At 37.8% G+C, this 70,573-nt stretch overlaps 2 protein-coding genes across 2 annotated transcripts; both read left to right on the top strand.

Moving 5' to 3' along the window:
- Nucleotides 1-21,105: 21,105 nt before the first annotated feature.
- On the top strand, nucleotides 21,106-22,498 carry G0S2 (G0/G1 switch 2). The gene is made up of 2 exons (XM_087959591.1): nucleotides 21,106-21,217; nucleotides 21,797-22,498. The coding sequence occupies exon 2, from the start codon at nucleotides 21,818-21,820 to the stop codon at nucleotides 22,157-22,159; it is 342 nt and encodes a 113-aa protein (XP_087815717.1). The 5' UTR covers nucleotides 21,106-21,217; nucleotides 21,797-21,817; the 3' UTR covers nucleotides 22,160-22,498.
- Nucleotides 22,499-50,477: 27,979 nt separating this feature from the next.
- On the top strand, nucleotides 50,478-63,418 carry HSD11B1 (hydroxysteroid 11-beta dehydrogenase 1). Its single transcript, XM_026675197.2, has 6 exons — nucleotides 50,478-50,830; nucleotides 51,444-51,574; nucleotides 54,027-54,138; nucleotides 57,064-57,249; nucleotides 58,219-58,362; nucleotides 62,045-63,418. Exons 1-6 carry the CDS (start codon nucleotides 50,743-50,745, stop codon nucleotides 62,263-62,265), a joined length of 882 nt encoding a protein of 293 aa, XP_026530982.1. The 5' UTR covers nucleotides 50,478-50,742; the 3' UTR covers nucleotides 62,266-63,418.
- Nucleotides 63,419-70,573: the final 7,155 nt, after the last annotated feature.

Here is a 70,573-nt window from a genome sequence, read left to right as displayed (position 1 = left end):
ACCAAATTCAGATAAATCCAGCACCTGCTATTTAAACTAATTTAAAAAATAAGGAAAGAATAAATAAATCTCCATCACCCAAATGGCAACAAAATAATATGTTGTTGTTGCCGTTGTTTCCCCCTCCAAATTGCACTAACAACTAGCATTTCCTGGATCAAGATTCTGCCGCCTTTATTATGTAATCCCAAATCCATGCCAACAATAATCAGACCACTTACCTCTAAAAACCAAAGTCCGCATGCTGATGGCCTTTGCCCGTACTGAAACCATGTGGAACCAGGCGATGTGGCAATGGTCTCTTCTTTCTTGTCAGTACAAGGGTAAAAATAACACTGTGCAATATTTGGGAAGCATTGCTGTCTGTCTGCATAGCTAATGCAACTTCTTGTAACATTGGGAAGAATAGCATTAATTATTTTTGAAACTCCATTATAGAAGTATTTTGAAATCTAACAGCAGAAAATGTTGCAATTGGGGTTTTTCTAAAATCTTAAATACATGCCAACTTCCATTTAAATTAAATTAAATTAAAAGCAATTTTATTCATTTGGTTTCAGAGAAATAGCTGCATATATGGATCAGACATGTAGATGATACTGTTCTTCACTTGAACCTATACATAAATTCAGATTTGCAAGGGAGTCCAATTTCTGCAAGGGAGAGTTTATACTAAGGACTTGTTTAAGGACTCTAATTAACATGCATTTCATGAGATGAACAATGAAAAAATAGGAAGCAGCAAGGCCAACATGGTAATGATAATGATGATGAATTAGGAGAACAGTTTTTAGGATGATCCATACCTGAGATTTTCTTTAATTGATTTTCTGTTCATTTACATTGCTTGAACTGTACTTGGCCAGAACTTTGAACTGCAAAACTGCCAGTATGTAGTACTACAGTATACCTTGATATTAGTGGCATTTTACATCTATCAAGTAAGTAAATAAATATGCTTTGTTAGGAAAACTGCAAATTTTGAGCTATTAACCGTTGTCCTTAAGTATGGCCAAAGAAATCTGAAATAAAAGATTCTTTTCACTCACCTCTCATATTTTCTGGAATGATTTAACAGAGGAGAAGCTCTAAGATAACAGATTGACAGACTGAGGAGGAAAGAACTATACTTTCACCATATAGAATTATTTTAACTGAAACATTATTCTCTTAGAAATCTTAGAAATCATATTGGGATCAGTCAAGATGTTGACATTGCATCTTTCCATGTATAGCATTTGTGTAAACTATTAATCTTCTGGACAGAAAGAAAGTCCAACCCAGATAAAGGCTGCAGCATTCCATTTTTTTCCTTGCTCAGATAATTGTTAAATCAACTGACTCCTAGTGGCATTGGTATAGCCATGTAGGTTTTTTTTTTTTTTTTTTAATAATGTGCAACTGGATTGCCACTACTTTCTCTCAGGATGTTCTTGAATTCACAGTCTAACCTTCCGGCCTGGACCTCTTCATATGGTCTCCAACTAAGCAGGCCAACCCAGTTTAGCGTTCCAGGTCAGACAAGGTTTGCTAGCCATATTACCAAATGTTTTCACACAGACACACCTTTCACTTTGTTCCCCCACCCTCTACACACACTAAATCTTAGCAATCATGAAAATATAAGATAGAGCTATGAAAGTACTTAAAAAGAGTTGCTGTGCAATGTGCTGGCGGCTATGCAAAACTTATCTTTTAAAATCAATAAATGAGTGACCACTTTTTCCCAGGTTCTTGTATTGCTTCAGAAATTGGTTCTAGGTAATTGCACATGCACTGCCACCCCAGAGATCCCATTTGATAAATAGCCATTCAAAGCTTGAAAATATTGCTGTTTCAATCACTTGAAAACACGTGCTTTCTGTGAGCTGCTGTGCAATGTGAAGCACCTCTGTCAAAAGCTTTGCACAGTGCTGACATGAGATGGAGTAGCAGCTTATCCACCCAAATCCTTAAGTAAAGTCCAACATTATACTTTATGCAGGTTTTCATTAGCCCATATATTTATTGCTATCCTTCCCCACTCCAATCCCTGATGTCTACTTTTAATTGCTTGCAGATATATTTCTCATTTTCATTGAAAGGAAAACCATTCCAATATATTTTGCAATGCAAAATTTTGTGCAATATTCAAAAGTATATTTCCTACAGCTAAAAAACAATGGTCATGCTAAGGACTGGTATGTAAGCCCTGGTATTTCCAGTGTAAGTATAGGCCATCAACTGTTTCTTGAAGGCAAAAAAAATATATATGATATCATCCTTCCTTGCCAGCTGGAAAGGTATGGTACTTTCTACATGTCTTTTCCTGCTATAGTGTTTTCAACCTTGTATTGACCTGTTTGGGGTGACTATTTTACTTTAACTTCTGTGCTGCCTATCTACTCTGAACTTCTTTTTAAAAAAAAATGTCATTTACAACAGGGGTCTCCAACCTTGGCAACTTTAAGCCTGGCGGACTTCAACTCCCAGAATTCCCCAGCCAGCTTTGCTGGCTGGGGAATTCTGGGAGTTGAAGTCCGCCAGGCTTAAAGTTGCCAAGGTTAAAGACCCCTGATTTACAACAAAGGTTCCCTTTTTTAACCAGGTAGCATTGCCAAAGTTCTGTGAGTTTTCCTATCTAGCCCAAGGGGCTAGAAAAATGATAAGATTCTTTTTATCATTAAATATACCAGATGGAAAAGAATCATGTACAAGGGTGAGCCAAAGTAAAAAAAAGGTTTTATGCACAAAAACCATGTTATCTTCAAAGAGCTGCCCATGGAAAGAAAAGTGATCGGTGCTTGCTTTCCTGATAGAGATGGTAGGAAGCAGATGGATTGACTAATCAAAGGCTACTATAAGCATGTCACAAAAGTGGGGGAAAGGGTTGAAGTCTGAAAAGGAATTTCTTAAGCCAGCCTCATTTCCAGCCAATTTATGAATATAACTCAAACAAACCGCTGGACATCCAATGCACCAGATTTAAGACTGGAAAAACTGAGAACCCAAAACATTGATTCCTCCACCTATATACCTATGGAGATCCTCAGTCATCCAGGTCATGGTTGTCCCAAAGGTGCTTTTTTTCAAGAGGCAACTGGATTTTCTGTTTTTTCTTTGAAGACGTTTTGGTTTTCATCCAAGAACCACCATTGAGTCAGAGTTGAAGAAGCTTCTTGGATGAGAAGTGAAACATCTTCAAAGAAAAACCAGAAAGTCCAGTTGCCTCTTGAAAAAAGCACCTTTGGAAATCCATCTGTTTAGTTTGCTTGTATCTTCCCTGCAGCTCTGCCTAACTTAGATTTCCCCAAGATGGATTCCCTTCAAACGTGTGGATTTCAACTGGTACAATTCTCAATTGTGCAAAGAAGATAATTTGAAGGAGCCCATCTGGTGGAGGTTGGCTTAGGCATTAGCTACTCCCTAAATACTTCACTGTAAGATTCTATGTTGTTGGTGACAGCTGAGTAGCATGTTACAATGACAGGTGCAGATACAAAAATTATATGCCTTGTTCTCTTGCTGATATCCCTTTATGATTGCTGACAACTTAATCAGGATTAGTCATCAGTACTATACTTCAGTTCACATAATATTTACAAACAGTAAAGATCAATAAGAAACTCAGCTGGGTCATAAAACTTTATAGCATGAAATCCTTAATGAAACATCAAACCTGCAATCACCTATTGTAGTTGCTCTCTGCTGATGTGCCTGAAGTCATGAGCTGCTGCAGGTCCTGTTGCAGTTATAAACATTAAGTAGGGGACACTTTCTTCACCACAATCTGTCTTTCTTTACAAAGGTAGTTAATAAAAATATGTGTGATTTATCTGCATCCATGAGTAGGGAAAAGGTAAATGCACTTTGGAAATTTGCTTTTAGCAATGGGTGACAGAGATTTCAGACAGTCATAATAACCAGGCAGGACCTTCTGCTGAATAGAAGCTTGTAGGATATATGAATTAATTCTGTATATTACATTATACATGAGTACCCCAAACTATTTTAAAAAATTGGCTTTGCTTGATATGTCATGGCTCACAGGGACATGTAAATTAACTGGAAATATGAAGAAGCATTATTATTTTCCAAACAATATATTTGCAGTGGTAAATACAAATATACTCCATGAAATGTTTTGAAAGTGGGTCATCATTGCTGTCTTTTTTTCTACAGACTGAGGTCCGACATGTCTGAAAGGCATAATGTTCTTACTTCATACAATGTAATGTGAATACAGAATTGTAATGTTAAAACCTTAAAGAACCAGTTATCTAAGCTTATAGTCCTATGCTCAAGCCTCAGTAACAGCATGATCCTATGATGCTTACTTACACAAAAGTTCTGAGGTCAGTGGAACTTACCTTCAAGTCAATGTACATAGAATTAGAATTTTAGTCTTATGGATTACCAGTGCAACTGACTTTAAAATGAAGAAATGTAGAATTGCAACAACTCAGTGATGCAGCACTGAAAAACACTGTATTTCTAGTGAACTTCATCCTGAGATATCACACATCTTTGGTGGGGTTTTTTTCTTTCTGCATTAAAGTAAATCCACAGCTTTCTAAGAGTTAACGGGAAAAATATGTACAACCATATATCATCTCTCAGTTTAAAGCCAATAGCATTATTATTTTTGACTCAATTTGCAAATTACTAATAAAATACACCTCAGATAGCTTGGTTTCTACAAAATCCAATAAAATGTTATTTATAACCACAATAACCGAGTTAATGTAATATACTATAGCAAAACTAGGAATGGAAGCAGGAAGCCTTCTTTGTGAGTCTTCAACCATCCAAACCACTTTGGTATTGAAAAGTACCTGCAGTACACACCTGTAAAACACACAGTAAATGAGTTGCATGTGACCAACCAAGCCATCTCCTGAAGCCTTCTGGTAGCTCCTAGTGAAGCTTGTGGGACCTGAAGGGACTTGGCAGACACTGTATGAGTAGAGCACTAGCAATCAAGGAAGGAAGATGAGGTTTGCAGCATCAGCACAGCCATTAATGGGTACCAGGTCCAACCAAATTTTCTAAATCACTTTATATTATAATTATTTAACAGCTAAAATAGATATTCAGACCAGCATTTAATCTGGAACTCCAAAAGAATGTTCCCATGGCCTGTGGCATGATTAACAGATAAGGAAAAGAAATAAATATAGGATTTTAAAATGTATAATTTTTAAAGCATATTAAGTGATTAAGTATAAACAGATAAGTGAAGCCATGGGGTTTTTTTTGAACTTTGTTCTGAGTTCCTTTGAATTAATTAAACAGCATCTACCTCCTTAGAGAAGGAAAATAATTAGTTTTATAAGACAGAAAACATTTTGTGGAGTTTTTCTGAAACTGGACAAGAATGAATAGATTCTTTTGGGATTTACTGATTATGGGAAGAAAGGAATCATAATATACAATTTGGGATGGTGGAAACAGTAAATGATCATGCTTGTAACTAATGCAACAGACATCAAAAGTCATTTTTTTAGATTTTTAAATTCTTTTTTCCTTGACCTTGAAACTTTTTTGTTTATCTTTTCAATAATTTTTTTTCTTCAACTCTTTCTGTGGTTTTTCATTCTTCACATATAATGCTTTCTCAATAAAAGTATATTTAAAAAAATAAGCGGGGAAGGATAACTAACTAAATTTGCTGTGAAGATCTGATACTGAATTCTAAATTAAAACATGGAATGTCCTTTGTCAGAAGATATATGGCAAGCAGTTATAGATTATTGGCCCTTACATGCAGGTGTACATCTGCTTCTCTCTATGAATCACACATACATTTCTTTGAATAGGGAACAAAGAACACTGTTTCTCTGCACAAATTAGTCTTATGGTTTACACACTGGGAATTTGATAAGACCAGTCTTCCACTGAAAACCATTTCAAGCAATTGTTGCCATTCTTGCTAAATTCTAAATGAGTCACCCAAACCCTATGTAACAAAAAGAACACATAGCAAAAGTGTTCACTTCCTCAGAAACATGTGCTTTCTCTGTAGTGAACAAATTCCAGAACCGAGCATTACTCACCAGGCGAATAATCTACTTTACAAATGGTATGAACTCTTGCTAAAGTTTCATTTCCATGGCTGTCAAACCATGGGCCGAGTTCCCCAGTGAGTTTTAGTAAGGACAGAAGAACTTTCTTAAAGAGAGTGTGCCTACCATTTCTCTGAAAAAAAAAATTATATAGATTTCGCACATCTGTATATAAGGGCAGCCAGTATCTTCCCTTTTTCTCCCCAGGTGCCCAGTAACCTTTCAAAATAAAGATGGCCAGATATAAAGAATGCATCTGAGGGTCTAACAGATGCTTTTAAGAAGAATGAGTGAGCATTCCATTTCCAACTATTCCTCCTGATACTTGACAGAAAAAAAGAGGATACAAATTGCCTGCTTTGAAGGAGGGATAACTGGTGTGGAAAGGGAACTTCATGAGGACAGTGGTGACACCCAAGCAGGAAAAGCCCAAAGGGAACATCAGGCCAGCCATAAAACAAACTTGCATAGGAAAAGAGATTTAATAAAAGGTATTAAAGAAGCCCCTTAGACAAAAGCCCAAATAATTAAGAAAACTAAGGAAACAAGAAAAGAAAACCCTTACAAACACAAGACATGCCAAATCAGCTAAACAGACAAAAGACACAAAATATATTGCAAAGGAGACAGACAGGAGATTGCCACAAGAAAACATTAGGAAACTGATAATCCAATCAAACCACCCTGCAAAGTTTGCCTTCTTTTCAACACTGGGATGCGGGGGCAGGGGTGATCTTGAAAATAATTACTGGTACAGAGATGGATAAGTTAACCTTAGCACTTAAGGAAAAAGAAACATCAGAATATTATAGAAGCTGGGAATGCTGGTATGACTGGATAGAACAAAAATAGAAAATATATTAGTAAATAACATAGAATGTAAAAGAGGTAGTAATTATATATTCCCAATAAGATGTATTTGTAAATATATCACCAATATTGATAACAAACAAGGAACCATAGACTGTCGATAGTAGAATTGTTAGTTTTTAATCTTTTTCTTTTTTTCCTTTTTCTTTTTTTTCTGTGTGCTGTGTATGTGTTTGATATTTTAGTTCTATAATCAATAAAGTGTTTTTTTTTAAAGAAAATAATTACTGGTAACAGACTTGATACAGTGGAATGAGGTAACAATGCAATATAATGAAATGCAGGAAGGGGCAGAGATAAGAATGGAAACGTCTGTAGAAGCAAGAAGGTAATACAGTAAAATGGCTTAAGAAAGCCTGTAGGAAAAGCCTGATAGCAGAAAGAGGAACAGGGAAGTTTGTGTAGATGTAAGAGGTAAATTGGGGAAATGATTGCATGTCAATGTCAAAAAGAAATGATTAACAGTAGGTTTTGCTGGAGATGTGAAATGAGGTTGAGTTTGTTTAGGATTGGTATTAATAAGAGAGAAATGAAAGTACAGAACTAGAGGTTTGCTTTTTAATATTCTTAAAAACATTATATGTATGCCCGAGATTCTAATTTTAGAGTTGTTTTCACCTCTCCAGCCAAATATTATGCTTGTTTTTAATTTTTAGAACTGGCCAAAATAATGCATATGGAAGAATGATGTAAAATATATTGCAGCAATCCTTGGAAAAAACATGTAGAAAGTGGCATACAAATTTTAAAAACAGAAATAACTGTTCTGTTTTATTATTATTATACAATGACAATAAAGAACATTTCCTGAAATATTTAAATCAGAGAGAATCCTTGATTTCTAGAACACAATTATTTAAAAATAATTGAATTGAATAATATGAATCTTTGACATTTCTATTGCCATTTAACAGATAATCAGAGTTGGAAGGGACCTCATAGGTCATCTAGTCCAACCCCCCGCCCAAGCGGGAGACCCTACACCATTTCTGACAAATGGCAGTCCAATCTCTTCTTGAAAGTCTCAAGTGATGATGCTCCCACAACTTCCGAGGGCAAGCTGTTCCATTGGTTGATTGTTCTCATTGTCAGAAAGTTTCTCCTTATTTCCAGGTTAAATCTCTCCTTGTTCAGTTTCCATCCATCATTCCTTGTCTGGCCTAATAACATCCATACCTCATAATATTTAATAACATTTAATAACTTACTTAATATTTAATAACATCCATACTTATGTTGGGTCATAGAAGGAAAAAAATCCAAATTACATGGTTGTATTATAATATAGTAATATGAGGCTGACTATTAATTACTATTCATATCTGATTAATACTTTAATAGATTATGGTTTCAAATACCTTAGGACATACCTGATATTGAAATGGATCAGCCAATTGCTATCTTCTATATGCTACTAAAACTCTAGTTGTCATGACCTTTATCTGGGCATACAGATGCATCATATGACAACAATTTTTGAACCAAAGTAACTCAGATTCCAGGATCTATGATTCCCAAGGAAATGAAATTTGGATAAATTCTGGTTGCTTTAATGCTACTGATTACTGACTACTGCTGCTGCTGCTGCTGCTACTACTTTCATGTGATTTTCAATTTCATTTTCAATGTTCCATGACAGAATAACAGAGTTGGAAAGAACCTTGGAGGTCTGGCCATGCCCACACCTGGTTTAGCAAAGGGGGGGAAAGTCCCAATATGTCACATGACACCGCCATGATGACATGAGGTTTTTTTTCACCCCTGCCCTATAACATTTCAAACAAATGGTTTGTCTTCTTAAAAACCTCCAGGGTTGGAGCACCCACAACTTCTGGAGGCAAGTTATTACTTTGTTTAATTATTCTAACTATCTGGAAATTTCTCTGACAGTTGGTTCTCTCCTTGATTAGCTTCCATCCATGGCTTCTTGTCCTGCCTTCTGGTGAATAGGTCGACCCCCTCTTCTTTGTGGCAGCTGCTTAGCTATTTTAACACTGCTATTATGTCTTTAATGAAATTTAAACTAGACTCATCCAATTCCTGCAACTGTTCTTCACATGTTTTAGCCTCCAGTCCCCTAATCATCTTTGTTGTTCTTCTCTGCAGTCTTTCTAGAGTCTCAATGTCTTTTTAATGTACAGTTTCTCACCCAGTTTTGCAATCCCTTGCCCCCTCTGCCACCCATCAGCAGTCACTTACCTGCATGCTGGGAAAGGAAGGGAAATATACAATGCTCAAGGAAACTCAATGGGGAAGCTGGCAAGAAATTGAAAGTCGCTCCTGCTCCCAATGCTTTCTTACCTGTCTTTGCTCATTCTGTTTCTGTTTAGGTAAGGAAATATTTATGAAATGATTCAAAAGGGCACAGATTTTCCAGTGAATTTTTAATACTGTTGTGGAAAGGGAACTTCATGAGGACAGTGGTGACACCCAAGCAGGAAAAGCCCAAAGGGAACATCAGGCCAGCCATAAAACAAACTTGCATAGGAAAAGAGATTTAATAAAAGGTATTGAAAAAAGCCCCCTAGACAAAAGCCAAGTAATTAAGAAAACTAAGGAAACAAGAAAAGAAAATCCTTACAAACACAAGACATGCCAAATCAGCTAAACAAACAGACAAAAGACACAAAATATATTGCAAAGGAGACAGACAGGAGATTGCCACAAAACAAATATAAGAAAACATTAGGACGAAACTGATAATCCAATCAAACCACCCTGCAAAGTTTGCCTTCTGCACCCCACGGAGTTTACCCTCCGGTGGAAATGAAGACAACCCCTGACAGGATTTAAAACATTAAGAAATACAAACACAAGCACACACACACACAAAATGCGAAAAAGGTATATAAATCAGGGGCTTATCATACAAAGCGAGCTAGCCCCAGGAACGCAGACTTCTTGCTATCTCTCGCCTTCCTGAAAAATAAAAAGAACCAGCTTCCAAGCAGTTGCCTGTATCCTTGCACTGGAGTTTTCCCAGCAGGAAAATCGAACCCTCAGAAGAAAGGCATTTTCTAGCCTTTCAACAGTGTACACATAAATTGTTGCGATGTATACAGTGTTCAACTGATACATTATCACACATATAAACAGATAGAATGGCTTATGGTTTGTTGCCCTGATTATGTTTCACAAAACCCAAATTGGTGAAAATAATTGATCAAACCATAAAGACTAGAATCTTTTAAAGTCTGTGTGTCTTGTCCTTCTTCTCGGATAGCACCACAGGGAATATTTTATTTTATAAATAAAAAGAGCTATCCAATCTTATCACTTCACAGATGTTTTTCAATGCCTCTTATCTTGGCCTCCAACTTGGCAACAAAGGTTAGTCAGTGTGTATGTTTAAAACGTATTTCCTTTTCTCTGTCTTGAAAAGTGAACATTAACATTAAAGGTAACTTCCACAGCATTGGAAATAAGACAGGGAAAGTTCAAGGACAGAGTAATTTGTATCAGACAGGTGGTTAGACATATCACCTGTATCTCGTGAGTAAAGCCACTGCTAATTCTAGAATATCTACATAAGGAGAAAGATCAACTCTCAGCTGAGAAAAGCATTATCCAATCAGCTGAAAAAGTTCTCAATAGCTCTAGAATGGGGAGTGGGAGGAGTGAGGGGCAGCTGGAGATTGTAGGGGAAGGAATATTAAAGTCCATTGGGATTTTTAAAAGTAAGTCTGGGGGGGGAAAGGAAGGAAAGGAAGGAAGGAAGGAAGGAAGGAAGGAAGGAAGGAAGGAAGGAAGGAAGGAAGGAAGGAAGGAAGGAAGGAAGGAAGGAAGGAAGGAAGGAAGGAAGGAAGGAAACCTCCAATGCTCCCTACAAGCTTCCCACAAGGAAATTTGATGACAAACTCAGATGGATACTTGCCCTGTTAAAGCCTGGAATGCCTGGAAAGGCCTCTCTCTCCCCATGTCACAAATGACATCAGTTGCAATAGATACTTGTGAATTGGGCTCGTGTCAAATCTGGAGTTTGCTAATGCAGACATTAGAACTCAAACAACCGATGTTCACCTGCATTAAATCAGGGATTATGGCAGGGATTATTCTGAGTTAAGCAATGAAGGCAAAATACTCTTAATGAAATTGTTTTGATTTTTGCACCTAGTAAAGGGTATGTGCATCTTTATGGTACTATCTTGGTGAGTATTTCCAGAACATGCTGTAGCAATACATTGTTCTTCTCCCACAGCAATAACAATATTCTGTATTGTTTAATGCCTATGTGAACGTGCTAATGATTCAGAGCAATGTGTTCTTCGATGCTCTATTATCTGCCTCCAACCTTTTCTGTTTTATTTGCTGCAACTCACGAAGTTCTTAAAATAAGGAACAGGTTTTGTAATGAATAACATATACACTAATGTTGTAGGAGAAATGAACCACAGACCTTGTGCTCATTTTCAACGGATGGGAATGAAATTAAATTTAGTGGTGTTTCTATACTCTATTGTGTCTGTGTGACAAAATCCTCTTTTCCTCAACATTCTCTGGCAATGCTCTTTCCATTGTACCTTGTGAAACAATAGACTAACAACCTCAATACAGTCCAAAAGAAATTGAACGGAAAAGCAGGAGGTTGTAAAAAGCATTTTCATATATATACTTCATCTATCTAGGGGGCACTCAGACAATGGGGGGGGGTGAAGCTATAAACAGATACAAAGATACAATGTCAATTGATTTAAATAGAAAAGGCATGCTTAAGGAGAAGCATTTTAACAGAAGAAAGGGTTACATAAATAATCTCATTGAAATAGAGAAGGAAAAAAAAAATACAGTAAGAATCCTGGTTCTCATTGACCCAATAAACAGCTTCTGAAAGAAGGGCCTTTAAGAGGGCCTCTTCTAATTTTTATTTCTTGATTTTCATGTCTTGACCTGAGGAGGTTGAAGCTTAAGTGACCTGATAATCAGATAAAGGCACTTTTATAGCTATCTAAATTCTGTAAAACCTACATAGCAATGGATTCCATAATCTAGCTTTGCAATGCCTAAAGAAGGGTTTCATTTTGTAATTCCCCTGTCCAGTCATTTTCAACTCTAGTGAGGCAGTGCTCATCTCCATTTCTTTGCTGAGGGAGCCACCATTGTCTGAAGACATTTCCTTGGTTATGTGGCCAGCATGACTATATATTGAGGCTCACGGAACACTGTTACCTTCCAACTGAAGTGGTACCTATTTATCTACTTGCATTTGCATGCTTTCAAGGTATTAGGTGGGCAGGAGCTGGGGCGTGTAACAAGAGCTCACCCCATCCCATGGCTCTTAGGTCTTGAATCCAGTCTGTCAGTTTTCCAGCTGACAAGCTTAGCATCTTTAATCCCTGAATCATCAAGTCAGTTTCATTTTGTGTATCTCAACAAAGAGCAACAGCACACTGTCAAATGTGTGCTTCTTGATCAGCCTTGAATGATGTCAGATGACCATATTTATCCAAAAGTCCAGCCAGTCAGTAGACATGTTCTTATTTGCACAATGATGAATGATCCCTGCCTCCTGTCAGCTATTTATGAGGGCATGCTTTTCTCATCTACCAACAAGCAATATGGGCAACAGAAAATGAGCAATAAATTAGATGAGTGAAACATTTATTCACCTGAAGAGCTAATATTTTATTGCTCTTAGTCTTGAAAAATGCTGCTGCTCTCTTTTGCATTTCCCAAATTAGGTTTCTTATTTCATAATAGTTTCTTAATTCTTTGGCCAGTGATGTATGCTCAAATAAATCTGCCAAACAGAGGCAGCAGTACCATTAGACAAATGGCTCAAGTGGCAAATTTGGCTGACAATACAAGATAAGTAAATGGAGAGCCACTTAATTTCTCATATGTACTATGAGGGAAGACGAAAAATAAGTTGTGAAATTGTTTGCCTCTAGTATCAAATAATTTTGATGTTGCTAGATGGATCGTTTATTTCTCAGCTATAGGAAGAAAAATATGGTAAGCTGGTCCTATAATCAACCTTGGATAACGGTTTATGTTCATGACAGACGATGAAAAGTTTATGTCATCATTACATCTGTTACTCTTTAAAGTCCCACCTCCCTATGTTTTCACTGTACATACTTATTAAAGCTATGCAAAGTGGCTTGAGAGTCAGTTTAGTGTAATGGTTAAGCCATCTGGGTAAACTTGGGCCGGTCACTTGCTCTCAGCCCTAGCAAGGAGGCAATGGCAAACCACTTCCAAAAAACCTTGCCAAGAAAACTGCAGGGACTTGTCCAGGCAATCTCTGAGAACTCAACACAACTGAACAGAAGAAAAGATGCATCTCAAAAAAGAATTTTTAGCTGCCAGAGCAATGTGATTTTTTTATTAATGCAAATAGCCAGTGCAATATGGGTCAACAAGATGTTTCTTGCAACCTAGATCTGGTACTTAAAATAAACAGAAGAGATGGTAAGCATAGAAATTGGCTGATTGGTTATTCAAAAACTGTCCAGGGAAAAGAAAGAAATATGGTTTCTGAAGTGCAGGAGTTCCTCTTAGCAATAATATGAGCAACTCTATTGAAGAAATCTAGTTGTGGGATTTAAAAGAAGTATGGAAATGCACAAAGACTGTAGATCCCTGAGGACTGCAGTGAATAGATATTCACATGTAATTCTTGGCCATCTTGTAACCAAATCAGTGCAAGAATGTCACATTCTATCCATTACAATATTGAGATTCTCTTATCCCTCAAAATCATTTTTTATAACGCTCTTTTTATCAAATTGAATGAGAGTTTATTTTAAAAAGGAAAAGTTACTGTCTAGCACTGCTCCTGAATCTGCTTTTTTATTTGGTGGACATCATCTGTGCTGATCAGTGCTTGTCTTTTAGGGCAAAAAATAAAAATAAACACTTTGATTTTGAAAATAAAATCTTCTAGCATTAGAAAATACAGTATTGTGTATTGCTCCTATCCATCTTCCAGAACTATGACCTTTCAAAGAACACAACCAACCTATTGTTTGTATGAAGTAAGATAACGGCAATCCGAGGTCATATGGTGTTACCGAAGCTGATATAATCTGCTTTGTACTGCTGATGTAATAAGTAATATCACAGAGAGACAAAAGCAAAGAAGTGTAAAAGGAGCAGGGAAAAAGCCACAATCTCTCACACAGAATGTGCTGTACCTTCTTGTTGTGACTCATTGACTGAAAGGCAATAAACAGGCTGTTGGGTTCTCCAAGATTTCATGAGAAGGAAACTCTTATTGTGTAAGGAAGGGCTTCAGGAGAAAGGAAATAGTAGAATGCAGAAGCATTCATTTATGAAACTGCTAAAAAAATTATTCTTGTTGCTGTCATTATAAATTATTTTATCCTGTGTTTTTTATATATAACTCAAGATGGCAAACATACCTAACAACCCTGCCTTCTCTCTTCCAAATAACAATAACCCTGTCTGGTGTTTGGCCTGAGAGAAGATGACAGGCCCAAAGTCACCCAGCCGGCTTTCATGCCCAAGGAAGAGTTTCCTGCTTTCTAGATCAGCACCTTAATCACCATACAACAATTTGCCATTTATTAGGTTGGAGGCAAATCAGTTTTAAAAATAACAGTACAAAACAATGAAAAACAGCAGAACAACTAAAATACATTCAATAGTGTATGGAAACACTTGTTTTTCTCCCTGCACAGTTTCAGCAAACACATACATAGTTTTGTGACCATGTTGCACAGCAAGGGAAAGTCTATAACCTGTTAAAAAAACTTTTATTAAAATGTTTATTACATTATTTTCCAGATGCAATATCTGTGCTGGGAGAAGGTAAATTTCAATTATACATGTTACTTGACAGATATACATTTCAATTTCACAATGGTTTCTTCCCCATAAAGTACTTCTCCCTCATCCTTATACTTGGAATCCAGTATTCAAAAAACTTAAAAGAACAAAAATATTGGAGGAAAGGGATAACTAATATCTATTTATGTTCAGACTATCTAGTTAAAAGAAAGACAACCAGGAAAGAATACTACAATACTATAGTCCCAATTCAGAAATATTATGACCTGCGTTCACCACAATGCAAAAATCAGTAGGAAAGAAAAACTTTTGTGCATCAACTTATTTCATTATCCATCATTGTTACATAGAACCCCAGTATCTAGGGAGTTTGCAACCTCTGGGTCTTGACCCTAAAACAGTGTTTCACCAACCTTAGCAAGGATGCCAAGGTTACCAAGATATGTGGACTTCAACTCCCAGCCAGAAAAGGAAATTTCCCAGTGACATAAATATATTTCCTTTCTGGAGTCAACCTGTAATTATAGTTGAATGACCTGTTAAATAATTGTAGCTGTGTGCATGTGCTTTCAAACCAGTTTTGACTCCTGGTGACTGCCTGGACACTTTTCTTGGCAAGATTTTTGAGCCACTGTGGCACAGTGGTTAGAGTGCAGTACTTCAGGCTACTTCTGCTGCCTGCCAGCTGCCTGCAATTTGGTAGTTCAAATCCCACCGGGCTCAAGGTTGACTCATCCATCCATCCTTCTGAGGTGGGTAAAATGAGGACCCAGATTGTTGGGGGCAATATGCTGACTCTGTAAACCACTTAAAGAGGGCTGTAAAGCACTGTATATAAGTCTAAGTGGTATTCCTATTGCTATTTTTCACTTTGATAATGCATGCTTTCTAGCACTGAAAAAAGTGACTGGCCCAAGGTCATCAGCTAACTTCATGCCTAAAGCCGGACTAGAACTCACAATCTCCTGATTGCTAGACTGGTGTTTTAAACAATGCACCAAACTAACTGTCTATAATCTTAACTGCAGCTGTGCAAATAAGGCAATAATTGAGCAGAAGCAACATGGAAAGACTCACAAACATGGACTGGAGAGATTTGACTAGACCAGTGTTGGCAAACCTTTTCAGCACCAAGTGTGCCAGAAGAGCAGCTCCCTGGCACAAGTAGGGAAGTGCTGGAAACTGGAAGAGCAGTGCCGGAAGAGCAGCGCCGGAAGAACAGCGCCGGAAAAGCAGCGCCAGAAACTGAAAGAGCATGCACACCAGGAAGCTGAGCTTCCAGTTGCTGATGCACGCATGCACCCCAGCACCTGGTCCTCCACTTTCTGGGGCACATTCACATGCAAAGACCAGCTAAACCCGGAAGAGCAACGAGCGACAACTAGCATGCCTGGAGAGGTGGCTCTGCATGCCACTTCCAGCACATGTGTCATAGGTTCGCCATCACGGGCCTAGACAGTACCTATAAGATGTCTATCAGAAACAGAGCAATTATCTTCCCCAAAACTGGAAACAGCACCTGCAGGCTTATTAATCATCACTTGATCTTTGAGATTTGAAGCTCAGATCCAAAAGCTACTAATTAATCTTTACACTTCATCCAATATCAGTGATCACATCTTTATTAATGCAGCAAAACTCCGTTATTCTGTTAGAAAATTCTAGATTTAATTTCATTCCAATGTAAATTTGCACCTGTGTGTACATGTCAGTATATTATATGGCTTATGGGATGCCAAATATTTAGTGCTACTCAGTCCAAATTCTATGTAGTATCTGAATTCAATGGAGGATCCCAGAGTACTAAAATGAACTAAGGACATGGCAGCTATCTTTTCTATAAGTATCTTGCCATCGACTCCCCCTCATATTTAACACCTTTCCATTGATAGAAAAGAAGAAAACACAACAAAATACAGGTAGTCCTCAACTTACAACAGTTCATTTAGTGACCAATGTTACAACAGCACTGAAAAAGTGATATGATCGTTTTTAACACTTATGACCTGTAGCAAGAAAGACCATAAAATGGAGCAAAACTCACTTAAATGTCGCACTTAGCAACATAAATTTTGGCTTCAGTTGTGGTTCTAAGTCGAGGACTATCTGTATTGACATTATTACTTGGGGTTGAAGAAGTAAGTGACAGAACATTTGTCAATTTCACAAGATTAAAAGGTGAGAAAGGAAGTCCGGGTTTTCACATTCCATCAATGATTCCACTGGTGAGTTTGTAAAAATGAAAAATCATGAAGGACTATTCTGAGGGGCGAAGTCCAAACATCTTAAAGTTGCCAAGCTTGACAAACACTGATGAGAGGTAGTGATCAATGTCCAGAGGGGAGCAGGAATTCCACTGCCAAAAGCCAACTGCTATGTAAGTGTTCATCTACAATGAAAAAAAAAAAACAAATCTGAAATGAAGCAAAGGCTCCCCACATGAACACAGATAGAAGTAGGAAAACAGCACTTTGAATCTATGCCAGGGTGGCATCATGAATTCCTGCTGGGAAACAGTCAGTGGCCTGTACTCACACTGGAGCAAGGTGATTGTACAGATTAGTCCTAATAAATCAATATAACATCTTTGTACTTTTTAAGATCTCTTTCCCTTCACCAACTCCCTTCAGTCATTTAAAATCAAGACTTAATAGGAAAAGATCATTAAAGACCCACCTCTACTCACTCACTCTGCTACCTTCACTAGAATCTGAACTTGGAAACTTCTACACCTTATTTCACCTTCTCAGATTTGGGCAGTTGTTATGTCAAGGACTGGATATCTAAATAAGGACTCTGAGGATAGGGCCACGTGCCTAGCTCCAGCTGCCCTCCCTCTCTTCCACCCATTCTAAAAACCTGAGCCAACTTCTATTGGTTGTTGTTCTCGCTTCTCAGACCCTTGTTTATATGAATCAGCTCTTAAAATCTTTTTGTAGCTACAAGGGCCATTTTTGTAACAGGCTGCAGAGTCACAATTCCTGATTGTCCAAAGAGACTGCCCAGACACTGGGTGAGAGGTGAGAAGGCTTACACAAGGTTGCATGGTAGCTCAGTGGACAGAAATAGAATGCAGATCCCTGGAGTAAAGTCCCAGACTCATGCCCTGTGTACAAAAAGGGAACTGACTCCTAAACACGCTGAAAGCACATGCATTTAAAAAAGGGGGAAAAGAGGGGGGGATACTTACCTTTCACCTGGATGAATCAAATTGCACGCTAGAAGAAAGGACTGAAAAGGTCTCTGGAGGAATGGCTGACTTTCACCAGCTTTGGATTCTAAACGTACTCCTTTAATCAAAATAACTGGCTCCTAACACTGAGAATTCCAGCAGTCAGTGCAGAAGAGTAGCTATTGAGGCTTACATTCAAATTCCCCTGAGCCACATAGCTCAGTGATTTGGGCTAACATTGCCCTCAGAAATGGAGTAGAGGAGCCTTGAAAAGAAAGGACAAAACTAAAATGTGTGTGTGTACAAGTAGAGGCTGTATAATCAAGAAGCAAATGTGGCAAACCCCACATTTGTGCTGATTCAGTTAGGGAAAACAGATTCAGTATTGTTGGCTACCATGGAAATTCTGCCAAAGTCACAGTACTTATACTTCACCCAGCTGCTCTAAAGTGTAAAACCAAAATGGATCTTGTATGTACATTTCCCTTTTCTCCATGGTGATGTAATATAATTGGACAAAATGCTATCTTCTCTAGACAAAAGGCTGTAAGGGGGGAAAAAAGGTAGGCCAGAACTTTATGAAAAAGTTATCCCCTCTGGCTGCAAAACTCCATTCAGCTGTAAAATGGAAGCAAAATTGTGACAGCCAAGGAAAATCTGTATCCCTCTGGTAGTCATAATGGTGTTTTAAGTGTCTATATATGGGCATATCTTGCCATTATGCGAGTAAGGCCAATATCTAAATCAGGCTTTTACAAACTTGCCATTTTTAAGATGTGTAGACTTCCAGAATTCCCTGACACGAATGCAGATAAAGGAATTCTGGGAGTTAGAAGTTGCTAGGTTTGAAAAATAACTACCTAAATAGTCTTACCACAGCAGCTAACCTGAATCCTTCAAATGGAACTTAAGAACAATTAACCAGTGGACCTGCTTGCCTTCAGAAGTTGTAAATGCTCACATCACTGGAGGTTTGTAAGAGATTGGACCAAAGGTGGTATTCAGCAGGTTCTGACCAGTTCTGGAGAACCGCTAGTGGAAATTTTGAGAAGTTCGGAGAACCGGCAAATGCTACCTCTGACTAGAGATTTTACAGTATCCTTCCACTGCCACGCCCATCAAGCCACACCCACGGAACCGGTAGTAAAAAAAATTGAATCCCACCACTGGATTGGACAAACATTTGTCCAAAATGCTATAGGGCAGGAGTGGGCAACTATGGCCCTTTTATGAATTATGGACTTCAACTCCCAGAATTCCTGAGCAAGCCATGCTAGCTCAGGAATTTTGGGAGTTGAAGTCCACAAGTCATAAAGGGGCCATAGTTGCCCACCTCTAGTATAGGGTCTTCTGCTTGAGCAGGAGGTTGGACTAGGGCAGAAGTCTTCAAACTTGGCAACTTTAAGACTTGTGGACTTCAACTCCCAGAATTCTCCAGCCAGCATAGCTGACTGGAGAATTCTGGGAGTTCAAGTCCGCAAGTCTTAAAGTTGCCAAGTCTGGGGACCCCTGGACTAGGGTCCCTTAGCCTGTAAAGTGCCACAGAGGTTTCCAGGACTCCATTCCTCAGCAATTGGCATTTAGAGGCCTTGTGTGTCATCTGGTCACCAAGGAGCCATTAGTAACTTCCTTGTGTCTAATCGTTTAAAGCAGTGGTTCTTAACCTTTTTGAAACAATCGCCCCCTTGAGCCATTGAGGAAGTTATCATTGCCCCCCTCCCCCAACATAACCCCTCAATCACAACACAGGGAAATAATTCTTCAATTTATGCAAACATGTTTTTTGTTTTCTTTAAAATTGTCATAAGGACATATCCATGCAAATAATTTATTTCAAGTCTTTTTCCCATATCTCAACTGTGTGAAAAATTCTGATGCCACCCATCACTTTACTTCCAAACTTTGTCATACATGTATTTCATTATTATCTTATTTATTCAAGACACTTAAATGCAATGACCACTGAAAACAAAATTCAATTGCAAGAAAATGAAATGCCCGAAAAAAACAGCAACATTTAATGATTTAATTACAAGTGAATTTTAAGACACAAAAAGAAATATAAAAAGGGCGTAAGAACAAACCGCAATGCAGGAACTAAGAATTTCAAGACGAAAACTCTGAAACTAAATTAAGATTCGAGGAAAATATATATTCATGCACACTGTAAAAAGGGTTTAAAAGACCCAAAGAAAAATTTTACGGAAGGAAAGCAACAAAAATCAGAGCGACCAATTTAATGGGTAGAGTGATATGAGCGATGAAGATGAGCGATGCTTATTCACATATGTACGGCGTTCTGTACTGAAGCTAGCTGGAGGAACATTTTAAAACACAGTTCAATCCACTAATAGCGAGCGATCTGATGTTTTTGTACGACAGATATACAGCATTCACCATACGAAAAAAAGTCTCAAAAGTGTCCCCAAAACTTCTCGCTCCATCGCCCATACGCCCCTTCATTCCTTCATCCCCGCGTTGCCCCTTTTCATTCCATCGCCCCCCTGAAAAACGAAATTGCCCCCTGGGGGGCAATATCGCCCAGGTTAAGAACCACTGGTTTAAAGCAGGGGGTCTCCAGTCTTAGCAAACTTTAAGACTTGTGAACTTCAACTCCCAGAATTCCTCAACTAGTTTTGCCAAGGTTGGTGACCGCTGGTTTAAAGCCACGTTAAAAGCGAATCCCGGGTCTGTCTTTGGAAAAGTCAAGGAATCTTGATTTGCTGTAGCCCGCGTTTGCAGTAACCTACTCTGAATCGTAATATTGGGGCGAGTTAGATTTCAAATCGTTTCATAAAGCAAAAAAATGCAGCGAATCACCCATTAAACCTCCTCTGAATTGCGCAATGTCCGTTTAAGGCAATGCGGTTTTAAGGGAAAGAGTGAAGGTCACCCCAACACGAGCCCTGGCGCACGTCGCTCAAGAGGGATTGAACAGTGGGAAAGGCCGCCTGGACAGATGCTACGTGACTCTCTCCAGGTTGACAAACGAGCGCGATTTATTGCTGCTGCCTTGATTGCTTTGGGCGCCCTTCCCCGGCGCGTCTCCTTGGGGGCTGGCGACCACCTCCGCCTGCGCAGCCAGCATTACCAAACCAGGAGGCTCTGCTTCTGGCCAATGGCTGTAGGATGGCGGCGTGTTCGGCGCATGGGCAGTCCCATTGGCCAGCAGCCTGCAGGAACGAAGCCAAGCGGTCGGTCCAGGCAGGGGCGGGGCCTTGAACAAGCGTGGGACTATAAAGTACGGAGGCCGACCGCTACTGTAGCAAGTTAACTGGAGTGAAGATACTCCTATTGTTGTTTCTGTGAGGAAGTAAAAGGGGCGCTCTGAATTCAACGGCTGATAAAAGCTCCGAGCGAGACAGACGAGTTCTTACAGGTAAGGCCGGCCGACGTTTAATGTATTTATTTTTTTCTTTTGATTGTCCAAGCTGCAGTGCCGGTTTAGAACCGAGCTGCGGCTGTTCTCCTCTGTTCGAAGACACTGAATTCATGGGAAGGATTCGTGGGGTTGTAGTGGACAGAAGGGCTGTTATTTTATTTTTATTTTTTTTAAAAGCCTAATGATTTTGAATTCATGCTGTTGCATATGATTGGACGCATAAGGAGAATTGTACTTGGACTGTATTAGAAATGCATCAACTGTAGCCTTTTTATACAGAATAACAGTATGGAAGGGACCTTGGAGGTCTTCTAGTCTAATCCCTTGGTCAGGCAGGAAAAAGTATATCATTTCAAACAAATGGTTGTCCAATCTCTTCTTAAAAACTTCCAGTATTGGAGTAACCACATCTGGAGGCAAATTATTTAAGTTGTTTCTTATAATGAGGCTCTGTAAGCTGCTAAGACTCCATTGGGAGGGAAAAAACTGTTCTTTCAGAGTAGGATGGCCTAGATTAAAAGGCTTTTCACAATCTAAGCTGTAGCTGACCTACTTTTCTCCTGTTTCTCCATCTAGGTGTTTCCAAGCAGCTGGACTATGGAGACAATGCAAGAGCTGATCCCATTTGCGAAAGAAATGCTGAGCCAGAAGCCCAATGGGAAAATGGTCAAGCTGTACATGCTGGGCAGCGTGTTGGCCTTCTTTGGGGTGGTTATCGGCTTGGTAGAGACTGTCTGCAGTCCTTTCATCTCTGAAGGGAAGCTGGAGGAAGAGGAAGAGGAGGAAGAGGAGGGGAAAAAGAAAATGGCCGTTCTGCCACTGACAAAAAGAGAGCAGAAGGTGGAGGTTGTGGTTCAAAAACACGAGGACGTGATCCAGGAAAAAGGCAAACAAGTGCTGACTTTAAGGAACTCTGTGAACAGGCAACGCGCCTCATAGAAAGACTCTTTCTTTGCTCTGCAGTTTAATTTAGGTTTGGTGGTGACCTGCAGGACATTTGTCCCTTCCTAAGTGACAGATTTGCAAATAATGCCTTTATGAGAGAACATCTCTGGGTTCGAAGACTGCAGTCCAAAAAGACTATTAACGATTTATTTTGCTGCTGTGCAGCAGTTGAACAACACTGCCATTTAAAATCTTACATACCTGTTCTTTTGGTATGAAAATGCAAAGCTCTATTGTACCTTATCCCTGCCTATGTGGGATTTATTTTTTACTAATGTTTGTGTTTTATAAATATTTTGCATTTTAAATAAACCATTTTATACCTGACACTAACAGATGCTGGTGTGGACCTCTTGAATGTGGAGGGAGGGCTCTGAAGAGCATTAAAAAGAAGGGTTTTTTTCACTTTGGTGTTCTAGATTAAGCAAAGTTGGCTTACACTTTGGGGGAAAATATTAAAATGAAGAGCATTGGTTTATCAATTATCTTTATAAATAATTTCAACCAAAAAGCAAGGACCAATTTTTGAAAAGAAAAAGTATTCTAGGATTAAAATTTGGACCTTAAGTATCAAAATCTGAAGTCCTCTTTCTGAATTAAACTATTTTTCAGTACCTGCTTGATAATTTACAAATTGGAAAATATGAATCTAGGGGCGGTGCTCATCTCAGTTACAAAGCCAAAGAGCCAGCGCTGTCTGAAGATGTCTCCATGGTCGTGGCTGGCATGACTAAATGCTGAAGGTGCCCAGAATGCTGTTACCTTCTCACCAAAGTAGTCCCTATTTTTCTACATGCGTTTTTACATACTTTTACATGCTTTTGAACTGCTAGGTTGGCAGAAGCTGGGAGCTCATTCCATTATGTAACACTAGGCATTCGAACTGTCAACCTTTCTAATCAACAAGCTCAGTATCTTAGCCACTGAGCCACTGTGTCCCTAGTAATTAATCTTATCTATAACTAAATTTAGGTACGATGGTTCTTGTGACTAAGGATCATTTAGAGAAAAATCCCAAATCTTAACTAATTTATATAGCAATATAGAATATGCAAGTTTATATTTTGCTAATTCAGCAATGCACAGATTCTAAATCCCCACAATACAGATTATTCACCACTTTGTTGGTGAATAATATGATTATAATATCCCAACATGATACAGAGGGAAATGGGTAAATTCTCCATCTGTAAGATTCTGACAATGTAATGTTTTACTTCCTCAAGGGCAGACAGGAATAAGCTAAATGCAACAGGAACAGTCCAAATTGAGGAATTAATCGACAGCAATTTAATCTCCATAATGATAATAAATAATTGGTTTTACTGAAATGATATTCTCATATTATGGTCCCATTAACGTATTGACTTGTTAAACAGACACTATACTAGAATGATGTAGCAGCAAGAGGTGCTATACAACTGAGAGATTAAAAGTTGGCAGCAAACTGAAGCTAGTTTATACAAGCAATATTGATAGCATTGGTTATTATCTGTATTCAAATCACACCACTCTCTCTCGTAAGTCCAGCAGTGACCATATACAGAAAGAAATAATATCCTGCTATAAAAGAACTGGATTTGCACCGATCACTGTTAACTACAATTTTGGGTTTTGTTTACCATCTGCATTACACTCAAACACCTTTTGTTGGAGATTTGCCTCATTACTAACAAAAGAAAGACAAAGGAAAGAAATAAGCATCAGTCAATGGCAAACTTTGAATGCCTAACCTTTCCCTCTTATAATGGTCATTTTAATATGTTTTATATTGTTTAATTGTTCAATGGGAAGTGATTTACTAAGGTTGAAGATGCTGCAGGAAAAAGATATGGTTCAGTTTGCAGAGCATACTTGGTTACAAACTAGTCTATCACATTTTGATCTAGCATGGTATGCTAATGCATTAATTTATGATTTTAGACTTTAAAACAAATACCATACATGTATGCTGTATGAAACCAAATAACTGAGTCAACCATGAGTAAGTTAGCCACAGTTAGGCATTATATGAATAAAGTTAATCTATGCCAGAGGTAATTTCAGGAAGGTGAGGATTGGCAAGATTATGGATAATTCTTTCCTACCTGACTTCCTGGAACTAAGCTGGGAAAGCAGGAGAACCTTTTCCATTCTGCTAGCAACGTGTATCTCTGTTTTTTTCTTCCTTACTATGTCACTCCAACCATAGATAATTCAGCACAAATCATTCATCTCTTCTGGCCACATCTGCTTTTTGAGGAGGCAAAATAAATCCTACATTCTCTTCCTCTATATCTCATGCATTTAGTTATTTATTGTTAAATAAAAGCCACACATTGAACCATAGTAGAACTGGCTGAGCCCAAAAGGTAAATGCTTAGAAGTTTCAAACTTTATCTTCCAGAAGCCTATGTAGGAAGCCATTCTCCCTCCCAGAAGAATGAAATATTTTGAATATTAAAAAAAGCCAGGATAAAATATTTCTGCTGAAAGAGAAATAAAAAAAATCTCAAGGGAGACAGAAACTCAGAGCTCCAGCTCCCTCCCCGCAGCAGATATTTTGCACCCATTGAGAAAGATTGGGGCAGCCTATCTCCAAAACAAAAGTCCTTCAGCTCGAGGATGATGGGATTAAGACATGGCCCTTCAGGACATAATTTATTTTATTTATTTATTTATCTGATTTGTCAATCGCTTACAAGATAATAGGTATAAGTATAAACATCGTTATGAATACATGAAATGGATACATATAAGAAAAACAAAAAAGAAACAATAGGACAGGGACGGTAGGCACATTGGTGCGCTTATGCACGCCCCCTACAGACCTCTTAAGAAAGGGGTGAGGTCAATAGTAGACAGTTTACTACATCTGTTAAAATACTGAAGTTTGCTGATGACACAACAGTGATTGGTCTAATTCGAGACAATGATGAATCTGCATACAGACAGGAGGTTATACAACTTGCCTCATGGTGTAACCAGAACAATCTGGAACTGAACACACTCAAAACCGTAGAAATGGTGGTAGACTTTAGAAGAAACCCTCCCATACTACCACCTCTTACAATACTAGACAACACAGTATCAACAGTAGAAACCTTCAAATTTCTAGGTTCTACTATATCACATGACCTAAAATGGACACCTAACATCAAAAACATCATCAAAAAAGCACAACAAAGAATGTTCTTTCTGCACCAACTCAGAAAGCTCAAACTGCCCAAGGAGCTGCTGATACAGTTCCACAGAGGAATGATTGAGTCTATCATCTGCACCTCTATAACTGTCTGGTTTGGTTCTGCAACCCAACAGGACAGACACAGACTTCAGAGGATAATTAGGACTGCAGAAAAAATAATTACTACCCAGATCTAGGATGTCTCATTTTTGTGTTCCGTTTATTTTTTTGAGCAATGTGTGTATATATATGGAGCCTGATGATGGCAGATGAGATTCTGCCGAAACATTGCTACAACTTTAAAAGCACAACTACAATGACGTGGGAAAATACCCAAACAAAGCTGAATACCATACATGTAAGTACCCGCGAAAACTTAAGAAAACAAATATGTATGTATGTATGTATGTATGTATGGTTTAACCTACTAAAATACAGAGCTCACTACATTGCACAATCTCCTAAGGACATTGCATCACCCTCATTAACTTCAATCAAACTTCTCAGACAACCTGAGCTATAGAGCCAGCTATGAACCTTACATAACCCCTACATGGCCCCATGGGAGTCTGACAACATCCAATAAAACAGTGATCCCCAACCTTTCTTATGCCGCGGCCCAGTATCCCCAACCTTTTTTATGGCGCGGCCCGGTACCGGCATTAGCTGGGCGCCGCCATCTTTTTTTGATGAAAAAGTGCTTCCGGTGAGCTTTCTACCCGGAAAAGCTCACCGGAAGCACTTTTTCATCAAAAAAAGATGGCGGTGCCCAGCAAACCAGCGGCCCGGTAGGACTTGTTCCATGGACCGGTACCGGTCCGCGGACCGGTGGTTGGGGACCCCTGCAATAGAATACATTGGCTCAAGAACAGGAAGCTCAAATACAAAGCCCAAGAGAAAGTATAAAAACCCCTCACTCTCAACTCCATGTGGTTAGCTGCACCATGCAGCAGAATCCATGTGGTTTGCTTCATCATTAAGTCATCTTTGCAATCATGTTTCCAGTGTCTTTCTCCCAGCTTTGAACTGAACCAGATGGATATTTCTTCCAACACCTGCTTTGGTTTAGCAGCTTAGTAGTTCCTGATGCCACCATCTATTTTCCAAAGAGAGATGCCTCACATTCCTTCCAATTCTGATATGGATTGAGAATGTCTGAACTAGCAACTAGTAGTCACTAGCAAGCAGATTACTATATTCATAATATACACAAAGAAGCAAAATGGCCCATGGTTGTTGAACATGGAGGAGAGATAGCTAAATTTTTTGGGAGGACATATTGGTGAGGAAAACATTATTTAATATTAGTTATTCTATTGCCTTTTTCTTAAGGTAAGTGTGAAAAACTTTTTTCAGTGCCATGGTTGCTAAATGAACTGTTGAAGTCGAAGACTACCTATGTGTGTTTGTGTGTTTGTGTGTGTGTGTGTGTGTGTGTGTACACATACATACAAACACATACACTCACAAACATGCATCCTAGAATTGCTATCTTGTAAAGAATGCTATGTTTGTATTGCCAGACATCCGGACTCCTGCAAAGGAAATCTGGGATATATGCCAGCAACTCCATTTGAGAAAACATTTTGTTTCCACCAAGATTTTGAGTGCTTGTTTCCTCAGGTAGACAAGAACCAAAATAATTAAATTCCTTACCAGATAGCATAGAAAGAAGAACAAGGTTTACCTAGGATAAGTGCCAAATTGCTTTTGTCCAAGAATACTGAGAGCAAGTACTGAGATTTGTTAGCTATTTCCCAGCACTTAACATACTGTATATTTGTGTCCAAGAGGACTTGTTGCAACAACATCATAATCAGTTTCTGCATATGATGATTCAAATGGAATGAGGAAATGGGGGAGGGGGGCTAAAGCATCAGTATAGTTAAAAGAAAGGAGTCAACTATCTCAGAGTCCATCCATCATGGCCCTTCTTGACTCATGCTTTCAACAAACCTGATTGCACCTGATAACTACCATAGCTGTGAAGGCCCAAATGATTTCCGGACAGCAGCAAAGATCTACAGAAACTCTTAAAATTCCAAATTTTAAACTTCCAGACTAGTATACTGTAAGAATATTCTAACAGTTGTTTCTATAGTCTCTTGGCATTCTAAATTTGCCACTTGAAGTAGGTTTGTTCATTTTGTCAGCCTTATGGATCTTAGATCTTACAATATCTAGTAAGTATGCCAATGTTCTATTAAAATATTTGGAAAAAAGCATATAGCATTCAGGTTTTCAATTCACCAGTCAATCATGTCCTTTTCTATGATATTTCATTCTATTCCCCATTTACCTTGGTTTTCCATTTTCCAACAACAGACATTAAGCATATTATGTTCAATATCATGCTTTGTTGCAATTGGGTGTGTACTACTATCTTTCACTTCTACAATACATATTCTTATTCAGAATTCTTATTCAGAGAATGTCTCATAATATTACATTTACATGCCTGAATCATCCTTTAAGTCAGATGTGTATTTGAGAACCACATGCAATTCCTTAGATATTGTTTGTAATTTCAAAAGCCTTCTAGAAGTGGTCATCAATTTCTACTTCTCAATTTTGCTAGAAGGGAAAATGATGAAATGTGACTGAGAAGGAGTTGCCTTAAATGCTTTGGAGATATGGTTTATACTGTGCCACCAACGCCACCCCTTCACTACTCATAGGCCAAGTGCTGCCCTCAACCTGTAAAAAGGTGCTATGCTGGTCAAGAGAAAAAAACATTTTAAAAGCTTCTCAGACCCATCTCAAGGACAGAAAGGCTGTTTACAAAAAAGCATAACCAGCGACTTGGTGTCTCAGGTTCCCAATGTCATCCTAGAGAATTTAAAAAGAGAGGATCACAAATAACAGTGGTAGATACTTGCCTGAGAAAGGATTCTGAGGAAACATTTGGCAGGTAGCGTAGTTAATTTAAGTACAGAGCTTTAAATAGTCATTTGCAGAAGAAACTTGAGATTAGGTCATTGACCATAGCATTCATTTCAGTGTCAAAGTACTAAATCACTTGGACTCAAAGCCATTCTGACAGTTGTATGTGTAGACACATCCTGACATTTGAATATCTTTTCCAAGACCTTCATGGCTGCCAAGACCTTCAGATCTGCAGCATAGTCCTTGATTGTTTCTTGTTGGTCAATCTAAAAAGCAAAAGCAATCTTTAATATCTTAATTGTCAGTTCTAAAGCTGGTTGTTGAAACTGTTATCATCAGTTTGGTTTTCTTTATATTCCATTTTAGTACCATTTTTTTCATTCTGTCCCTTGAATTTTATTACTAGATCTTGCAGATCCATTGCAATCCTAGTCCCAACTGATGTCTTAAATATCTTGCTTTTAATTTCAATTTTCAGCAGTGCTGCTCAATTATTTTCCCAAAGAAAGTTCAACAAAGCATCATTTTTGCACAGGTGCCAATTACAGAGCCCATTTGCACACCTCCATGTTCACTGAGCTTTCTCATTCAGATTTGTGGGATTAATAAAGTTAGAACATTAAGATAGAAATGAATAACAGTCACTTTAAAAACTCTAGAAAACACAAAGAGGATCATTTATGAAGAAGACATTAAATAATCCTCTCTTTCTACTTATTAAAACCACAGGGAGCAAAATACATGACAACATATAATTTTACACAGCATGGATAATTTTCCCAGAGATCCACTGTTATAATAAGGCAAAGCTGTACTCTGTTTCTTGTGATGGAATTCTACCTTGTCCAAAGAACATAAACTCTGCTTGCTTTTTCTAAATGTCAAATGATTACAATTATGTGAACTGAAAATATCAAGTAAATATCCCAATACAGATAGTCCTCGACTTACAATTGAGCCCAAATTTTCTTTTGCTACGTGAAACATTTTGTTAAGTGAGTATTACCCCATTTTACAATCTTTCTTGTCACAGTTGTTGAGTGAATCATGGCAGGATTGGTTAGATGATCTTCAAGACATTTGTAACTCTATTACTTTATTCTTTTACCATTCATGTCTAGGCTAAAGGTAAAGGTTTTCCCTTTCCAGTCATGTCTGATTATATGGGGCAATGGTTTTCTCCGTTTCTCAGCCAAAGGAGCTAGTGTTGTCAAAAGATGTTTCCATGATTGTGTGGTCACTATGACTATATGCCAAGGCTCATGGAACGATGTTACATTCCCACCGAAATAGTACCTATTTATCTACTCACATTTGCATGATTTCAAACTGCTAGGTGGGCAGGAGCTCAGGCAAGTAACAAGAGCTCAGCTCATTGTGCGGTGCTTGGGTCTCGAACCCTGGCCCTCAACTTTCTAGCTAACAAGAAGCTTTTACCACATTGGGGCACCATTGATCCTGATATGTCAGGTATTTGGATCACATTAAGTCTAATACACTAAGTCAACATTTCCAATTCAAACATCTATGTTCCATATTGCAGAATACCTTATGCCACCAGACTTGAAATTCTAGACCTAGAAAACCTAGAACTATGCCGCCTTCGGTCCGTTCTAAGTATAGTATATAAAATCATACATTGCAATGTCCTACCTGTCAATGAATACTTCAGCTTCAACCATAATAATACAAGAGCAAACAATAGATACAAACTCAAGGTTAATCGCACCAAACTTGATTGCAGGAAATACGACTTCAGCAACAGAGTGGTCAATGTCTGGAATTCTCTACCTGACTCTGTGGTTTCTTCCCCAAACCCCAAAAACTTTAACCTTAGACTTTCTACTATTGACCTCACCCCTTTCCTAAGAGGTCTGTAGGGGGTGTGCATAAGTGCACCAACATGCCTACCGTCCCTGTCCTATTGTTTATTTTATTTATTTTATTTTTCTTATATGTATCCATGTATTCATAACTATGTTTTTACTTATACCTATTATCTTGTAAGCAATTAACAAACCAAATAAATAAATAAAAAATAAAATATGGAAAGTCAGGAGGCAAAATTAGCACATAAACATGAAATAGGAAGCAGAATTTAATCATTCTTCATTATATGGATGTGCCTTGCAAAGTAACCCATGAATAGTGTTAATAATTTTATGTACTTAAGAAGCAAAATAAAAATATAAATTTTATTACATAGGTATACAGTGATTATTCAATCTAGTTCAAGAGTTGAATCCAGAGTTTCAGAAATGCCCCAGTTTCATCATGGAGTCTCTGTAATAGCTGAATCTGATTTCAAATCCAGACATGGCATAGAGAAAATAGTAAAACAAAGGATCTCTGCCCCTCAGTAATTTTTTTAAATAACAAGATGCTTGATTGCAAATATCATTCTGAATTTTGACACACCTGTCAAAATTGATATATCCGGTCTCTCTTATCTCTCACCATGGTGTATATGTAAAGATTAAAATGCTTTTTCTTATGTCATAGTGTCATGTAGTATCACCCTTAACAGCATCTTAGAGAAACAGATCCGGAACAAATTTTCCGGATCTTCCTGTTCCACCCAAGGACATGAACTTCTGTTCTGATATCTCCAATTGGTAGTAAAATCCAAGGTTCATCCAAATCCAGAGTATGCCTTTTCTTTAATAAGCTATATGGAAATAGAATGCAAAACTGCATTAAAAGGTCACGGTCTCCCTAGTGCTGTAAAGCTTGGTTTCTCTACACCCAAAACAAAAGAAGAAAGGGGGATGGGATCATCATAAAGTTCAAGGAGCTGCTTCGTTTTCTGCTAGTCAAAAGATACTGTACATGAGAGTCCGCTTCATGCAATCCAAAATCTTGCAGATAAATGCTAATCGTGGAGTCTTTAATTCATTTAGTGCAAAATAGTTGTGAATAGTTGTGAAATCATTGCAAGATTGACTAATGGAGTAGAAATAGCCACAGCTAAGGCTGTATTATGTGGAAATACAGTATGGCACTTTAAAATTCTCCAGAAAGCAATAAACTATTCCACCCCATCCCTTTCCAAATTGTACACTAGAACTGAAAATGTACATCAAAACTCATTCTGTTTCATCAGATACTTCAAGTAAGGAAAGAATAAATATGTGAGAGTTGATGCCTCACACCATTTAAAAAGGGGGTGGGGTGAGCAACTCTTTTACCTAGCTATCTCCTGCCTTTCATTCAGGAGCTCAAGACAGCATAAATGGTATATTTTTTTATTTTTGCCAGCAATCTAGTGAGGCAGGTTGGACTGATAGAAAATGACTAATCCAAGGTCATTCAGTGACCTTCTGTAGATGAAGTAGATTAGAAACTGGATTTTCCTGCTCCAATTCCTTAACTAGTATATCACACTATTTCTTCATGTATAAAACAAGGACAAAGATGATTACCTTCACATTTGCACCCTATATGTTACAACAAGACTTTCAGCATGCGCTAAAATCATAGCTGATCTTGCTGTACTAGCAGTGTGAAGCAGATGGCCTACAGAAGACACTCAAAGATGTTGAATCAAGAAGAGTCACTAATTTGAGATAGACGGGATAGAAATGTGATAAATAAATGAAGCTCTTTTGGAACTGGGATTTGGAATTGCAACAGCCAATAAAGCGATGACAGAAAATATCAGCACACAGTGAGATTGACAGACACACTTTATGGCAGGTGACATTTATTTAACTCTCTGCTAATGCTTCAGATATCTTTAATGCTACTGTTATTATTATCCTTGTTTTCGAACCTGATAGATGTGAGTTGAGTGATCCATGTGGAATCTATTGTATTTTTGCAGTGCAAAATGAATTTCACATATGATCTAATAATATTATGATATAAATATTATATTTATATTATATCACATTATATTTGGCAAGTATTTAGCATGTATGTATTAGCCAGGTTAAACTTTTTGCTATGTTTCCAAATCACTCTGGCTTAAAATAGAAATTGTGAAGGGGAACAGAAAGAAACTGAATGCTAATCATAAGATTCCTTAGTGCAACCTTCCCTAACATGGTGGCCTCCAAGTGTATTGGGATTACTCTCAGTATTTTTGTCATCCAGAGATTCATGGAGAGGGTATCAGATTGGGGAGGCTACCTTAGTATAGATGTCATGCTTTCAATCATAAAAATTATTTGGTAATGTCTTAACAGCCAGTTGCCTTAAGAGAATATGAACCACAAGCAATATTTTATTTTTGTAAAGTAGAAAATAACTTTTCTTAATGGTGTATGGTCTCTATACACATGTGCAGTCAAATCTCATTCTGTAGTGAAAAATAATAAAATAAAGAAAGCTGTTTCTGAATCCTTTAGCAACTATCATAAAATATCATTGAGACCAGATAGTCTTGTAGCAGGCAATTGGAATGCAGAATATGCTGGTCTTTCTTTCTGGGGCTTTCCAATTGATAAACAATTACAGCATCTCAGAATTAGATGTTTCGGTACTTTGGTTTAAGGATTCAGGCAGTAGCCAATAAAGCAGTATTCCAGAATATTGATTTCTCTGTAATATTTGAACTGTTTATGTTAAAAGTGCCATGGCAGAACTTAACACTTCTCTTTTAACAATTTAAGCTATTCCACTTAACACTTTTAAGTTAAACCATTAATACATTATTGGAATAATGTACCTCTATGACTTTATTTTTCCTCATGGAAAATTATGATTTAATATTAGTTCCATCAATTTGTGGTTAGAACTCCTCTTTTGAAGCTCCCCACCCCACCCCAGCTCCTGCCCTGTTTTTCTTTTTCTTTTTTTTTTTTTGGTAAAATCAGAAGATTAGAGTCTCTTAATTTTAAATGGAAAATTGGTCTGCTGCTAAGCATGATGTCTTGAGTTGTAGGTGTAGTATACAAGGAAACAGTAAGACTCAAGACTCAGATCTTTGCTTGAAACGATTGGCTTTTTAAATGAAACTCTATTTCCTTAATTTCTTAGTGATTGGCTTCCTTCCTGACCCAGGAAATCCCTTCTTTCCTGTCCGTTTTAAGACCTAACTATGTCATATAAATACTGTGTCAGGCTTTGGCATTCCCTTTGTTTTTAAGAATCCTCTCGATAGGCCTCTACATGTTCTTACAAATAAAAATAAGATGTGGGTTGCAGCCAAATTATTTGAACTAAAGTGTTGCAACATGCCCCTAAAAAAGGAAAAGGGGAAACTAAGAATGGGAAGCAGAAGATAAATGAGGCAGAAAGAAACACTTAACTGTTTCAACAAAATTCCAAATGGGCTTCCTACCCAAGAAAAACACTTAGGTTCTGTGTTTTAATTTATATAATCTTCTCTTTCTTAATTTTTAAGGGATGATGATATTATCTATTCAGTCAAGTCCAAGTCTTGGCAATTGTATGGGTCAGGTCTCTCCACATTTTCTGATCTTGCACTATTTGTTTGACTTTCTCTATACTCTGGATGATATCAGCTTTGATAGTATTACACACATTTTATCTCTTCACTATCAATTTATATTTTGATGTTTCCCTTTCTTGCAGTGGTCATGAGCTTGGACTTTTTGGTGTTCAGAAAGAGATCAAAATTCTCACTTTCTTCTTTGATTTTCTGGATCAGATGTTCCAGACCTTCTTTGATTTCTGAGAGGAGAATTGTATCAGCATATTGAAGATGGTTGATGTATCTTCCACCAATCTTTACCCTGATTTTTTATTCTTCAAGATCTAGCTTCCTTATGAACATTCCAGCTTGCAGATTGAATAATAAAGGGGAGAGAATGCAATCTTGTTGCACTCCTCTTTCTATCTTAAACCAGTCGGTATTTTCATATGATTTGCCAATGGCTTCCTGATTTGTATACAGTGATTGCCCCAAGTTAATCAGATGTGCTGGTACCCCTACCTCTTGTAGGATTTCCATAGCTTCTCATGATCAATGGCTTTTTGTAGTTAATGGAGCAAATATAAATGATTTATTGATATTCAGGAGATTTTTTTTCATGATCCAACATAGATTTGCAATATGGTCACTGATGCCATGACCCCTTTGGAAGCCAGCTTGGGCATCTAATAATTCCCTTTCAGTGGTTGGTAATAAACATTGTTGTGTAATTTTAGCAGAACCTTGCTGATGTGAGGGATGAGAGCAATTGTGTGATAATTGGAGCAATCTTTGGTGTCATTCTTTTTTGGCAGTGGAATGAATACTGAGCATTTTCAATCCTGTGGCCACGTGTTGGTTTCCCAAATTTTCTGGCACACATCTATAATGACTCTGGATGATCTCAGTAATTATGCAAGGAAAGAAAAACCATAAAATCACCAAGTTATGTTTGACTCTTAATATTTTCATAAATGCTTATTTTCATGTTTGATTTTAAATGTGTATTTAAATATGTATCCCTAGTATAAATATCCTATGCTACTTGAGCAGGATTAGAACATATTTCTTTTCTAAATGTTGAACCACCTCTCCCGGTTCTGACAATCCTGACAAAACAGAGACAAGCTAACTCAAAACAAAAAAGAGGTTCTAATACTGTATAAAAACAGAAGCATTGTTTTCAATAAAGAAGAATAATTTAAGGCCAAACAAGTTGGTGTCAACAGGAATTATATGCTCTTAAAAATTATATGTAAATGAATGACTTGTTATTGCAATTGTGCTCTTGTTACATCAGATCCAAAAAGATAAGGAATAGAAAAAGCTGAAAACGCTCTGCTAACTGGCAACAACAAAGTTTGAGATACTATAAAGGCAAATTTCCAACAGTTTAATTTTATTATAAATGAGGAATTCCATGGCTTCTACCAACCTTGTGTCCAGCAAATACATTTGTTCAAAATGTTGCTACCTAGGTGGCAGCATCCTAAGTTTTTATAACATAAGAACAAAGATGGCAGTCCCATTGTTGCCTTTTTTGACAAACACAAACATACACATATATACACCACAATTGTACTGTAGACACTAAAGTCCTTACTTGAGTTAACCAATCAAATCATATATTATAAGAGAGAGAGAGAAATTTATAACCAAATTTCAGATAGCAAATAGAAGATTGCCAAAGGAGTCCATACCAAACTTTTCTTTTGAGATTGAGTAACCTAGACAAAGGAACAAAAAAAAAAAAAAAAAAAACAGGAACAAAAAAGTAAAAGCTTTGTACTGGTACTAACCTTAAAAATAAATGGGAAGATGAATGGATAAGATTCCATATCTGCAACTGGCAATGTGGGATATTTCCGTTTCTGACTAAAACTAGCATATATTTATAACAAGTGCAACATTTTAGTGGCCTCTGAAGAATATGTCAGTTGATTTGAATAGTGAATGGTGATATTGTTGCAGGAAATTATGAGACTCAGACCACGGAGTCAAAGATAATTGTTTTATTTGCACAAAGGTTCGGAGATATTTAGCCAAGGCACATCTGAACATCTTCCTATGGGTTTTACAGTTATTTTTATGCACTCCAAAGGCTACAAACCACAGAAAAACAACTTGTCAATCATCCATTGGTTACTTTGAATTTCAGCTATCCCCTCCCCTGTTGCTGGGCGAAAGTAGCTGGATTTTACAAAATCTTTGCTAACCCACTTGCTAAATCCTCTGACTTCTTGTACCTCTGTTTGTGGTTTGTGTTGCAAGCAAGACGTTTCCTTCTTGACAAATATGGGTGAATGACCAATGGATGACCCTTTAATCTGGCATTTTTTTATTCATATTTCATTATCAAGCAGAATCAAGTTAATATCTCCTTAAAAACATTATATTTATTCTTTCTGCCTTAATATGAGAGAATGGAGTCTGTTGGTTTGTTAGTTGGAATGCTGACATTAACAAACTCCAAACCAATAGACTCCGAGACAGGCATTTTCTCAAAGATCCATTTTATTAGAGTAGTCATATTGGCACATCTGGGAAAATTCTAATGTGAGAGTTCTGGGTTTTCCCTTCGTAATTGATCCAAAACCCATCCCCTGCACCCATCAGTCTATCACATGATTCAATCACCAGCCATCCCAACTGGAGACATCCCTCCAACCACTCCTTTCCCAGGTGCAGGATGGCTTGTCCTTGACTCAGAAGAAGGATGTTGTTATGTCTAAACTTCCACCTCTCTGTAAAATGCCCCCACCCCCGGAAGTTTCTAAGTAAAATATGGCTTCCAAAGCTGATAGGCTTCCCTCCCTCAGGAAAAAAAATCACATCCTGGAAAAGAGAATAACAGAAAAGAAAATAGGGGGTTAATCTACACTTCCATTAGACAAATTAAGCCTTAACAAATCAAAAGAAAGCAGACATAAGACCTGACCGAAGAGACACCTCTACGTCAGTAAAAAGAAGAGGAAGAGTTACCCCAAAAAACAAAAATGGAGAAGATATTCTGCAGTGCTGAATTCTCGAACAGCTTTGAACTTCCAGATAAGGAAAACATCTCCAAAGGAGCAAAAATGTCAAAACAGTAGGGACTGACAGAATGACAGCAAGCTCAATACAACAGAGTATAAATATAAAATAGAGAACGAGAGATGTCCCACATGTGCTCTGGATAGCTGCTCCTCATGAGGAGTCAGCAGGATAACAGTCATTCAGAAGATCTGAACTTTGGAACATGGGAAGTCATCAAGCTGTCAGCCATGACAGAGCCTTTAAGGACACTAGGTTCAACCACATCATTTTCTAAAGAAAAGGGAAGTCAGAAAAATTACTTTATCCTAAAATAGAAGAAAAGCTATTAGCAATTTTAAAAATGTAAAGAATATAAAAATATAAAATGCAAAAATCTGGATAAGAATTTAAGATGTTTTTTAACCAGCTTGAGGCACCAGACCAATTCATAATATTTTGATTTTTGAAAAACCGAGTGAACAAATACCATTTTCATGAGAATACAACTTGTTTAGTCTAACAGGAAAGAGACCACTGATTAAAAGTTGAATAAAAAGAAAGTAATAATTAAATTTGAGGTGTGGTGCCAGTGCAGGTGGGCAGGAGAATGTTGTGGAGGACAAAAGTGTGAATGAATAGGTGTCTGTCTGCATTCACACTGCAACTGAGGTGCTCCTCAGCAGAAAAAGCAGTAGCAGCTGAAGCAACTTGCAGTCTCCTTCCAGTTTTCCCACTGCTTATGGAAAAACAATAGGGAAGACCCAAATGGCAATCTTGTGACCATGGGGAGGCTGCAACACCTACAACCTTGCAGGCTGATCATATGTCAGCCTTGTTCAGTGCTATCCAAACCTTAAATGGTTGCTGAATGTTGGCTTGTAACTCAAGAACTACCTGTGCCTGATAGTGAATCCTTGAAGAACAAAGAGGATACAGCTGAAGAAACAAAATAATTATGACTGTTCAGATTGACTATTACAAAGAGCTAAAGTAAATGTAACCCAAGTATTGGTTTATCTGTTGTCTGCCTAGAATAAGGATCAGGGATGTCAAGATCTTCCAAGATTTACAATATCTACTGATGGTTTCCCCTTCATGATAACCCATAAAATGCCCCAAAATGCTTCCAAGAACAGCTATAACCTACTACCACTAATTAGAAAATCTACTGAAGAAAAGAAACACATGACTTCCTTGCAGTATTTTCATACATCTTTCCAGTTTGTGAAAGAGAACCAGAAATGGAAAGAACATTGTATGGCACGTCCCATAATAAAGTTGGGCAGTAAATCTGAGTTCTCCAGATATTTATTACTTTATTCAGAAAGAAACTTATTTGGCTGAACACTCTCAGGCACAATTCAGATAGAGTCTGTTCTTTACAAGATACAATATTAAGCCCATACACACAGAGATGATTTGCCCGATACAACACAAAGAAGTAAAAAATGTTAATGTAGGTTAAGGTTCCAGATATTAAACTAGCCTTTTGACACTTTTTCAAGCTATTGGTATTTGAGATTTTGTTTATTTATTTTGGTGGCCCTGATACATTTACATATGAATTCTCTCTAGCCTAGAAATTACTAGTTGTTTGCTAGCAGGATTTAGTTCTTGGAGTGTAAGTGAATGGCTGTTATTCTATGGTGTCAGAGAGAGTTTGGTGTCAGAGGCCATGGTCTTTGTTGGCAGGAGTGGATTGCATCTCACAAGGTCTGATTTTAAAGAAGTGTTTTGCTAAAGCACATTATATATGATCAGGAGGGTTTAAACAGAATTGAGAAAGGAATAGAGATGGAAGCCACAAGTAAGAATCTCATATAAAGACTATGGAAGGAAAGTATGTCTATTGGAATATAAAAATGGAAGGATACAATTTGTTCAAATGGAATACATAACTACCACAATTCCCATTCCAATTTACAATCTCATTTCTGCCATTGTTGTTAAGCAAATTGTTTCATTAGTAGAAAATATATGTAGTTCAAACTCAAACTGTTAGATTCTTGCAGATGTCAAAAGAACTGAAGATGTCACCTAGCTTAGTAATGAAGGAATGCAAGAAAGCAACCAATTTGAGAACACCAAGAGCAGTTCAGATTAACCTGTGTCACTCACATATAGGCGATCAAATAAAGATAATATCACGAGGACATTATAGAAAAAAATATGTTTTTCAGGACAAGTTTATGTCATGATCAGGTGCAATCTTAAAATAATATAATAGGATTAATAAGCCATTATAGAGTTTTTACTATCTAGGTCCCTTTAACAAGTATTTTCTCTATAAAGAAAGTTATTTGGCCAAAATTAAGAATTTGCAAAATAAATAGAATGCTGGTTTTATGAACACAAATTTGGGTGGAGACAGTATAATCAGTGGTTCTTTGAGGAGTTGATGTGAGATAGTACAGTATATTTAGTTGTTCATTATAGACAGTGAAGATGAGCATAAACAATCTCAAATATTACTAAGTACCTTATATTCTAACATACTCACAAACATAATTGAAATATAACAAGTCTCTTTACCCCCTAGATAGTGATTATAGCAATAGATTTAATGGCATGCAATTAAAACAATTGTGACCATGGGATTGGTGGAATTTTACTAGGTGTACACCATGTTAATCATTTCTTAAAAAGTATAATATTGTCAGAGCCAAATATCATTTGTTAATTTGTAAATGTTCTATCTTTCCCCAGTGTGACTTTCCTAGTTCTCCTTCTACTCATTTCATCATAATACCACTTTTTGAGATAAGTTGGGCTGAGGGAGATTCACTGGCTCCAAGTCACCTAGTGACGTCACATAGCTGGATTTCCATAACCATAAACTGTATGATCATCTTGGAGAATGTCTATCTGTCTGGCTTTAAGATTCTGCACTGACTTGATAGCACGTAATCAAATAAACAAACAATGCTGATTTATCATGTTGTGCAGTGGTGAACCATCTGCAAATCTAGGGTATCATTTATTCCTAAAGTTAATTTGATATGTATCTTTGTTTAATTTCAAAATCCTCTATGAAAGAGGCCACTTCAAACTTGTGGCAGGAATTGTTTGGGAAATTTCCAGAAAGGAAAATGGGAGACCCCATCCAATGTTGACTCTGGTCTCATTTACTGGTTGCTTCAACCCCACCCTTGTATAGTTCTACAGATTTTCTCCCAGGGAGAAATATCCTAACTAATGTAGCAGAAAATTAGTCAAGCTGTTAAACTGGGGTTAAACATTTTTATTGCTTGATAATGATATTGTTTAATTTTTGGCTTATTTTTATTGTCAGAACTTGGCATAAATCATATAAAACTGATCCAAGAACAACAGCTAGAGACCATTAAACATAACCATAATTGGCAGCACTGCACATAGGAATGACTTAATAATTTTCAAATTTACAACTTTTGTTTTGGAATTATTATCAGTAAATGCAAACCTATATCTTTCTGTTCATGGCCATTGGGAATCTGTGCAGAGAAGAACTATTTTAGTGTTAATTTTCAGTTAACTCCAAATGTAACAAGATATGCTCCTCCTTTCTTAAGTACTTTTTAATATGATTTTGGCAGACATAATTCTTTAGAGGGAGAATAGACTGTGGGAAAGATGTACTTTACACTAGTCACTTTTATATCCTTAAACTCCTGGCAACATTGTTTTTACTACAAAATACAGATTTTAATTCTGTGTTATTTCTCCAAAATTCTGTGGGTGAGTCTTAGCCTAGCTGGGGCCAAGTCTTGTCTAGCTCCATTGTGGAGTTGTGTCCCAATTACTTGTAATTAGAGTAGTGAAGATACACAAATCTTTGTTGCTATCAAGGAAGAATTAAATCTAGGCAGTGGGAAAGTTAAGAAAACATTGGCAACAGAAAAACAGTAATGCCTTCATGTAACACCTTGCATTCAGAGATCTTAGATACTACAAGTAGTTCTTGACTTACAATGGACCCATGAAAGGGACTTAGGCCCAATTTTGAAGTTCTATGTCACACACACCCATGGTCACACGACTCCATTTTGAACACTCAGCAACCAGTTGCATTTAAGGATGTTTGCAGCAACCTATCGGTACATGACTGTGATTTACGAATTTGTCAAAAACTGGCATTTACTTTCAGTTTCTGGCAAAAACTGGCAACAGTGAACAATAGGATCATTTAACAATCATGGCAGTTGCTTAACTACTGTGGCATTTTCTGTCACAGTCAGTAACAAGGTAGTCGCTTAACGACCACTACAAAAAATGCTAAGACTAATTGCCAGGCTTAATATATCTTTTAACAGGTTCTGTAGCTTGATTAAGTTTTAAATAATAAAGAATATTTTCTTCCTTTCGGTAGTTACTCACGATCAATGTCAACTACAGGCATCTCTCCAATTGTACGTACTGTAACCACAGCACCATCAAGCCTTGGCAGCCACTTTGTTTCTGCTGTGATTACATGGTGTAACCTCTGCTTCGTTCTGGGAAACGAACACACAAACAGAGGCAAGGTGGCTAGGCTAGGTTGCTCAGGCTTTCTTTAAAGATTTGTGCACTTTAAAAGTGACTACTCAGCTCAGCCGTGAAGCAACAGCTGTTGGCCCATTTGACAGCTCCTTTTATACTGAGCTGTCAAACTGGCAACCAGTCAGGTTGCAGCTGTGCACTCCCTGCTGGAGTTGACCAGAGGGAGAACTGGAGACATACCACTCCTTCCCACCTTGACAGTGCATGCATATTCTTCAAGGTAGGCTGGGCGGCGGTGGAACCTTGTGGACCTGTACAGTGCTGGCTCTCTGGAAGCGGTCTGAGTCATCGAAACTGGAGCTGCAATTAGTGGTAGGGCAGGGAGTTGTGTGTTGAATGGATAGATATTGTGCTATTTTTGCTGGCCACTGTCCTGGGCCTATCCTGGCCAGGGCCTCCTTAGTGAACCTCACTTCTCGTTCCACCAGGCCATTGCTCAAAGGGTGAAAAGAGGCCACTAAGGCATGTCTGATTCCCAGGCCTATAAGGAACAATTCAAAACTCCTGGATGTAAATTGTGGGCCATTATCTGAAACTACCAGGTCAGGGAGCCCATGGGTGTCAAATATCTTTTGTAATGCTACACTTATGGCCTCAGTCATTGTGGAGGCCATCAGAACTACTTCCACCCATTTAGAGAATGCACCAACTACTATTAAAAAGGTCTGACCCTGGAAAAGCCCAGCAAAATCAATATGCAATCAGGGGCCTCCAGGAGCTTCCCATTCCCTGACTGATGCTCTGGGACATAAGGGTCTTGATTCCTGGCATTGTTGACACCCAGATACCCACTCTGTGATGGCCTGGTCCATTCCAGGCCACCACACTTAACTGTGGCCTAATGCCTTCATACGCACTATACCTGGGTGACCCTTGTGAAGTGCTTCCAGGATAGGTTTGTGCAACATAGCAGGAACCACCACCTTGCTTCCCTACAACAAACACCCCCTGATGCTGGTCAGTTCTTGCTGACGTATCTTAAATGGACATAAGTCAGAATTCACAGGCCCTTGTTGCCACCCCCTTTTCACACAGTCCAGCACTTGTGCTAATTGTTTATCTTTTGCTGCAATGTCTGCAGCAGTCATTGGGAACTGGTGGTGGTTTATCAGGAGGATAGACTCTTTGGTTTCAGTTTCCTCTGCAGCAGCTGGTAGAGGGCATCTGCTCAGAGCATCAGCATGGCTGAGGTGCTTGCCTGGGCAATAGGATAAAGTGTAAGAATACGCAGCCAAGAATACTGCCCATCTTTTCATGCACGGGGAAATAATTTGTGGAGTTTATTTGTCCCCAGCGAAAATACCCAACAGGGGTTTGTGGTCTGTTATAAGTTCAAATTTGTGCCCATAAAAGTATTCATGAAAGCGTTTGATGCCAGTGATTGCTGCCAGGGGCTACCTGTCAATTTGACTGTAGTTTTGTTCTGCAGGCTTTAAAGTCCTTGAGAAGAAAGCAATAGGGGCCTCACACCCATTAGGCATCTTGTGGCTCAAGATGCCATTGGGAGAAGCATCACAAGACAGAACCAGGGGAAGACATTCATTGAACTGGATTAGCACACTGTCTGATGTGAGCAAGTCTTTAACAGCTCTGAATGCATTAGCATCTTTCTTCCTCCAAACCCAAGAAGATTTTTTATCTAAAAGTCTGTGCAGAGGCTCTGCCACTGAGGCCTTGTGTGGGATAAAATAGTATAAAAGTTCAGAAGACCTAGAAAAGTTTGCAATTCGGTTCTGTTGGCTGGTGTGGGTGCATTCTTGATTGCCTGAACCTTTCCTGTTGTTGGATGTAATCCAACAGCGTCAATCAGGAACCCCAGGACCTCTACTTTGGAGACCCCTAAATGGCACTTGCTTTTCTTAAGCTTGAGACCTGTATCCTGAAATCTCCTAAATACCTCCCTTAGACTATTTAGAAGTGTGGTCTCATTGCTTGCTGACACTACTATGTCATAGAACGACTCCAGGAATACTCTGTAAGAGGCTCTGAAAGAGTCCTATGGCTGCATTTATCCCAAACTGTAACCTCTTACATTTGAACATACCCCTGTACGTAACTATTTTTTTTATAAAAGTTTTTATTTTTTAAGACAAACATATACAAACGAAACATAAAAACATCTTTCATTTTATATACATACAGTGTGTCAGTTTTTGTGTCTTTTGTGCTATCCTTTTGTAGTCATTACTCCCAGTTTATATCAATTTTCACATTGTCAAATTATATATTTATCAATTATTAATCATCCATGACTAAACTATTTATTCCATCATTTTAAACAAGATATTCCAAATTTTGTTTTAAAATTTATATTATACTTTCATCCAATGGTTATATATGTCTATATTATATTTTATATCAATCTATTAGACTTCTATTACAAAATTATCTAGTCTATTACATTACCATGTCTTTTTGTCCAACCATTGATAAAACAAATCCCATATCATATAAAATTGTTTATCTTCTTGTTCTCTAATTTCAAATGTCAATTTACTCATTTCAGCACAGTCCATGATTTTCTTAATAACTTCCTCCTGCATAGGTATTTTATCATTTTTCCAATTCTTAGCAAATACAATTCTAGCCGCTGTTAAAACATTTACAATCAAATATTTCAGCTCTGTTGTTTATTTCTGGTATAATTCCCAATAAAAAGATCTCTGGTTTAAAGTCTATATGTTGTTTTATCATTTTTTCCAACTATGTGTGGATTTTAGTCCAATATTTTTTTGCATCCGAGCATGTCCACCACATATGGTAATATGAACCAGGTATCTGATGACATTTCCAACATTTAGCCGATTTATTCTTAAACATTCTCACAAGTCTTGTCGGGGATAGATGCCACCTGTAAAACATCTTATATAAATTTTCCTTATATGCAGTTGACATTGTCATTTTATAATTTTGAGACCACAATTTTTGCCATTTTTCTAGGTCAATCCCATATCCAAGATTTTTCCCACAAGCAATCATCGTTTCTTTAACTTGTTCCTCCTCCAATTTAAATTCTAGTAAATGTCCATAAAGTTTTTTAATTACCTTTTCATCACTGATTTTATCTAAATCAGTCAACTTACCATAAATACCTTCTGTTTTAACATCTTTGTCAAATCTAGATTGTATTTGCAAATATGAAAACCAGTTCATTTTTACACCTTGTTCTTCCAACACTTGCATAGATTTAAGTTCACCCTTTTCATTCAATATCTCACCATATCTAACTGTTCTTTTTTATATATTATTGGATAAGAAAAAGCTTCAATAGCAGATATCTATAATGGAATTTTTAAATAGTATTGTCTTCTTATCTTCTCCCAGTTCAAAAACAATGCCTCTCGAATGTAATGTTTTCTAAAATACCCCTGTGTTTTAGTTTCCTTGTACCAAAGGAAAGCATGCCATCCCAACAGCAAGTCATGCTCTTCTAAAATCAATAGTCTACTGTTCCTTAATGTCATCCATTCCTTTACCCACATCAGACTTGTCGCCTGGTAATACAACTCCCAATTGGGCAAGGCAAACTCTCCTCTTATTCTTGCTTCTTGTAACAGTTTTAGTTTTATTCTTGCTTTTTTACCCTGCCAAATATATTTCAGCACAATTCTATTTAAGTCTTCAAAAAACTCTTTCCCTAGTCGAATTGGAATTGTCTGTAAAAGATATAAAATTCTAGGCAATACATTCATCTTAATTGTAGATATTCTCCCAATCAATGATGATTGTAAATTTTCCCATTTTGTCAAATCTATCGTAATCTGCTGTTTGATTTTAAGATAGTTGTCCTCCTTCAGTGTGCTACATCTTGGTGTAATGTATATCCCTAAATACTTAACCTTGTTTGTGACCTGTATTTCTAAAACTTCTTCCAGCTCTTTTTTCCTCTTGCTAGTATATTCTTTGTTAATATCTTTGTTTTATCTTTATTTATTTTCAAACCTGCTATTTTTCCATATTCTTCTATTTTTTCTATTAATTTAGGTGCTGTTTCCAATGGATCTTCTAATATGAATACCAGGTCATCTGCAAAAGCTTGCAATTTATACTCTTCCTTTTTGATTTTCATTCCTTTTATTTCTTTTTCTTCTCTAATGTTCCTGTTCAACACTTCCAATATTAACACAAACAGCAAAGGCGACAGTGGACAACCTTGCCTTGTCCATTTTCTTATATCTATAGCTTCTGTTAGTTCTCCATTTACCATAACCTTTGCAATTTGTTCATGGTATATCGTTTCAATGGCTTGAGTAAAAAAATTTACCAAAGCCCATTTGTATCAGTTGAGATAAAATGAATCGCCAGCTTACATTGTCAAAGGCTATTTGTGTGTCTAGGAACATCAAGGCCATTTGCTTTTCAAGATGTGCCTTATAGTATTCCAGAGTATCCAGAATAATTCTCACATTATCTTTGATTTGTCTCTTTGGCAGAAATCCATTTTGGTCAATATGAATAAAATTATTTAAATATCTTTTTAGTCTTTCTGCCAAAATCGAAGCAAAGATTTTATAGTCTGAATTTAATAGGGATATAAGTCTATAATTTTTAACTTGCTGCAGGTCTGTATCCTCCTTTGGTATAAGTGTAATGTATGCTTCTGTCCATGTTTTGGGTATTCTTTTCTTTAGCATAACTTCATTCATAACTTCTAACAGGTGAAGATTTAATATTTCCTGAAAAGTCTTGTAAAATTCCGCTGGCAAACCATCTGGACCTGGTGCTTTTCCAACATTCTGCTTTTTAAAGGCTTCAGTTAATTCCATCATCGTTATATTCCCTTCTAGCATTGTTTCAGTGTCTTTAGGTATCTGAGGTAAATTCGCTTTCTGTAAATACTGCTTGACTTCATCTCTCTTACTCTTCTTGGTAATTGTTTCAGCACCACAATTTCTTTGTCTTTATACTTTAATGTTTTCTCTCTTGCCACCTGCAGTATCTGTGTCTTGATGATCTTTTTAGTAAATCTGATGTGAACTTCTCTTGGTAGTCTGTTTCTCATTGCATATCTTGTATAGACCCGGAACACTTCATCCATCCCATCCATCATTTTCTCTTTGGTTATCTCTAACACTTCCGCCAGTATTTCTGTCATTATTTCAGCAAGATTTTTGCATTTTCCTTCTTCTACATTTTGAAATCTTAAGTAGAATTCTGATCTATCAATTTCCCATCCTAATGGTTCACACCTGCCCTTCTCGACATCGCTCAATCGAGTATCAATATTTCCAATTTTCTTGTCCCTTTGTATATCTTCTTCAATTTTTTTGAATCTGTCTTCATATTTCATTATCATCTGTTGAATATTTTCTACTATCTCATCTGTCTTTTCAGTTCTTTGCTCAATAATCTCCATTCTCTTTTCAATCTTCTGAATTCCTTGCATAATCATCTGTAATGTCACCTCCTTCTCTTTCTCCTGTTGTAAGATTGTCTGTATTCACCTCCAGATGGTGAAGAGGCTATTGGTATTGAGGAAGCTGGGGCTGTTGTCTTTCTGCTCATCTTATAGTAGTTATCTGTGAAGAAAGAAAGAAAAAAAAAAGAGAAAAGGAAAAAGAGAAAAAAGAAAAAAGAGCACAGGCAGGCAATTGCCACTCCAAATCCAGGAAAAGCCCTTTTACTGGCAGTGGAGAGGCAGCCATTCAAGTTGCTGAAGCTGGGACAGCTCTGGAACAGAAGAGATTGAAAGAAAGTTGTCAGTTTGGTGAGATGAACTTTTACTTATTATTTTTTGAAGAGAACACCCTGAAAGTTTTAAAGTAAAATTAAAAGTGAAGAGAAAAGAGTTTAAGTGGCGAAATTAAGCTAGTTAAAGTGAAAGTTTTTTCCCCCTTTTTATTGGAACTTTGAATTTGGCAAAGCTTATTAATTTCAAACTGGATTGGTCTCTTTCAAATTTTCTATTTTTGTTTTTATCTTCTTAACAATTTTTTTTGAAAGTCTGTTTTGATTAAGACTCTTCTTTTTTATTTGAGATTTACTCCTTTTTTTTTAAAGGAAGGATTTCATTTTCTCTTTTTGTTCCTGGCACTGGATACATGAGGAGGGAGTGAATGTCCCTGGGATCGACAGGACATGCCCTTATCAATCACCATTTCTACAGGATGGTTTAGGTCCATTGGGACCATCCAGCAATGGAGATATCAACGGCGAACTTGGAGGATCAAGATTGCACATCATACCACCATGACGCCCCTTGTGCGTAACTATTGTCTGAGCCTCCACAGTGGCTGAGTCCACTGGGAGCTGTTGGTAAGCTTGTGCCATATCAAGTTTAGCAAAAAATTTGCCATTACCAAGTGAGTGCAAAAGATGTTGCACAACAGGGACTGGGTATGTACTTTGTTGTAGCGCTAAATTGACTGTACATTTATAATCCATGCACACCCTAATTGACTCATCAGCCTTGATGGGTGTTACTGTGGGGGTCTCCCATGGGGCGTGATCCACTGGTTCTAATACCCCTTGAGCGATAAGCTTATCAAGCTCAGCATCAATTTTTGGGCAGAGTGCGAAGGGCACTCGCCATGCTTTCAGTTGCCTTGGAGTGACTTGTGGGTCTAGATTTAGTGAAATTGGTTTTCCTTTGTATTTTCCCAATTCATTGTTGAAGACACTAGCAAATTCCTTTGCTAAAGTGCCAATGGTGTCTGATTCTTGGCCATCAGTGGCATGAACTCCACTTATGGCAAGACCAAGGGAATCAAACCAATCAAAGCCCAGAAGGTTGGGCAGTGCCCTCTCAACTACTATGAGTTGGAGGTGACCTTTAAATTGTTTAAATTCTACTGCTACCTTACGCTTCCCAAGATGGGAATGCCATTCCCTTGGTAATCCCTAAATTTGAAGGAGCAGGATCTTAATCTTTTCTTTGACATCCTGGGCACTAATCTCTTGATAGTGCTCCATGACACCAAAGATAAGGAAGACCCTTTGTCAACCTCCATTTGGCAGTTTTGCCCTTCTATTTTAACTGTTAGGGGAAAAAATTTCTTAATGGACAAGTTAGTTTGCCCTATTCTGGGGTTTATTGAGTAGTTGTTCCTTTGGATTGTGAAGCAATCCTCACCTTGCTTAGGGAACTTCCTGAGAGTTCCCTTGATAGATTTTGCCTGAACCCTATCATCAGGCAGAATAGCTCTGCACATCTTTGCTAGGTGGCCTCTTTTTCCGCAGCACTGACAGTTTGCTGTTTTAAACCTGTAGGCTGCTCACCTCTGCACCCAATACATGTTTGTGCCTGAGAGGTTTTGCTGATTGGCCATTTGTTACCTGACACTGTTTCAGCCAATGTATATCATCCTCACTCGTCTTCATCAGAGGCTTCTTCATGATGGACAGCTATGGCTTTTCTTCCAGCAGTTGGGCTGCTAGTGCCATGAATCTCAACAGTTGACCTATTTGATAGCTCCGCGGTACATGCTTTGTCTAGAGCTGATTGAAATGTCAAATCTTTTTTGGCTAGCAGTCTGCGCTGAATACGTAGGTCCCTTAGCCTGCTCACCAGCTGGTCAAGTAGGACATCATCTAATTCTTAAAGTCGCAGGGTAGGGCAGCTGCTTGAAGTCCCGCCATATATTCATTCACCAATTCACCTTCCGCTTGGTCTCAGTGGTGGAACGCATGCCAGCAGGCAATTTGTGAGGGTGTTGGAGCGTAATGGTTTTTTAGCTTAGCCATTAACACATCCCAGAAACAAGAGGGAGAGTCTGAGGGGCTAGGAGAGCAGTAGCAGAGTCAAACATTTGTTTGCCACAGAAGTTTAAGAACAGCATCCTTAGCTGGCTGCTCGTTAGGTCTACCAGATCGTTCTCCTCCAGGAAACAGTCAAATCTCTCTATGTATGACTCCCAGGTTTCTGTGGCTGCATTGAATGGCATGAATGAGTTTAAAACTGCCATTCTGACAGGATCCATAGAACCACTGTTTCCTTGAGGCTGGATGGCTGGTAGAAATGACTTTTTTAGCCCTTCAGAGTGACTCAGGTGCCTCAATGCGGAAGTCTTTTAAAGCTCGCCTATTGCCTCAGGAGGTGGTTAGAATCCCATCTTCATCACCAGTGCTTTGTTCTGGAAAACAAACACACAAACAGAGGTGAGGTGGCTAGGCTAGGTTACTCAGGCTTTATTTAAAGTTTTGCGCACTTTAAAAGTGACTGCTTACCTCAGTCATGAGGCAACAGCCAATGTTGGCCCATTTGACAGCTCCTTTTATACTGAGCTGTCAAACTGGCAACCAATCAGGTTGCGACTGGGTGCCCCCTGCTGGAGCAGACCAAAGGGAGAACTGGAGACATAGCAATCTCCATCTTTTCCTCAACCACCGACAGAAACAGTTTAAAGTTGTGCTTGACTGAACTGGTTTTAAAACAATTCTGACACCATCCAGTGGGAGCCTCAAGAGGTATAAAACCCATTAAGCCTTGTCAGGCATTTCCTTGGAAGAAGTCAGGTGAGGCATGATAAGAATTGGCAATGGGGATCAGCAAAGACCATGTTAGTATAATTTCTGCCAACTCAAGTGAGGATAATTGGCACTTTGACTTAGCAAAAGACTTATATCTTAAAAAAAAGATATAAAGATTGAGTTTGCATTCATTTGTGGCACTTTTTCAGAGACATCTGTAGTGAGGGTCTTTGAAATAGCAGATACAGCTCGACAATCAAAGCTCCAGTCTTTCTCACATGCATACAGTACATGTGACTCAAATTAAAAAGAGACAGGCTTCCACAATTTTGAAGCCAATGCCTATTTTCCTGTGGATGTCCCTGTTTCGAATTGATTTCTCTAGCACTCAGAAGAACTGAATACCATGGCATACCATATTAACATAGCTCTGTCTTAAAATTTTCCATAAGCAGAAGCAGTTTAGCTGTTAAAGTTCTTATTAGTTAAGGGAAACAAACAAACAAGCATATTAGAAAAAATATGGAATATGCTAAATATGGTAGGCACCTAGCATTTTTAGATACTCATTGTCAAGTACTATAGGTAGGACAAGTTGGCAAAGTTGTATAGATGTTCAAAACAGATCTAATCCACAAAGCAGCACGTGTCTCAATTCATTTCTATCAAACTGCTGTATATTCTTCATGTATTATACTCAACTTCTGTGTTGTAATTATTCTGCAAACATTTGGGAGCAACAGATATAATCTGGTTGTACACAACCCTCCTGCTTCATATGGAGTTTGTGTCTAGAAAACACTTACAAATGATTTTAAGAAACAAAGAAAGTCAAAGCCCACCTGGAATTGGCTGCTAAGGGTTGTCTCTGAGTTGAAATTTGAAGCTTTTCAGTAAAGACACACCTCTTTCAGGATGTTATGCAAAATTCTCTATTTCAAACCAAAGGACAGGAAATATGAAATGCGACAGCCAGAATCCATAGTGACACTGTCAACTACGGTTGATTTATCGACAAAAGAAAGGAGACTTGTAGTAATGGAACCATTGGCATAAATGCCCTGAAATTGTCTGAAAGCTGGATTTTTAGGAAAGTTGCTGTCTCCATACTAGCAGCTTTTTGCAGCATTAACATTGTTCCTGCTCTTTTCCCTTTCCCCTTTTTAACCCTCTTTTTCTCATGCATGATTATTTTCTGACTATAGTGGGATGAATCTGTGGCAAAAGATTTTGATTCCTTTGGTAGGAATGGTATTGGCCGTTTATTTTTATTCAGGAAAGGAAGAATTTAAACCTGGTAAGTTATTTTAAATAAAGACATTTTTTTAATTAAAAAGAGAGGTGGGAGAAAAAGAAGGGAGCCTTGTTTTTAAAAACACACAAACTGGATCAGAGTCTAAAATGAAGCCTGCCTTGCGTTGTTGGTCATGGATGACTTTGCTTGGAAGCTTTTACAAGTTATCAAGCCACAGGCAAGAAGATTTTTTTTTTCAGCAAGCAGGTAAGATGAGAAATATGCTGGGTGGGTGGATTATTATTATTATTATTGGAAGGCTTTTGATATTCTATCTGTTCAAAAGAGATTTTTGTTTGTGAAAAGTTCCTGGGGGAAAAATCATATGATTGTTCTAAAAGCTTTTGTACCTGGAATGCATGAAATGGGTAAAAATTAATGTTTAATTGTATTGCAGAAAAGACAGAGTGGGGGGTTAAAATTATTTTTTATGCTCCTTTGGAATGCTAGTTCTTGTTTCTGTTGCTTTCTTGTGAATTGGATTGCTATGACTAACAACTGATTTGAGAGCAGGAATTGCTCTTACAATTTTTACCTGTTAGGCATTTATATGGTGGAATGGGAAGCTATTTAATGTCAGCTTTATAAAATGTGATTCTTGCATCTTATTCTCTAGAAATGTTGAAAGGGAAGCGAGTGATTGTTACTGGGGCAAGCACTGGAATTGGCGAGCAGATAGCATACCACCTAGCACAGATGGGTTCTCATCTCCTGATTACTGCACGGACAGAAGCTCTGCTCCAGCAAGTAAATATTAAATACTGATTTATTCCACTATATAATTCCACTCACAAGGTTTCATACATTGAAAGAGTTAAGAGAGAGACAAAAACAACGCTCCCTCAAACTGAGAATGAAGATTAACTCTTCAGAGCCAGAAAGAAGAAAGGAGGTAACTGCCACCATTCATAGGTGACTCTTAATGGCATTTTTCCTTCTTTGGCTGATTAATGGGGCTAAACTGTATTACACTTTCAAATCCCAGGGATATAGAGAGAGAACTGTTTCATCTAGTAGAGAGAGTCAGCGAAAGTGCTCTGGAACAGTTCCTTCTCTGCCTGAGGTGAAATGCCATTTGATCTCTTGCTGTGATATTGGAAAGCAGGGGTGACAGCCTGGTCCAATGGGCTGGTCCAATGGATAAAGTCACAAACACATCAAATAAATAAATAAATAAATAAATAAATAAATAAATAAATAGGCATAATCATAATCATAGGGAGTGTGGTAAATATTAAGATTTGGGAAAGATTTACATTTTTAAATTGTGGATCCCTGGTTTTATAGTTTGTTATCAGCAGCATGTGAGTATGCTTGCACATCTTTAAGTACGTGTGTCTGAGTGATTGTATCTCCCGCCATGTACCTGATAAAAATGTGCTGGATATTTTCGAAAAAAATGTATCCTTTTCTGCTGATTCAAGATTAGGTGGATGGCACTTTATTTTGGTACAAAGAAGGGACCTGAATTAGTTGGCATTTGTTACGTTATGAAGAAAAGGATGGGAGAAGATGGGAAGATATATCATAATCCAAAGTACTGCTGTGATTCAGATTACTTCATGAGTCAGATCTGTCTCTCTTTTTAAAATTTTATTAATTTATTTATCAACTTGTATTTAACTTTTAAAATGAGATATAGCAGGTGAGGCACAGGAAGGTGGCTAGACCTGATTGATGACTCAAACAGTCAGACCTATACTGTTCCTGTGGCAGTATTCCTACTGTCATCATGATAGGTAAATTTGCCTTCCAGGTAGTGATATGCTGAAGAGGGAGACCAAAGGAAGTCGGAGAATTCAGCCTGTCTTTTTGTTATCATTTGTTGCATATCTTTGTGCGGGACAGCAGAGTGTGAATCAGAGCAGTGGCCACAGAAGCTGCATAGTGAATGGCAAAGGGGCCAGTAAATTTCATGTTGTTATCCTTTTCCACTGATTCAAGAGTAGCACAAAGAAAGGATCTGAATAGGTTTTTGAACATGTAGGAAAGAGGGAGAGAGGGAGGGAGAGAGAGGGAGGGAGAGAGAAAGAGAGAGATGTAGACAGATAGACGTAGACAGACAGATGTAGACAGACATAGACAGACAGATGTAGACAGATAGACAGACAGATAGATACAGTAGATACACTGATACAGAGAGACTATACTTTTCTGCTATCCAAAATGTTGTATTTGAACTTTAATAATTCCCAGTCAATCCATTGTGAGTACATGAACTTGGTGAAGGCTGATGTTTTAAAAATATGACTGATTAGGGTGGGTGAAAATAATAGCACTGAGAAATAAAGAATTTCTGACAAAGATATAGGAGTGTTAATAAAGCTATAGTAAAGATAGAAGTAACAGGAAGAGACTGCTTAATGGAAAGCATATTGTCTTTCCCTTACATGATCATTGCTGATCTCAATAGATAGACACAGACACACAGAGAGACAGAGACAAAGAGAAAGAGAGAGAATCTGGTCATTTAAAGAAAAGAAAAATTTTCAACTCACTGTTGACTGTTGGCTTTAGTTAAAGCAAGGCAAGCAGACTTTCAGATGAAATCTATCCCATCCTTCTCCATGTCTATCAGAAAATCCACAGGTTTTGTTGTGCTTTCTAATAAACCTGTGTCAATGGCAAGTGGGAACATTTCCAGGTGAGATTTTGAAATTAATCACTAAGTCCCAATCTTTAGTATATTTAGCCAATAACATAGTTTATTTTGGAATATCAATCTCTTTGTAACGAAGATCAATACATCAATTCAGCAAATGTTGCAAATGATATATTACATATAGTTTATTTTTTATGATACCTGAATTTAAGGAAAAATATGTTGGTTATTTACAGAATATGGTTTCAAATGCTTTATTTTAGAATTATAAGTCTAGCATGACTACCAAAGGAAGTGCTGCAAACTCAATATTTAAAATGTTTTTTTAATAAGTGTTTTTTGTGGGGGAGGGGGGTTTGTACATGAAAAAGCTGAAAATACTTTCAGCTGAAATTGTTAATGAGGTGGTTTTTCCAGTGGAAATTCCCCACTGATAATGTTGATCCAATAAGTAGATTTAAAATGTGCTGTCAAAATATCCTCGTAAACTGGATTGTTCGGTTGCTTCTTTGCAGATATTTGATTTAATAAATACAAGTGCAAAGAGTATAAAAGGTCATGGAATATCTACTAAATTTACTTTTCTATTTGCTTTAGGTGGTTGCTCATTGTTTAGAGTTGGGTGCAGCATCTGCCAGGTACATTAATGGCAGTATGGAAGATATGAAATTTGCTCAAGCAGTGGTGAAGAAAGCAGAGGAAGTATGGGGTATGTTGACCTTATTAGAACATGAGATAGTTCCAGCATCCTATTTCTAACTAACTAGATGCTTCCAGAAGCACAGAACTATGGATTAGAATGTGAAGACGGTGGTCTTATGTAATGTATATTTAGTGGTTCAGAGATTCATCATATATTCATCACGGTTAATAATTATTGATTGAGCTATCCTCCTTGCCTTTGTCTTTTCAGTGCTCCTTCGAGCTCCAAAACCCAGGTACATTCCAGCTAAGTAAGCATCAGTATGCTAGCTAGAAATAAAAATTAACATGATCAAATCCAAAACATAGGTATATGTCCAATTAACAGATGAAGTTAAGTCTATTCCAAGTTGTAACATAGAATCTTTTTTAATGGTGACCATAAGGATGAAATCAATTTGGACAGGCTTTCAAGACTGATGGCATCACTTTAAGGTGGGTCAGTGAAGAAGCTGGCATAGCCAGGATTCCAGGAATGTTCTTTATTTTATTAGAATAGAGTAACAGAATCTTGAAAGTTTGCTTCTCTGATCCAAACAAAATCAAAGCAGATTTATTTTGAGTTTCCTTATCACACTTTTCTCTTTTTCAGGAGTGTGTAATCTTTTCAGCAACTCCCAATCCCCTTTAATGGCTTGTTCAATCTTTCCTTATTTCAAGGTTAGAGCTACATTCCTTCACTGCCCAGCATATTGTACAGCTATATAACAGCAGTGCACTGTTGTTTTCAGATGCAGCTCTGCACTTTTTATCAGAGATGTGGCTTAAGTTCTTCTGCTCTTAATTCTTCCTGGCCCATGGGTTTGGGGAGTGGTGTGTGTGTCCTCCTGTTCTCTTTCTACCACTATCTCAGAAGCAGGACAACATCTTTCTTTCAAAGATGCTAGGATCTTTGTCTTCTGTTCCTCATCTTCTCAACATCAAAAGGTATCAGTAGACTCACATTATTTTATTTAAGCACTTGGAACAATGCAGCTTTGTGTCTTGGGAATTCTATAAATTAATAATGTGTGTTATTAGAGTGGTGTGTCGGTCTAGTGGTGAAGATGCTTGCTTCCCACTCAGAAGATTGAGAGTTCAATCCTAGGTAGAGACAGATGTCTTTCTCACAGAGTGCAAAGAGAAAATATCTACTGCAAACTCTGCATAGGTGCCAGGAAGGGCAAACAACCAGCTCCATTCAGTGGCTCTGACTCTATTCTGAATTAAGGAATTACAGGGTTGTAAAAAGAAAAAAAGCACGTGTCTTAATAAGTAAGTACTACCCTTTATCTGCCCTTAAATGGATTTGAATATCAGATTTTAGTATAATGCTAGAAATGATGGGGAGCTTTATTTCCCTAAAATATCTTACTTTACCAACCCTAGAAGTAAAAAGTTACACATATTTATTTACAGCATGCATGCTTAAGTTGCAGTTTATTTTTGCACCTTAACTAATTTTAAATCTGTTCTCAATTATACACTTTACTATAAGAATGGAAAATAAAATAATTGACCAATTATTACTAGACTTTTATTGATCACAAACCTTTATAGATTATGTAATTTCTTGAAGCTTTGGATCTTCCAGATGGAAAGATATTTAAGAGATAAGCATGGAATATTTTTTCTTAAAAATTAATTGCACTAAGGCAAATTTTTACTTTCTAGTTTGCTAGGTTTGCTAAATTTACATTTCATTTTAGTTATTATATTAAAATATAACATTATATAAAAATATAAACATTTGCTTTTGATTCTCAGTAAAGCTTGAAACAAGACTTTCGATCTTCCTGGCACTAAATAAACCCAAGTGCCCTCAGTTGCTAAAATGTACAATTAATTTCACAGAAGCTTTTGTTATTTGGTAACTCCTGCTTCGGCTGACAGACTCACCTGAACCTTACCTGAATCTCAAATTAATTTATTTGTCCTTGTCTTTGCCCCCATTACAGCTTTCCCTTTTTCAATGATACAAAATTCATAAATTAACACATCTTGAGCATTGTTGAATTCTAGTACATTATCATTACCATAAAATAGAATATTTTAGAAATAAAGAGAATCTACATTTAGTGCAATAACAATCTTGGAGATCATTCTCAAAAATAGAAAATAAAAAACATCTGCAACTGTTTTTCTGTACTCCCATGGACTAAATGTCTGGACTAAATAGTATTCTATTAATGTTATACTGGGACTCCTACTATGTTACAAGGAAATTTGAACAAATATTGAGAAGTCCTTGTTCATACTAAATCTGAGAAAACAATCCTCCAAATTTATTCTCAGCCCTAATCTTTCACAGCATCCTAGAAGGAAAATGTTTTGCTTTCCCCTCTACTACTTGAGTATTTTATATTCACTAGTGACCCTTAGGTGAGTTTCAAATGTTGTTAGCAGATGGTTAAAATGATTTGCTCTAATGAGGATAATCAATTTGCAAATGAACCATTCATTTATTGATTTATTTCCATTCTAATAGGATCTCTCAACTATTTGTGTGGTTCATGTATTATTTTGGGCACCAGGGACTGGTTCCATGGAGAAAAGGTTTTCCTTAGACCAAAGGGGCATGGTTTTGCATGTTGTCTGCATCCCATGAATGGGGCTTCCCTTGTTTGCACAGCCCAGTTGCTGGCATGCAGCAGACCAATGCTGGTCCATGGACTGGGAGGGGGGTCTGTTTTATCCCTTTTGTGTTTTGTATAGAATACACTCAAGAACTGCTTTATAAATGAGTATCACAATGCATTTAGGATTATCAAATAAGTAATATCATTGCACAAAAGTATGAGGAATTAACTGGGACTTTGTCCTGAAATCTTCTAAGTCAACATAAAGTAAGGCCAGCTCAAAGAACATAGTTGCCCAATACTGCAGCCAAAATATTTGATCACATTGATATTTTGCCTTCATCTACTAACCTAGTATAACCTTTTCTTTATAGGAAGTCTAGATATGCTGATTCTGAATCATATTGGCAACTCCTACTTCCATTATTTCAATAGGGACATTGAACATGTGCAAAAACTTCTGAACATCAATTTCCTAAGCTATGTAACGATGTCAGTTTCAGCTCTTCCCATGCTTAAGAATAGTGGAGGAAACATAGTAGTTGTTTCATCTTTGGCAGGTGAGCATTAATTCACAGTATACAGCAATTTCGGAATCTTAAAGCTTTTACAAATGTTATTGATTTTCCTGTTATCAGAATTATGATTTGACTGTTACACTCATATGACTTCAAGTTTAATTGACTACATCTTATGTGTACTCTATCTTCCTTTTCTAATATGCATAATTATCCTGTGGGGTGATCAAATCACAATTTCAATGCATTTTTGCAGTTTAGGTATTTCATATTAGAGGAAGAAATGATTTCTGAAGCTTCTACAGGCTTGTTCTTTGAAGCATAATAAGGGTTAGATTTTTTTTTCTTCACAAAATAGACTCTGGCATATATTGTTTGTTGGCAGATGCATACTTAAGTATCCTGTGTTCAATAGAGTTTGTAGACTTTTTATTAGTCTTTTCCCTCTGTTTTTGATACATATCTATCATAAATGTTTCACTTTTTGAAAGTATGTCTAGTACATGAAATCAGAATAATCCAGGTTACTGAGGGTTACTTCATGATTGTCAAGGGCTTTTAAAAATGAACAACTTTTTAAAAAGTTCATGCTAGAACTAGTTGAGCTATATAATGGAAAGCAAAGAAAGGCAGGCTTACTAAGTCACCTAAAGAAACAAAAGTCAGAAATGGAAAGGAAATGTTTTCTTTGCATCTCAGTTCAAAGTATTTAAAAAAACAATCTCTCAAGGAAAGTAGGCTTCTGTCACTATGAGTTTGGGGCATGGTTAGGATAAGGAATCAAAAGTGAGTTTTAATTAAAGATAAACAATACCTTATCTTTTTATTCAAATAATCTTTCAACATAGAAGGATGAATTTCCTGTTTATTTTGAATAGAATCTAGAATAGAATAGAATCCAGAATAGAATAGAGAATCAGGGAGGAGAAAAACGTATCTCATACATCTCTAACATTATTATTCATGGCATAGTATAAATTATATTTATCATTCTAATTGTGGAATTTCTAGGCAAAATTGGCTTCCCGATGACTGTTCCTTATTCTGCAACCAAGTTTGCACTAGAGGGATTTTTCAACTCTTTGAGGCAAGAATTTGTTATGCAGAACATCAATGTTTCCATCACGCTCTGCATCCTTGGACTCATCAACACGGGTACAATTCTGATTTCCACATCTCATTTTTTTTTAAGGTACTGGACTTCCTTGTCAGGCTGATGCTGGCCAAGCTTAGACATTTTTTAGAATTCAAAATCATTATGAATTAGCCTTAAAGGACTATTTGATCCCCTATAAACCTGGTTGACACTAGAACTCCCAGTACTCTCCAGCCATCATGAAGAACACAAAATTGACAAATCATCATAGATTGTAAAATCATTAAATATTAGTTCATTTTTTAAAATGTTACCTTAGTTCTCAAATAAGGATTAGTCACATTAGAAAAGTAGATCATATGTTGGAAGGCCTAATAAATAAGATCTGCCAACCATTAGGAAAAGACCATATAAGCTTTCATTTTAATGATGAAGAATCATTTTAGCAAAACAGTTAGCTTTATCAGCCAACTATAGTATATCCTCCTTTGCTTTTTCTGGATATTAGAGTCTAGTCTTTCTGTAGCCTGAGACTTTCAGTTATGTTGAATTGAAGAATGTACACTATCCATCCAATATTTAAGAATATATAATATAAATCCATATTGGTATCTGCAGTACTGAGTGTTAGGAATGTAAGTCACCTAACAGTTATTTGGGTTGGAAATATATAAACTAGGATAGACATTTTAATACTATATCTTTAAGAGAATGATAAAACTGTAATTGGGTGTGGTTCCACAAATGGCCATAAGATGGAGCCAGAAACCTGGATTGTTTAGTCTCAGTGAGTTTCTGTTGTCCTTTTCTGGAGAGTGTTGCCGTTCCTGTGTTGACTGTTATTCTTGGATTAGATGTAAGTCTGCTACTGAACTGTTTTTGATACTGGACTTTGATATTTGGACTATCCCTGAAGTCCTATTTTTGATAAGAACATTTATCAGTCCTTGATTGGTAGTTTATCTTACCTCAGTAATTGGTAAAGGCCAGATATAGCATACACAGTGTTAATCAATTAGCTAGATTTAACGCTGAGCTGACTGAAAGGCACTGGCAAGCTGCTAATCATGTGTTAGGATATCTGAAACAAACAATGCATTATGCATTGTATTTGGAGCCTAAAGATGAACTAAGTCTAACTGCATATGCTGATGCAAGTTTTGCTACAGACATAAATACACATAAATCTACATCGGGTACTGTAGTATTATTGGGAAAGGTGTTGGTTGGATGGAGGTCTATTAGACAGAAACATCTAAGTTTGTCAACAATGGAGGCTGAATTCTCATGTTTGTCTTTATTATGTACAGATTTAGTTTGTTCTAAGCAACTATTAATTGACATGGGAATTGATGTAACAGATTCTATTGTTATTTATGAAGACAACCAATCAGCAATACAAATGGCTTCAAATATTGCTGTTAGGACAAGAACGAAACATACAGATTTAAGATATTTAAATATGAGACAATGTGTACAAAGTAAGGTGATTAAGCTGGAATACTGTATGTCAGAAAACAATATAGCAGATCATTTTACAAAGGCCCAAGGCTCTATAAAGCATAAGGCTTGCTGTGAGGATTATGGACTTAGAATGTAAGGTTGTATATATTGTCCTACTGAAAGGGGAGAATGTTAGGAATGTAAGTCACCTAACAGTTATTTGGCTTGGAAATATATAAACTAGGATAGGCATTTTAATACTATTTAAGAGACTGATAAAACTGTAATTGGGTGTAGTTCCGCACATGGCCATAAGATGGAGCCAGAAACCTGGGTTGTTTAGTCTCAGTGAGTTTCTGTTGTCCTTTTCTGGAGAGTGTTGCCGTTCCTGTATTGACTGTTATTCTTCGATTTGATGTAAGTCTGTTACTGAACTGTTTTTGATACTGGACTTTGATATTTGGATTATCCCTGAATTGAAAACCGACTGCTTTATCTGTGAATGACTTGGACTGCTTATCTTGGACTTTGCTTAAACGTTTATTGGAAGTAAAAACCTACATTTACTGTACAGTGTATCTGTGTGCTGTGTGTGTGTTATTCTTCACTACTCTCACTACGTCTGCCTGTATGCGCTCATTTTCCTAATGTGGAATTACCTCAACACTGAGGATTATTCCAACATTTTTTTTAAATTAACAAAAATACATTTATTTCTAATTCATAACTTTCCAGACATATTTATATGTAAGCATTCCCAAACTTTTTCCCCATAGATGCATCTTTTATAAATGTTCCTTTTAAATGATTTTTAGATTTACATAGCTGCTATGTATGTACAGGTAGTCCTTGACTTACAACCATTCATTTAATGACTGTTTAAAATTACAGCAGGAGTAAAAAAGTAACTTATGATCATTTTTCACACTTATGACCGTTGCAGCATCCCCATGATTACATGATCAAAATTCAACTGATAAAATTGGCAACTGATGCATATTTATGACAGTTGCAGTATCTGGAGATCATGTGATCCCCTTTTGCGGGGATCAAAAGTCAATGGGGAAGCAAGACTCACTTAACAACCATATTGCTAACTTAAAAACTGCAATGATTCGCTTAACAATTATGGCAAGTAAGATATTAAAATCAGGCAAATTCACTTAACAACTGTCTTGCTTAGCAACAGAAATTTTGGGCTCAATTGTGGTCATATGTTGAGGTACCTGTATCAGTTTTAGTAATTGCTACAGAAATCCACACCCTCCCTCCTTCCCTTCTTCCCTTCCTTCTTCCCTTCCTTCCTTGTCTGGTTTTTATTAAAAATAATCCTAAGGATCTAACAACACATATTAACAAAGCATACAACATTATATAATTAAAACCTAGAAATATTCTGTGTGGATATTGAACAAAAAATGACATGTAACTTTGACCAGTGCTTAGACCTGATGGCTATAACTCACACAATCATAGCATGAATAGGTTGGGAACTTCATAAAAGGAATATTTGAATTGAAAATTCTCTCCCTTAGGTTTGCATGTAATGAATCTTCAGCACATTGGGCATTATCAAGGATGGTAATTACTAGACTACTCATACTGTAGACCCCTAAATAACAATGTTTAAATCAGTTCAATGAGTACTGAAAAAAGGACAATTTTTAAGATGATGTTTTCAGACCTTGATTATAAGCAAAACATCTTTCTATCTGAATTATTTTGGTGACAAAAGATCATTCAGTATAACCCATTGCAGGATAATCCATTGCAGGATACATTTTACTGCATGAAATATATATAGTGTGAAATCATTACTAATTCACAATTAACATTTTATTCTCTCTCACACACATGTGCAAATTTGAATTGACAATTATCTAGCTGAAAGTAAAAGTGTGTTTTTCTGCTTCCATCATTTCTAGAATTCTAGAAATCCTGTTCTGAACTTTGAATATCCAACACTTAGATAATATTTGCATTAACTATTGCACAATTCATTAGAGCTTCATAGGACTGCTGTTGCTTGGGCTTGTTTTGCAGGAAGTGGAAGGATACATTAGACATAACCCACACTTGCAAAATTCATGAGACATTATTTGAAAGAAACAAGGAGTCTCAATATGGAAAAAATGTATTTTTTTTGTATTACCAAAATTATAATTTCTTATCTGTTTACTCAAGGTATAATATGTTTGAGAATGGGGGAGGGGGGTTGTGTAAGAACAGTACAATACAAGATGATTTGTAGTGATCTGATTCCTCAGCCATGAATACTTTCTTTTTTTCTGCTCTTAGAAAATGCCATGAAAGCGGTATCTGGTACATTCACTCTTCTACCTGCACCAAAAGAAGAATGTGCCCTAGAAATCATTAAAGGGGGCATCCTACGTCAGCGGGAGATTTATTATAAATATCTTTTTACAAAGATCCCCACACTTTTGCGAGACTGGGTTCCAGAACTCGTGGATTATTTCTTACGGAAATGTTTTAATGTGGACAATCTAAACCAAGATTAATCACAATCTGTCTGTTCGCTGCCTCTGCATTTTTCTTTTCTGGATATGCGAGTTAGAGTTTTTCAAACTTGGCAACTTTAAGATGTGTGGGAATTGAAGTCCTCAGAACTTAAATTTACCAAGTTTGAAAAACATGAATATAACCTATAGAAGAGAATATTACCAAACTGATCTTGAGATTCACTATGCTGTTATATATAGACCCCCAAATCCAGTTCTGTTTCTTGGGATTTAAGACTGTCAATTATTGCAATATAGATATTTATAATCTGGAATAGGACAATTTATGTCAGGGATCCCCAAACTTGGCAACTTTAAGACTTGTGGACTTCAATTCCCATAATTCCAAGTTGGAGACCTCTGATTTAGGTAATTGCCAAGTTTGAAGACCTCTGATTTAGGTAAATGTAGTTATCTTAGAAAAACTCAGGTTAATGATAAATATTTTGTGTGCTCTTAAACTGCATCCAGATGGCTGTTTGTCTTAATCTGCATTCAGAACAAAACATGACAATTTCATAAAGCGAACAGTTGGGAGAAAAAAGTTGTAACACCGTGCAGAGTTTCATAGTTTTGCATCAACTCCTTATGTAAATTTCTCACATAAAGAGGAATAAGTGCAAGATACCCTCTGGCTTGGACTGATAGGAGGTACTTGATTGTTAACACATCTGGAATTAAACATTTGGCATAAAAAGTACATTTTTTAAATTTTTCAGTTTTAAAATTATTTCAAAGTATCACTTGAAAAGGTTTATAGTAATTTTAGTAAATATATTAATTACAATTGTAATTATAATTAATGCAAACTAAAAAATGAAAAAGAGTAGAAGGTGCAGAAAAAGGAAAAAACAAATAGAAAAGAATGTAAGCAAAGAAAAAGAAATATATAAATGTCTTTTAATCTTCATCAAATAAACCAATGTAATATTACTTTTTTTTACTTCTAGTCATCTTAATCTTTAGTCCATTCAAATAATGTAATAGTACTTGATTTATTCGTTTTTTCTTTGTCTTCTTCTCTTTCTTCTCATAAGTACTTCAAAACTTTAACTAACAAAACTTTTGCAAATCTAATATAGGAAAAATATTTAAATCGCTCTCTTGGTTGATTGTTTGTATGTCACTTTTGGTTATTAAAACATTATCCAGGGTTTTTTTTGTATGTCCATGTCAATCTTGTTCCATGTCGACGTTGTAGCCTGTCATTTGTAAATCCACTTTCAACTCAGTCTTGTCAGGTAAAACTGGCTCCTCTTCCATAACATTTTTTTTCACAGTCTCTCTATAGAGGCATATATCTCTGTTGACACTATTAATGCTAACTTTTGTTTCCATTTTTCAAAAATATCAATATGTCCAATGTTAGAATATTTTGCTCCATTTTGTGATTGTATGTCTAGTTATGTGTTCTTGTTTAATTGTGAACTTTAGTTCCCTCTAGTGTCCATTTTATATATGTGGTGTATGTGTGTGTTTAAAATATAACACAAAGACATTTCTCTAATGGGAAGGATTCTTTATAGTTAATTCCAAAATCTTGTTTCAAATTTACTTGGATCGTTAGTCCATTTGTAATTTCCTAAAATCAAAGTTTTCTGTTTATTATCTTTTTTTAAGTTCTTAAACTTGTAGTTAAAACTTTCTTTTGCTAAGAATTGAAGGGAAACACATCCAAATTTGTCAGTACAAAGGTTTCCAATAATTGAAAAGCAATTATCAAGCAATTTTTGAAAGCCCTTACATTTAAAGGTTTACATAACAGATTTATATTAACAATTCTTTTTTAAAAATATTTTGTGCATCCAATATTTACCACTGATGATGATGAAATTTACAACTAACATATCTGAACAATACCAGTGAGTTGATCTTAATGTAAAATGTAACTTTTGAAACTTAATTGTGTTCTGAACAAAAGATGGAATTAAGAAAAAAATACTTTATAGTTCATTGCTCAAAGGAACCTAATTGTAAATAAGAAAAAATATCTATATCATATGGTTCACCATCACACAACTTTCTTTCATTTGCATTTAGTTATTTGAGATGGCCATTATATTTGCTTTCATTTTGATTTCCTCATATTTTTATTTTTTTTAATTTGTTTTGTTTCTAATTATTGTCAAGGACAAAAGGTCAACAGGCCATCAGGATATTGATCCCATACTTTTCAATCTACTAAGTCTATTATGATTATTAAAACATGAGCTTGAGTCCCACTTTAGGCATGAAAGTTGATTGGGTTGTGTGAGGAAGATAGGCATTGAATATGTTTGCCACTTTCAGTTATATATAATCAATGTAGCCCTTGAACCAATAGAAGTGATATAGTTTTGCCTGCAATGAATGAAATTCATTGGGTGATGCTGGGAAAGTCACAATCTTTTAGCTTTATCTGGACCACAGAATTGCCTTGGTAAAAGTAATACCTGGAGTAGAGAGTGATGTAAGCTTTAACTGGAAATCCTGAGGAAAGGCAGAATAAGTAAACAAAATTAATGGTGAATAATTTGCTGGCATATTTATTCCAAAACTATAAACATTATTATTCTCTATGCAATACTGCTTGTTGGGGAATATTGGATTAATATCAGTCATTTGAGTTTGTAATAGGATGGGAAATGTAGAAAATAATTTTGCACTAGATAAGCCTTTGGTCTCGTCCATCAGCTTGTACTGCAAACAAATTTGTGTTTTTGAGCAGATACATTTATTTTTTAAAAAAGGAATATTTTAATAAGCGATATCAAGCATTAATGTTGCTGCTACTAGCAAGGTAATTTGAGGTTGAAAGAAAATATCCTGCAGTGAGCCCATTCACCAAAAGACATAAGATTCATTTATGACTTAGATGAGGGAATAGAAGGGGAACTTACCAAATTTGCAGATGATACTAAGCTGGCAGGAATAGCTAACACCCAAGAAGATAGGCTCAAGATCCAGATGGATCTTGACAGACTAGAACACTGGCCTGTATCTAACAAAATGAAATTCAATGTAGATAAAAGTAAAGTCCTACACTTAGGCAAGAAAAACCAAAAGTACACATATAGACTAGGTGAAACCAGACTCAATAGCAGTAACTGTGAGAGGGATCTTGGAGCTAAATATGAGCCAGCAGTATGCAGCAGCAGCCAAAAAAGCTAATGCAATCTGTTGTATATAGACATTTGCATACTCGTAATACTATGTTCTGATTGGACTCCCATTGCCGCCTAGTGATTGGTGGTTAACAACTGTTGCGATTGGTCCGCCAAACGGCGGGAGGTTTAAAATGATGCCATTGGCCGCAAGCCGCGAGCAGCCGCTATAAAAAAGGCTGCCGCGGCTCGAGTTTAGTTGAAGTTACTGACAGTTAATAAAGAGCTAAATTCAACTCCGGTCACAAGTCTGTCTTTGTTCCATGACAGAACACTGGCGATGAAGGTGGGATCGAGAGGAAGAGACTGTAAGCATGTAGCAACGAGAACCGAGTAATCGACGAGATGGCCGGCAATAACTCACCACCCGCACCGTTCAACCCAGCCGAAGAGGACTGGGAGTCATATATCAACAGGTTCCTTATGCTCCTGGAGAGTAACGAACTGCAAGGAATCACTGACCAGAGGAAGAGAGCCGTATTCCTAATGCACTGCGGCCCTACTATCTTCATAATGGCCAAGGCATTGGCCAAACCTCATGATGTTAAACAGATGGCATGGCCAGATTTGAACCAAATGCTGAGAGCCCATTACGCGCCGGTTGTCTCCAACCTCATCTGAAGACACGAATTTTATAAACTTGATCAACGAGAAGGCGAGAGTATCGGGGATTTCGTAGCAGCCCTAAGGGACATTGGAGGAGCAAGAGAATTTCTCAACATGGACAAAGCCATGAGAGACCATGTGGTCCTTGGATTGAGAGACACTACTTTACAAAGCAAATTACTGAACTGACCCAACATCACCGTGAACAAGGCTATCGCTGAAGCCACCGCAGCTGAAGCAGCAAAGAAATCAGTGGCTACAATGTGACAAATGAATACGGTTAACCGAGAAACGCAGAACAGCCCAAGCCAAAGCCGAGAAAAGAAAACAGAAGGTATTCAGAAACACACTACTGCAACCACCCACCATGAAGACATCGATTCCTCGCCCGACACCGAGGACGAAGACGAGGAAATACATAGGCTCCAGTCGAAACAAAACCGGCAAGAAAAAAGAGGAAGGAAGCCTGAGTTTCAGTGTGCCAGATGCGGAGGAGACCACCCGCGTTCTGAGTGCCGTTTTTTGGACGCCATCTGCAGACACTGCAAAAAATGGGGGCACATTGCAAGGGTCTGCCGAAACAAAAAGAGCTATAGTCCAAAAAGATGAGGCAGCACCCCCCCCACCCCCAGAACTAGAGAGAGACAGACCGGGAGTCACTGGAGCCGAGAAAACAGAAGTAAGCGAATCAACGAAAAAGAAGAAACACACCAAACAATCATCATTGGAAATGCCAGAGCAACCGATGCAAAAAAGGTTCACATAAACGTTAAAATAGAAGGACAACCATGTGAGATGGAGGTGGACTCTGGCTCATATCTGTCAATGGTATCATGGAACACCATAAAAAACCTGATACCAGACATACAAAGAAAAGAACTCGAAGAGCAGAGCCTGACGTTAAAAGACTACCAAGGAAACAAGATTGCGGTAGTTAGATTGGGACATTTCAAAATAAATTTCAAAAGACATACTGAGGTCCTTCCATTGACAATCGTCGACTGAGATCGCCCCAGCCTGCTTGGGTTAGAATGGTTCGCACCCTTGGGGATCGAGGTAACAGGAATCAACAGCGTCACTGAGACGGACTGGGAAGAAAGCCTGATGAAAGAGTTCCAGGACGTATTCGACGGGACGCTAGGCAAGTACCGTGGGACCCCTATATCATTTAGTCTGAACCCGAACATAGCCCCCATCTGGCTAAAAGCCAGACATGTCCCCTTTGCCTTAAAGCCAAAAATCGATGAGCAGCTGAACAAACTCATCGCACAAGGGGTACTAGAGCCAATCGACCATGCAAGATGGGAAACCCCGATTGTTACCCCCGTGAAACCAGATGGGTCCGTGCGCATCTGTGGTGACTAGAAGGCCACCCTAAACCACGCATTGCAGCAGAGCACATACCCCATTCCAGTAGTTCGGCACCTTTTGCACTCGTTGGGGGGAGGAAATTTTTTTGCAAAGCTCAATCTCGCGCAAGCATATCAACAATTGCCAGTTGATCCCGAGACGGCAGAGGCACAGACTATTGTAACACATAGGGGGGCATTCAAATGCAACAGGCTGCAATTTGGTGTCAGCGTGGCCCCAGGCGTTTTCCAAAGCCTGATGGAGGACCTCCTACAAGGACTAAAAGGGGTGGTCCCTTATTTTGATGATGTATTGGTATCTGCCGGAAATAAAAAGCAAGTAAAAGACTGGCTGAGGGAAGTCTTGCAAAGATTTAGAGAAGCAGGAGTCAAAGTCAAAAAAGAAAAATGCCAACTTGTCACAAATCAGGTCAAGTTCCTGGGATACCATATTGATGAAGCAGGGATCCACCCCACCAGAAAAAAAATAAGAGCTATAAAAGAAGCACCCAGACCCAAAAATAAAACAGACTTACAGGCATTTTTGGGACTCATTAATTTTTACAACGTCTTTTTGCCTCAGAAGGCAACAATAGCGGAACCACTGCACAGACTACTCCATAAAAAAGCCACCTGGGCCTGGGGCCAACGAGAAGAAGCCGCATTCCAGGGAGCTAAAGACTTAATAACATCCAAATCTGTATTAATCCAATACAGCAACACGTTGCCACTGACTGTCACCTGCGACACATCACCATTCAGTGTGGGCGCCATACTTAGCCACACACTACCCGATGGCAGAGAGGCACCAGTCGCCTTTTACTCCAAAACGCTGTCAAAAGCCGAAAGAAATTACAGCCAACTGGATAGAGAAACCTTAGCCGCTATATCGGGGGTCAAACATTTTCACGAATACCTTTATGGTAGGACATTTCCTTAACTACTGACCACAAGCCACTGTTGGGAATCCTGATGGGAAACAAAGCCACCCCCAACATCCTGTCACCAAGGATGACACGGTGGTCGGAATTCCTTGCAGCCTACAACTACAAGCTCGTCCACCGACCAGGAAAAGCCATACCCCATGCCAACGCACTGAGCTGCTCACCTCTACCAGATCTGGATGACGACCCAGCTCCTACCACGTCCACTCTACAAATTGAAACATTACCGAACCTGCCTCTCACCGCATCAGACATCGCAAAGGAAACCACAAAAGACGCACTGATGGCCCGAATCCTGAACTGGGTAGGGAGGGGCTGGCCAGAAAACGATAAGAATGAGACCTTTAAACCCTTCAGAACCCGGCAAACTGAGCTGTCAGTTGAAAAAGGATGTATACTGTGGGGGGATAGAGTTGTCGTTCCTAAAAGACTACAGGAAGAAGTGCTGAGCATGTTACATGAAGGACACCCGGGTATCATAAAAATGAAATCCCTGGCCAGAAGCTACGTCTGGTGGCCAGGGATGGACAAAGACATTGAAACATGGGTGACAACATGCAATAAATGCCAGAAGTCCAGACCTACCCCCCCTCCAGCACCAGTCCTCAACTGGGAGACACCCAGAGGCCCCTGGTCGAGGATCCACATAGATTTCGCCGGACCCACAAAAGGATATACATTTTTAATCATTGTTGATGCCTACTCAAACTGGTTGGAGGTCAGCATCATGAATTCCACGACGACTGAAGCCATCACCAAACAACTAAGAAAACTTTTCAGTACGCATGGGTTACCGGACTTGTTAGTTTCGGACAATGGCCCACAGTTCACAGCCTTAGCTTTTGAACAATTCCTCGCAGAACAGGGCATACGACATGCCCTAACAGCGCCAGCTCACCCAGCTTCAAACGGACAGGCGGAACGGATGGTTCGGTATACGAAAGAGGCATTAAAAAAACTTGACACAAGTGACATTCAAGACAAAATCAATAAAATGCTCACAATCCAATATATAACACCAAGCACATCAACTAACAAGAGTCCAGCTGAACTTTTAATGGGCAGAAAATTGCAGACACATTTGGATAGATTGCACCCCACCTACAACCCTGAAAAGCCACCAGACTCCTCCAGTAAGTACCGCACATTTATACCAGGTGACCTAGTATACGCAAAAAATCTTACTGGGGACCCATTGTGGCTGCCGGCCACAATAATGCAAATAACAGGGCCCCGGTCATACCGACTAGAAACGGCGGACGGCAGAACCTGGAAGAGACACATAGACCAACTACGGTCTCGAACTCTAGAACGAATCACCGACACACCCCAAAGCATAGAACATGCCCACACACAAAATCCAATAGATAATAATAAAACCAGAGACGGGGGGAACCCTCAAACAATAAAGAGAGGGAAGACCCTCCACTAACACGACAAAAAATGAATCACCAAGCAGTACCAGAAAGCCCAAAAAATAAAAACTACTTACCTGCAGGTGAGTTCGGAAGAAAGGAGCTGGAAGCCACCCATGGAAGAAGCAGCCGAGCCGACTCAACCTGCCCGGGTAAGCCAGGAGGGAATGGCAAAGCCGACTCAACCAGCCTGAAGAGACCAGGCGGGAGCAGCATGGCTGACTCACCCTTCCAGGAGGTTCCAGGGAGAAAGACAGGAGAGACAGCAATCCCGTCCGAACCGACTGAAGACAACACCGAGACTGAACTGCGCAGGTCAAGTAGGAACCATAAAAGCCTCGCCTACTTACATGACTACGTAACGTAGAGTTGGACCAAACCAAGAGGGGAGGGGTGTTGTATATAGACATTTGCATACTCGTAATACTACGTTCTGATTGGACTACCACTGCCGCCTAGCGATTGGTGGTTAACAACTGTTGCGATTGGTCCGCCAAATGGCGGGAGGTTTAAAATGATGCCATTGGCCACGAGCCATGAGCAGCCGCTATAAAAGAGGCTGCCGTGGCTCGAGTTTAGTTGAAGTCACTGACAGTTAATAAAGAGCTGAATTCAACCCCGGTCTCGAGTCTGTCTTTGTTCCATGACAAAACACAATCCTAAATTGTATTAACAGAAGGATACAATCAAGATCAAGGGAAGTACGAATACCACTCTATAAAGCCTTAGTAAGTCCACAGCTAGAGTACTGCATCCAGTTTTGTTCACCATATTATAAAAAAGATGTTGAGACTCTAGAAAAAGTACAGAGAAGAGCAACCAGGATGATTAGGGGACTGGAGGCTAAAACA

This window comes from Notechis scutatus, chromosome 3 (assembly GCF_049901735.1).
Source record: "Notechis scutatus isolate UNSWTSFEM ecotype Mainland chromosome 3, rNotScu1.2, whole genome shotgun sequence".
In the NCBI taxonomy this organism is placed as follows: domain Eukaryota; kingdom Metazoa; phylum Chordata; class Lepidosauria; order Squamata; family Elapidae; genus Notechis; species Notechis scutatus.
This window is presented reverse-complemented; position numbering and strand designations above follow the sequence as displayed.

Coding starts and splice junctions, on each gene's coding strand:
- G0S2 (XM_087959591.1), top strand. CDS start 21,818: ATGGAGACAATGCAAGAGCTGATCCCATTTGCGAAAGAAATGCTGAGC.
- HSD11B1 (XM_026675197.2), top strand. CDS start 50,743: ATGAATCTGTGGCAAAAGATTTTGATTCCTTTGGTAGGAATGGTATTG. Junction 51,575..54,026: donor CAGAAGCTCTGCTCCAGCAA/GTAAATATTAAA, acceptor TATTTGCTTTAG/GTGGTTGCTCATTGTTTAGA. Junction 57,250..58,218: donor AGTTGTTTCATCTTTGGCAG/GTGAGCATTAAT, acceptor TGGAATTTCTAG/GCAAAATTGGCTTCCCGATG.